The 72,089-nt window shown below is 39.1% G+C and overlaps 1 protein-coding gene and 1 long non-coding RNA gene across 11 annotated transcripts; one reads left to right on the plus strand and one right to left on the minus strand.

Moving 5' to 3' along the window:
- Positions 1 to 3,001: 3,001 nt before the first annotated feature.
- Positions 3,002 to 43,206, plus strand: LOC141832158 (uncharacterized). 8 transcript variants are annotated; one of them, XR_012602099.1, is made up of 8 exons: positions 3,002 to 3,484; positions 4,166 to 4,468; positions 4,585 to 4,742; positions 4,854 to 4,947; positions 5,041 to 5,113; positions 39,728 to 39,938; positions 40,078 to 40,179; positions 43,137 to 43,206. XR_012602099.1 is itself a non-coding variant. In XM_074719645.1 (6 exons), exons 2-5 carry the CDS (start codon positions 4,450 to 4,452, stop codon positions 5,109 to 5,111), a joined length of 342 nt encoding a protein of 113 aa, XP_074575746.1. In that variant the 5' UTR covers positions 3,002 to 3,484; positions 4,166 to 4,449; the 3' UTR covers positions 5,112 to 5,113; positions 39,445 to 39,638. The 8 variants fall into 8 exon arrangements, 2 of the variants coding, with proteins under 2 accessions (XP_074575746.1, XP_074575748.1); XR_012602097.1 differs by lacking the exon at positions 43,137 to 43,206 and adding an exon at positions 39,445 to 39,494 and having other exon boundaries at positions 40,078 to 40,341; XR_012602098.1 differs by lacking the exon at positions 43,137 to 43,206 and adding an exon at positions 40,252 to 40,341.
- On the minus strand, positions 5,464 to 6,893 carry LOC141831353 (uncharacterized). Of its 3 annotated transcripts, XR_012602048.1 has the most exons (5): positions 6,712 to 6,893; positions 6,561 to 6,649; positions 6,408 to 6,481; positions 6,134 to 6,264; positions 5,464 to 5,557 (listed from the first exon to the last, which is right to left on the minus strand). It is a non-coding gene; the product is annotated as an uncharacterized LOC141831353 (long non-coding RNA). The 3 variants fall into 3 exon arrangements; XR_012602049.1 differs by lacking the exon at positions 5,464 to 5,557 and having other exon boundaries at positions 6,000 to 6,264; positions 6,561 to 6,625; XR_012602047.1 differs by lacking the exon at positions 5,464 to 5,557 and having other exon boundaries at positions 6,000 to 6,264.
- Positions 43,207 to 72,089: the final 28,883 nt, after the last annotated feature.

The following is a 72,089-nucleotide window of genomic DNA, read 5'->3' on the forward strand; positions in this document are numbered from 1 at the left end:
CAATTGTTATTCAAGAATTTGCTTTCTATCAATTTGTATTTTATTCAACAGTGCCTTGTCCACATCTTTTTCTAATTTTTTTTTTCAGATATCAAATGTTTTTCATTCCTGCCTCATAGGCCTGCTTCAAGTTTCCTTTCCAAAAATAAGAGTGTAAAAGAAAAAGAAAAAGAAAAAGAAAAAGAAAAAGAAAATAACAATTTCATTACCACTTTTAGTTTCTCTTCAAGATGAAAAGTGATTTTAGATGAAGGCTGATTTTTTCATGGTTTTTCATTTATTCTTGTTTCTGATTGTACCATTTTTTTTGGGAGTAAGTCCTACCAAACATTCGACAAACAATTATCCTTTTCTTTGAGAAGAAAAATGGAAAGCTGGGAATGCTCTCCAAAAACATAAGCAACTTAGTTTTGCTATATATATCTATATATACTTATTATATAATTATATTATTTTTTGTGGTATAATTGTGCTTTCTTATGTCCTTTCACAGGGATGGTAGGATAAAAGTTATAGGAGGAGATAATATTGAAGACCTTCTTATATCCCCAAAGAGGTGTTCCTTACAAGTATTTAGATGTCTCTAACTCTCACCTGATTTCTTGAATGAGTTAATTCTCAACTAAGCTTCACTTGTTTTCTAATAATGAATTGGATAGGATAAGTTTACATGTTATCTTGTATACTGAACATTCCCGATCCCTGTTCACATTCTGAGATGAGGAGAAAGATGAGTAATTGAAGGATCACTTTTGGTAGCTCAAGATACATTAGTAATGATGTTTGTAATTAAACCCATTAAAATTTATTATGAGAAACATTCACTTTTAATATATCTTATTTGGTGAGGGAATATTCTATCTTATTATAAAGGAATATTTTTTTTGTATATATAGGACTTATGATAAAAGATAAATGCTTATTTTTTCTATTAAGGATAATTCTTTTTATCTTTTATTAAAGATAAAGTTTATCCTTATTTACTCAACGGCTACGATCAAGCCTATCTCTAATCAACGGTTAGGATCGCATCAACGGATTAACGACCAAGAGAAAGTTCATCTACGATTAACGATCTAGATCTATTCTCTTGGGCTATAAATAAACTTAGAGTTTTAGAGTTAAATCATCAATTACTTTTATTGTTCTCTCTAAGTCGTTGTGCTACAATTGTAAAGGCTTCTTTGCCTAAAGGAGTTCTTATTGAGTGTTCACCGCCTTGGAAGCAACGATCCAGTTGCAACCAAGTTTTGGTTTAAAAGACTTGTGCGATTCTGTTAAGCCGTCTATTTACCCCCCTCTAGCCGGTCCAACCCGATCCTACAAGTGGTATTAGAGCGAGTTCGCCGTAGAAGGACTAATTGCCAACTGCAGCACTGTCAACCAAAATGGTCGGACCCGTCATCTACCCGCCAAAATTCGAGGGGAGTTCGCCGAATGGAAGCGCAAGATAGAGGTATTCTTCACGACAGAATTTGAATTATTTCTAATAATGCAGTCTGGTTTTACAGCTCCCATAGAAAAGGATTTAACCAAATGGAGCAAGAAGGAACAATATGATTTTGTGGCGAATGGAAAAGCAGTTTATCATATGCTTTTTGTACTCCCGGCGCAAGAGGTCAACCGAATCGGTACATATGCATCCGCAAAAGAACTCTGGGAAAAATTTCTAAAGTTACACGAAGGGACTTCGGAGGCTAAACTCGCCAAAAGGGACCTTCTCCGAAACCAACTGACCAACCTCCAGATGGAAGAAGGCGAAACGGTAGCACATCTGCACTTGAAGATAAAAGGTTTGATAACCGAACTGATGAATCTCGGAGAAAAGGTAAGTAATCGAGATTCGTTGAGGTACGTGCTTAATTCGTTTTGAATTTTAGCAGTATTTTCTTTTGCACTTTCTGGATTTCTTATGTGTTTCTTACTGTGTTTTCTTAAACAACTAAAAAGTTTATATCACCATCCTATTCATCATATGTTTAGAAATTACACTCAATTTCCTCATTTCCAAGGTTGTGGTTTTTAATAAACTGGTATTAACACTATCAGTTCATTTATTTTAGACATAAAAAATATAATTCAGGTTGAATAAGATGGTCAATGTGTCTATCATTATTGTATATCTTGGATATTTAAGGATGCATTCTTTACTATCTTCATGCATAATTGCATGTTTTTTTTCCTGAGCTAGCTGTCTTTCCAAAATCTAAATATCACAAAATTTAAGATGTACTTAGATAATAGAAAACAACATACTCAAATTATTCTGTCAAGTTATAACAGCGAGTCATGGTTTGAAGGCATAATTCACGAGAACGACCCTACCATAACGAGTACCAGCGCCAACAAATTGTGCCATTTATGTTGGTTAAATGGATCTTATCTAGCAATTTACATCCATAAAAGACTATCGTTGATCACTTAATCCTATAATAATTTTTATACCTCTATAGTTTATGATGAATTAGTAAATGCAGTGATGGTTTCATTATTCATTACATGCTTTTTGTTTAGGAAGACTGATAGAAGACTGAATAATTTTCTCCTGCAGGTAGAGAAAGCTTTGAAAGATTGAATGTAGAAATCTGATTTACAATTATACTGTCAACCTACACTAGTAAGAAAAAAACCAACATTGGTACAGGTTCCTCACCTTCAGATTACTTTGATGCATTTTATCCTCCCTTTGTTGATTTGAGTAAACTGTATGGATTTGGTTATGATTATTCACCAAGCTGAAGATTTTCTGGAAGCAGTGCGTACTAATGATCCAAATATGACTGAATAAAACTTTGTTTGCTAACCAAGGGCAGCAACTCTTCCAAACTTCTGTTTATGGTACCTGCCCACTCAGGTTTAGTTCAATTATTGCCTTTAAAATGTCATCTTATTCTTGATTGTGTCCATTAAGGTTTTAAATTTTGTAGAGATTTTGTATGGGAAAATTACCTTCTCGTGTTCTATTTACAGGCACAAAGTGGTCTCTTACTGGTGGGGATGCTCCTGAAGTGCCCTATGATAATTCTGAAATCGAAAAATTGTTTATAGCTGGTTATCAAGATGGAACTGTGAGACTCTGGTATGCCACTTATTTTGTACTGGTTCCTGTGTTTGTGTTAGAAGGAAAGGTTTGTGTGCCTTCTCGTTGCTAATCTAAAAGAACATATGACATTAAATGTCCAAAACTCACAGTTAGTTGTTCATTTGTTAAATCCTTTAATTGTTATTTTTAACCACAGCTGCCAGCAATTGAAGTGGAGGTGACATTATCTGCAGTAACAGCTATTGCATTTTGTTCTTTAAGTGTGACCTTGGCCATTGGCGATGAATGTGGTTTGATTAGATCATTCTGTAAATGTTTCTTTGTTTATGAAGCATGAAGAGCAGTTAATCTGTGAGCACCTCTTTTTTTATGTAATTATATAGGTTTGATAACCGAACTGATGAATCTCGGAGAAAAGGTAAGTAATCGAGATTCGTTGAGGTACGTGCTTGATTCATTTTGAATTTTAGCAGTATTTTCTTTTGCACTTTCTGGATTTCTTATGTGTTTCTTACTGTGTTTTCTTAAACAACTGAAAAGTTTATATCACCATCCTATTACACTCAATTTCCTCATTTCCAAGGTTGTGGTTTTTAATAAACTGGTATTAACACTATCAGTTCATTTATTTTAGACATAAAAAATATAATTCAGGTTGAATAAGATGGTCAATGTGTCTATCATTATTGTATATCTTGGATATTTAAGGACGCATTCTTTACTATCTTCATGCATAATTGCATGTTTTTTTTCCTGAGCTAGCTGTCTTTCCAAAATCTAAATATCACAAAATTTAAGATGTACTTAGATAATAGAAAACAACATACTCAAATTATTCTGTCAAGTTATAACAGCGAGTCATGGTTTGAAGGCATAATTCACGAGAACGACCCTACCATAACGAGTACCAGCGCCAACAAATTGTGCCATTTATGTTGGTTAAATGGATCTTATCTAGCAATTTACATCCATAAAAGACTATCGTTGATCACTTAATCCTATAATAATTTTTATACCTCTATAGTTTATGATGAATTAGTAAATGCAGTGATGGTTTCATTATTCATTACATGCTTTTTGTTTAGGAAGACTGATAGAAGACTGAATAATTTTCTCCTGCAGGTAGAGAAAGCTTTGAAAGATTGAATGTAGAAATCTGATTTACAATTATACTGTCAACCTACACTAGTAAGAAAAAAACCAACATTGGTACAGGTTCCTCACCTTCAGATTACTTTGATGCATTTTATCCTCCCTTTGTTGCTTTGAGTAAACTGTATGGATTTGGTTATGATTATTCACCAAGCTGAAGATTTTCTGGAAGCAGTGCGTACTAATGATCCAAATATGACTGAATAAAACTTTGTTTGCTAACCAAGGGCAGCAACTCTTCCAAACTTCTGTTTATGGTACCTGCCCACTCAGGTTTAGTTCAATTATTGCCTTTAAAATGTCATCTTATTCTTGATTGTGTCCATTAAGGTTTTAAATTTTGTAGAGATTTTGTATGGGAAAATTACCTTCTCGTGTTCTATTTGCAGGCACAAAGTGGCCTCTTACTGGTGGGGATGCTCCTGAAGTGCCCTATGATAATTCTGAAATCGAAAAATTGTTTATAGCTGGTTATCAAGATGGAACTGTGAGACTCTGGTATGCCACTTATTTTGTACTGGTTCCTGTGTTTGTGTTAGAAGGAAAGGTTTGTGTGCCTTCTCGTTGCTAATCTAAAAGAACATATGACATTAAATGTCCAAAACTCACAGTTAGTTGTTCATTTGTTAAATCCTTTAATTGTTATTTTTAACCACAGCTGCCAGCAATTGAAGTGGAGGTGACATTATCTGCAGTAACAGCTATTGCATTTTGTTCTTTAAGTGTGACCTTGGCCATTGGCGATGAATGTGGTTTGATTAGATCATTCTGTAAATGTTTCTTTGTTTATGAAGCATGAAGAGCAGTTAATCTGTGAGCACCTCTTTTTTTATGTAATTATATAGGTTCGGATCTACAAACTTCAAGAAAACATCAAAGGATCATGCTTTTACTTTATGAGCCAAACAAACCATGAAGGTACTATCTTCTTGCAACCCAATCAAAAGCTAATTATTTGCATGTTAATAACTGTGAAATTCTGAGATGATACGATTCTTTCTGTAATTCTTATTCTATGTTGATATTTGAACCTGTTCTTGCTTGAATTTTTGATCATCGGGATGTTTACAAAATTGATAGGCATTATCCAAAGTCCAGAGGAAAGAAAAATTCAATTATTTGAACAACAGTATTGGTAAGATAGATTTTCCTTATTATCCAAGGGGCACAGAATTTATTTTAGATTGAACAAAATTAGCAACAAGCATAGAGTTCCACGGATGAGTGGGATAATACTAGTATGGACAAATTGTAGTTTTGATATGCAGAGTAGATGTAGAAACATGACACTTTTTGTCACGACCTGGGAGATAGCCGTCCGAAAAATTTCAGCAACACCTCCCCAGTATCACTGACAATTCCCTGAATACAAACATATAATAAGGCCCACACGACCTATCCATACTACAAAATATGGATTATACAAGTAACAAAATATAAAAGTGACCCACACGGCCACATACACATCCTATACAATGCATATGAATAAAATTCTAATTCTACACAACAATAAGGAACAAACTCGTAAAGTAATGTAAAATCCAAAGTATCGTAAGCGGAAACGTAACAACAAGTACGAAATCCAGTATAGAAAAACATGCTATAGTTCCGAAAACCCAAATGGAATCTAAGTTAGTTTAATTTATTCAATTAAGCTAACTTGGGTTAAACTCATCTAACCGTTGGATAGCTATTAATAGGGTTTAACTAATCCACTAATTAGTTGTATTAATAATTAATACAACCAATCTAATGTTTAATTAAATCCAAGCTAACCATATTAGGTTAATAAACCCAACCCCAATCTAACAACACCATACTCGTGCTTAATCTCCCTTGAACAAAACAACATGAATTCCTTCTTACCGAGATCCAACAGCCAACATAATCAACAGCAACTCTAAAATAGCTAATCATATTCTAAAAAAACAAGCTTACCTCTATCAAATCGTGCCCTAAAAATCTGTTTCAATCAAACCCTAGACTTCCATCTTCAGTTCAAGTTCTTCTCACCTTGCTGCCGCCATCCATTGGAGGCTTCACCCAGATCAGCTCACTTCTGATTCCTCCTAACCAACAACGAGAAAATCAATTCCAAGAAACAACACTAATAGCAACAGAACAGTACCACTCCAGATCTAAGAAAACTGAAGCCATCCAAGCAGTTCTATTACAAGAACCAAACCAAGAAAACCTAATTTACTTCTCTTACCTATCGGCTTCCTCTTCCTCCAGATCTCCCTCTTGCTTGCGGTCGAAACCACCCACTGTTCTCCGATTCAAGATCTAATGGAAGATCGAAGCAATCAAAGGAAAGTCACCTCATAAATCAAGCAATACTCATAGCCTAGCTCAAACCCTTTACCTATTTGGCCTCCTCTTCCCTGGTTCTTCTTCTTCTTCGCGGCAGCAACCCAACAGCGGCTTCCCCTTCAAGATCCGAACTCGGAAAAACTGAGAATCTTGAATCTAAGCTCCCAACCGAAGCACAAACCGAATCAAGTTTAGATCCTTACCGATTCTTCTTCCTCTTCTCCGTTGCCGGCAACTGCCCAAAGTTCCAATGCCAGTTACCCGAACCCTAGCCGGCGCCTCCGTCCGAGAAACGCTGGCACAAACCCGACTGCAAACGAGGAAGGGAAGTGGCAACCGGGAATCGCGATCGACGAAGGGAGTAGAGGGAGTCGCGATCGGGATCTCGGAGACAACGGAATCGCGATTGAGGGTTAACAGTGCCGGTATTAAAAGTTTCTTATCGGGTCAGGTCCATATCCAATAACCCATTAAATCAATTAATTGGGCCTTGTAAATGGGCTTTAATTGGGCTTTAATTTAAGCAGCCTTTTGAGAATTCCTTTAATCTATTTAATCCTTTACTAATCAAGATTAATTATTTAAAAACTAACTTTAATTAAGTTTAAGGATCAATTAGAGTTAAATTTATTTCCAATTTAACCCTAAAACTTTCGGTATTTTACACTTTTTACTGCAAGATAATCCTTCACCATGAATATATTCTCAAATGTTGGTTGTTCAGTAAATTGACTAACTAATCCATCTGCTCCATACTTTAATTACCTATTGACATTTTAGGGGATGCTTGATGCTACATTGTTTCTCTTATTATATCAACTCGTGTTCTTGTTCAGAAAATATGAAAACTGACTCATGCTTGTGGTTTTCAAATAAACAGGAGTCACTTTAAGTCTTAAATAAAGTTTTATTAATAATTGTGGTATATCATTTGGTTGCTCAAATCAATATTTCAAGAATCTCATGCATGACACTAAGTTTCAGAGTTTTGGGCTGAGCAAAACTATTAACCAAGCTGAGCTCTACAGTAGGTAAAGATTGGTAGAAATTTGTTGTTGTATAACCATTTCTCTAATGCTAGGCTGCATGGGCTTGGTACTTTGCCGGATATGAGTATGACTCTAGGTGTTAGACACGTGATTTTTTTTTTTCAAAGTGAGGATATGACAACCATTTAAATACTAATGACAATATAAAGTGTTTATGTTTAACTAATTATATCCTTCATAATTATATTTAATTTCCTTTTTATTAATTATCATATGTGATTATTGATGTTAAAACCACATATTAAAATCTCAAGGGGGTATCAAGATGTGGAACGAGTCAATATGACAAATAAAAGGAAATAGAGCGACAATTTGTGATGTGGTTGATATGAAATGAAATCGTAGTCAATACTAAGATAGAATGATGCGTGGATGATGAAGAAGTGAGGGAGGGAGGGTGAGAGAGAGCGACAAGTCATGAGAGATATGAGATAGGGGCAGAGAGCGAGATAGGGAGTGAGAGAAAAATATGTTACCCTGTTAGAGAGTTAGAGACGAGAAGTAGGAGTGAGACCCATCGATGAAGATTTAGAGCTCCAACATCGCGAGATAGCTAAGTGAGAGATAGCATCACGAGATTGGGTGGGAGAGAGAACCATGCACGAGACAGAATGAAGAGAAAGAAACAAATGAAGATCTTATCATAAAAATCTTATAACTAAATTAGAAAACATTACTAAACTTGGTCTGAACCAAAATACGTTTGGTACCTGTAGGATCAAACTCGAGAAGGGGTGAATAACATTACGAATTTTACGAACTTTCTAGGACGAAAAATAATTCTAAGAATATTGATAGAGTAATGCAGTAGAATAAAGATAAACAATTAAATATTCTATGAGCAATAAGAATTTCTAGCATGCAACAATTGTAAAGATGTAATGTATTGTATAAATTGATTCTTATTTCGATTATCTCCTTTTTAGAAAAATTCTTGAGGTGGAGGAATTTTAAAAAGAATCTAAAAATAAAATACAAGAATACAATAATGTACGACAATAATGTAATGATAATGTTTCCTTCGAGTTGTCTTATTCGGAAGATGAAGCGTGATGTTGCGGCATGTGGCCAAAGTAGCATCCGAAGAGTACTGAGTGAGCCCGAGCACGTTGAGAATGAGATTATTGAAAAACTCTCCCTTGTGGCTCCTTTTATAGGCCTTCTTCGGATGTTGATGTGATACCTCCTAATCACCTCGACTATTCTCTATTGCTTAGGAGTCTGCTGATGTTGTTATAACGTTTATCCAATAATAAATGAATTCTGCAATTTCGGTCAATCAGACTCCCTCGGTCGCTTGAGAGACCGGTCAGCTTTCTTCTTTTACCTGACTTTCCTGTATCACAACATTCCATTTATACTAGTCGATTGGAAGTAGATACAGACACGTGGACGTTGTAGTCGCTTAGAGGTTGTGGTCACCCACTCCTCACTCCAATTGTTTACGAGACCTTGACTTCAATGGTTGAAGGTTATCTTTAATCAGTTGTCTGGGCTCCCGGTCGCCTAGAACTGTTGAACTTTGCTTTCTTAATATGTGTAATTAGTATAATGTAAATTTCATCTTTACTTAAGTGCCTTGGCTAGATATTTAACTCCCAGTTGGTCTATCTAGTGTGATTTGCTAAGTCATAGATCCCAGCTGTCTCCACTTAGACTTGTTCTGTTAGTTCCCAACTAGGACTTTTCTGGTTGGTTCCTAATCAAACTTTTGACTACCTGGCTTTCAATTAGGACTTTGCACTTGCCTAGCTTCCCTAGAACTTGGTTATTTGCCTGATTCCCAATCAGGACATCCATCTGTCAAGTAACTTGCTTGATATAAAATCATCAGTTCATAATAAGATAACTTCATACTTAGTTATACATCAAAATATTGGGTTCACTGTGGTGCTCCCAGCACCAACAGTACCATCCTAAATTAATCAAATTGAATCCAATTTCAACCAATTCGACCCAAATAACAAATACCACCCAAAGGACCCCAATTATACTCTTGGATTCCCTAAAGCCTAATAATTAGTTTTTTCTAGTTTAAATAACTAATGAAATTTAAATCAAATAGCAGTAAAAATAATCGAAAGGAAAACATAATATATAAAAAGTTAAAATTTTGTCTACTTTGAAGTAATAATTCTTATACTAAAGAAAAAGTTAGTGTAATTAATTATTCAAAGGGATATATACTTGGGAAGAAATACGATCCAAATAGTGTTGTTTATTCTTCTAGAATATTAAAATAAAACTTTTTTTGTATCCATCCATGGGTTATGCTAAATGAAACGAAATGGGTGTTATGTTTCCAACACAAATACTATATATTTTAAATAATAATCAAGATTTATCCCACTAAGTGAGGTCGGCTATATGGATCTTTCTACGCCACTGACTTTATCCCCTAATATATCATCATTTATATTTAAATAAATTTTATCTTATTTTATTGGTGCTAACTAAGTCTTTTTTGATCTTCCTCTTCCTTATTTGATATACACATTTGTTATAGTTTAACATCGTCTAATTGGAGGATTAAATAGTTCGATTAATCTGTCTGAAGTCTTCACTCTTATCATTACATGCTCGTACATATCCTTAATTAGTTTAATATACTTTATGCTAACTTCTCTATTTTTTAGAATTCTCTATATAATTTTTCTTAGAACTTTATCATAAGTTTTTTCTAGATCAACGAATACCATGTGTAAGTCTTGCTTCTGTTCTCGATACTTTTCAATTAATTGCCTGAGAAGATGTATAACTTTTATTGTCGCCCTTCCAAATATAAATTAAATTGATTTCGATCACTGTGGTCTTATTCTTTAGTCTTTTTTTCTATTACTCTAGTCCAAAGTTTCATGTTATAATTCATTAGTTTAATATCTTGTTTCCCAAGAAACTTTCATACCTCTATCGGAATATCATCCGATCCAATTGTTTTTTCATTTTGCTTCCCATTTAAAATCTTACTCTACTTCTGAAATTTGAGTTCTCCGATAAAAATTTAAATTTTTATACTCATGTGACCTACTTAAATTACGTAAATTAAGTTTGTTATCAAAACTTCCATTAAAAAGTTAATAAAAGCATCTCTTCTATCGTTCTTTTATTTCTTCATTATTTATTCATACTCTATTGTATTTATCTTTAATATATTTTATTTGGATAAGATCTCTTCTCTTTCTTTTTTTTGTTTTAGCTATTCTATAAATGTCTCTTCCCCTTCTTTTGTTTTTGTTAAAATATTGTAAATATGGCTAGGGGTGATTTGGTATCTGTTAGAATATTGTAAATATAGCTAAGGGTGATTTGGTATCCTAATTTGTATTTTACCTAAAATACAAATTAGTCCTTAGAATAAAATTTTGATTTACTTTTTATAATAAATTCCTAATTATTTCTTAGAATAGGCTCTAACTTTGCATATAAATAGGGCTTACCTCTTGTAATATTCGATGAAGAATTCTTTTATGAAATAACATGGTATCAGAGCGAGGTTAGAGAAAAAACCTATTCCTCTTTCCCATAGCCCTAGTGCCGGCGCCACCCAGGGATTGAAATTTTGAGTCGTATTGTGCAACACGGACGAAATTTTTCATTCTGCAGACGGACCGGCACTGGCACCGCTGTTCCAGTCGGGAAACACCTCCGGAGGCATCGTCTGAGCGCGACGACGCCTCCGGAGGCGCTGCTTGGGCCCGGCGATGCCACCTGAGGCGCCGCACAGGTTCGGCGACGCCTCCGCATGCAGACCGCGTGCAATCTGGGGAGACTCACAAATTTTTTTTAATTTTTTTAACTTAGGGTTTAATTGAGATTTTAATAATAAATTCCTAGCTATAGTTGGGATAATATAAATAGACTTTATTAAAATCCAAAAAATTATCTTATTATTTTTATAAAATATTTTATTTTAAAATATTTATATTATATTTTTTATTTTAGTTAATATATTTTATATTTTAAAAATATTGAAACTATATCGGTACGGTACCGAAATTGTATTGTTCCGGTTCGGGACCGATACCTCAGTACGGCTCAATATTTTAAACCTTCGCGCCACCTTTCCTCATCGTGCAACTCTTTTTTTCAACGTCTTCCTCACGCACTGAAACCCTTTATCGTCGTAGCACAAGGAAGCACTGCCCACCTCTGATTGCGATCAACCTGAGCGAAGCCGACACTTTCTTGGAGATTCGCTGTCCAGTTTCCTATTCTCGCGAGCACCGGGAAGAGAGGCGGCGTACGTCGCGATTCCTTAATGCCGCCTTCTGCCGCTACTCCTCAGTGCCATCTTCCACCGCGTGTTGATTCTCCGCAGCGTGTTTTCCTCCAGCATCTATTCTTAACGCCGTCAATTGAGCTTTGCTCTCTTCTCTCTTCATGGCTACCTCTAACACTCCGAAGCTGGATATCCTAATCTTTACCAATCATATCACTGCACCGCTCTCTTTTAAGCTATTGGATGGTAAGAACTACTCCTCTTGGGACTCTCACATTGAGCTTTGGCTTGTTGAACAGGGTTATGACATACATCTCACCCAAATCGAAGAGGATATTTAAGTCGCCAATCGTCCTCTGTGGAAAAAGGTTGACGCTCAATTGCGTTGTGTTATCCGAGCCACCATCCATTCATCTTTTAGGAATGTCTTCCGCACTCACAAGAGCTACAAAGCTGTTTGGACACAGACTCAACAACTCTTTACAAACACCTCTCGACGACTCTATCAAGTTTGTGAAGATCTCATGACCATCCTTAGTGTTCATCAGATTAAGGATTCTATGTCAACTTATCTGAGTTTGATCTCTAGCTTTTTTTATGACTTCAATGAACTATTACCACCTGCAGACACTCCTGTTGCAAAGTTTGAAAATCGAAAAAAAAATTTTATATCTCTGGCTTTATATGATCTACCCACAGATTATTCTCATGTTCGTGATCAAATTCTGAGCAGCTCCACAAAAGCTACCATGGACAGTACCTGGGCGACTCTTCTTCGTGTCCCTGCCAAACTTTTAATGTTACCTCCTTCGGTTCCTGTTGACTCATTAGCTTTAGTCTCTTGAAACAACAACAGACCTCTACCTCGTAAGGGTGGCAAAGGGCGTCCTTGGTGTGATAATTGTCACCGATCAAGACATATGATTGATAAATGTTAGTCTACATGGTCGACCTCCTCGTGTTGCTCAGATCATCCAATGTTCTATCTCTTCTTCATCTTCCAATTCATAGTTGCTACCGGATCCGACCCCACCGTCTTCCTATGATGACTTTCTGAAATGGTATGAGGATCGACAGACTTTTGATTCCCCTACTGCTATTACACACATTGGTAATTCCTTTGCTGACATATCTCGCTCTTTGGGTTCTTGATTCCGGGGCTACCGATCATATCACTGGTAATAGATTTATTTTTTCTTCTTTTTTTACTTCTGGTTATTTACCCTTTTATGTTCCCGGAGCTCCCTTTAATTTATTATCAATTAGTCAGCTTACTCAGTCTCTTGATTATGTCAACTCGTTTACTAAAACTTCTGTTTCCTTATAGGACCGGAGTACAGAGAGGATAATTGACTTCTGATGTGAGTCTCATGGCCTATATTGGCTTCACCAATCCTCTCTTGTTGGTTCGGCAACGACATCCCCATTTCTTATTCATGCTCAGTTGGGACATCATGGTCTTGATAAATTGAAACAATTACATCCTAGTTTTTCTCACTTAGACTCTTTATCTTGTGAGTCATGTCAATTAGGAAAATATACTCGTAGTTCTTTTTCTTCTCGCATTGTGAGTCGGGCTACACCCCCCTTTGCTTTGGTTCATTCCGATGTTTGGGGTTCGAGTCGTGTTTCCTTTACATTGGGGTCACAATATTTTATTACCTTTATAGATGATTTTTCCTGTTATACTTGGTTATATCTGATGAAGGATTATTCAGAATTGTTTTCTATTTTTCAATTTTTTTCATGAAATCAAAATTCAATTTGGTATTTCTCTTCAAACCTTGCAAAGTGATAATGCACGTGAGTTTCGGACCTTCTTTGAGTCTCATGGTGTGTTGCATCGGACGTCTTGTCCTCATACCCCCTAACAGAATAAAGTTGCAGAGTGTAAGAATTGCCATCTTCTCGAGACCATCTGGACTCTTCTTCTCCACTCTCATGTTCCTCATCAATTTTGGGGTGATGTTGTACTTACTGTGTGTTATCTCATCAATCGCATGCCTTCCTCCACTTTACAAGGTCAAATACCTTATCATGTACTTTATCCTCATTAGTCTCTTCATTCTTTACCACCTAGGGTCTTTGGTTCTATATGTTTTGCTCATACTCTTTGATTATGGCATTGACAAACTTTCTCTCCGATCACATAAATGTGTCTTTCTTTGGTATCCATGGTCTCAGAAAGGGTACATATGTTATTCTCCTACTCTCCATCACATTCTTTGATTTGGTTCCATATTTTGGGCCTAATGAATCTTCGTCCGAGTTTTCTTTTTCTATGCTTGCGCGGGTGACTATCTTTTATCCTCTGGAGGAGTCTTTACCACCTGCAATCCCATCTCCTCCTCCATTGCAGGTTTATCAGCATCGTTCCTGTCTTGCTTTATCGCCGCCCAACACTGATACTGCCATGAACACATCTTTGGAGCTAAGTCTTTCGCCTCTTCCTCTGATCTCATCTCCTGAGTCTGATATTCTCATTGCACTTCGGAAAGGCATGCATGTCACTCGTAATCCTTCTCATTATGTTTCTTTGAGTTATCATCGTCTTTCTCCTTCTTATTATTCTTGTTTTTCCTTTTTGTCGTCTATTTCTCTTTCGAAGACTGCAGGTGATGCCTTTGTTCATTTAGGATGAAAACAGGCTATGCTCGACGAAATATGTGCCTTATAGAGCAGTAGGACTTGAGACCTCGTTCCTCTATCACCAGATAAGTCAGTTGTTAGTTGTCGATGGGTATATATGGTGAAAGTTGGTCCAGATGAAAAGTTTGATCGGCTTAAGGCTCGCCTCGTTGTTAAATCCTATACTCAGATCTTCGGATTAGATTATGGGGATACTTTTTCTCCTGTTGCCAAGATGTCCTCTCTGCGCCTATTCTTGTCTATTGCTACGATTCGACATTGACTTCTTTATCAGTTGGACATCAAAAATACTTTCTTACATAGTGACCTGCTCAAGGAAGTTTACATGGAGCAACCTCCGTATTTTGTTGCTTAGGGAGAGTTTTTTGGTCTTGTCTGTCGCTTGCGGAAATCTTTATATGGCGTCAAATAGTCACCTAGAGTATGGTTCGATAGATTTAGTACTGTAATTCTACAGTTTGATATGACTTGGAGCGAGACTGACCATTCTATCTTTTATCACCACTCATCTACTGTTGCATCTACTTAGTGGTTTATGTTGATATTGTTATCACATATAGTGATTATCTCGGAATTTCACAGGTGAAATAACATCTTTTCAAACATTTTCAGACAACGAATCTCGGCAAACTCAAATATTTCTTGGGGATAGAAGTAGCACAGTCCAAAGATGGAATTATCATATCTCAAAGGAAGTATGCAATGGATATTCTGAAAGAAATAGGAATATTAAACTCAAAGACAGTTGACAACCCATGGATCCTAATGTCAAGCTCTTGTCAAATCAGGGGGAGCCTCTTCCAGATTCTGAACGGTATAGGTGATTAGTAGGGAAACTAAGCTACCTAACTATTACTTGTCTGAATATCTCATTTGCAGTAAGTGTAGTAAGTCAGTTTCTCAACTCTACATGCAAGAAACATTAGGATGCTGTGACTCGCATTATCCGATATATCAGAGGTGCTCTAGGAAAGGATTTACGGAGACAAAGAACATACTCGAGTTGTAGGGTATTTTGATACAGATTGGACAGGATCTCCCATTGATAGGAAATCTACTTCTGAATTTTGTATATTTGTCGGAGATAACCTTGTTTCTTGAAAAAAAACAAATAGTAGAATGTTGTAGTAAGATCCAGTGCAAAGGCACAGTATCAAGCTATGACCATAGCCAGTCAAAAGCTTATATGATTCAAAAAGTTGCTTCAAGAGCTAAGGTTTGGAGAGATTATACAAATATCACTTATATATGATAATCAGGTCGCCATGCATATCGCCTCGAATCCATTTTTTATGAGGACAAAGCATATTGAAGTCAACTGTCACTTTGTTAGAGAGAGTCATATCTGGAGAAATATCTACTATTTTTGTTAACTCATATGATTAACTAGCAGATATTCACTAAGTCACTGAGAGGTCCCCAAATTGACTTCATATATAAGCTGGATGCATATGATTTATATTCTCCAACTTGAGGGGGAGTGCTAGAATATTATAAATATGGTTAGGGGTGATTTGGTATGTGTTAGAATATTGTAAATATAGCTAGGGGTGATTTGATATCCTAATTTATATTTTACCTAAAATACAAATTAGTCCTTAGAATAGAATTTTGATTTACTTCCTAGAATAGAATCCTAATTATTTCTTAGAATATATTCTAACTTTGCATATAAATAGGGCTTATCTCTTGTAATATTGGATGAATAATTCTTTTGTGAAATAACAATTTTTAATTTTCGATATAAATATTTAAAAGTTTCATTTTTAGCTGCATTCACTGCTTTCTTGGCTTCTTTCTTAGTTAATGATATTTTTAAGTTTTTCTCGTTCTTACAAGTATATAATTCTGTATAGGCTGTTTATTTTTTCTTTATTTTTTCGTACACTTTTTTATTCCACCATCAAGATTCTTTACTTGGTGGTGTATATCTCTTTGACTCATCGAGTACACTCTTAGTTACTATTTTTAATTTTGATATCATTTTATCTCATGTCGTATTTGAGTCACTGTATATTTCTCCTAATACCTGTACTTTTACCCTCTCCTTAAATATGTTTTGCTTCCTATCCTTTAACTTCCACCACTTAATCGTAGGAGTCGTCCATATTTTTTTTATTGATACTATTTTGGCTCGACACCGTGGATGGTCAGGTCACCAGTCAATGCACGATTTAACGTGTGCAATCTTCGAAACCCCTTGCTGAAGAAAATAAAGAGGACTTGAAATACCCTTTAATAGAAGGTTAGATTGACGTTAAAAGTCTCGGTAGGCTGTTTCGATGCTTAAGTTATGCTTACTTGAAGGAAGGAGCAACTATTCAAGGAAAAAGAAAAAGAAGAAAAAGAAAAAAAAATAGTCAAAGTCCCTTGGACGTATCTATTCAAGGAGCGTCTATTCAAGGAGCGACTATTCATCCGAAAAGCATCTCCATGTTGACCGGAGTAGTATCATTATGGGAGTGTACGAGGAGACTAGATTTGACAGCTGTTAATTGCTTCTGTTCTTTTTGGCCTTATGTGCCAATAGGAGTATATCCGAGGGGACCAAATCCGACAACCTCGTAATCGATTTTTTTTATTCTTAAGTTGTCGCGTGTTTTGGGAATATTCGCAACCCTTGTTTATGAGCCTACAAAGGATAGAGACTCACACTTAGGATATGGGGCGAGCCTAGAGGTGTGTGGAATTAGGACTTGAGTCAGAGTAAGGATAACATCTATGATCGAGATGACATCTAAGACCAAGATGGTATCTAAGGTCGAGATGACGTTTGAGGCTATGATTGTCTTAGACCAAGATGGAGTCTGAGATCGAGATGACATTTGAGGCCAAGATGATGTACGCGGCTGAGATGGCGTATAAGGCCGAGGTAGTATCTGAGGTCGAGATGGCATTTGAGGCTAAGATGACGTCTTAGATTGAGATGACGTTTAAAGCCGAGATGATGTTGGGCTCATCCAAACTTTACCAGGGTAGAGCCATCTTTCTCTTGGGCTATTTTAACTTGTGTTGTCAGATCAGCATGAGTCTTGATCTTCACCTGACCCTTGACCTTCAAGACGTGGTGTATTAGGGAGATTGCCACGTCACACATTACATACACATCATAAGTCCATCCTTTAAGTCTAGTCCAAGGAGGTATAATTCGGCTGACTAGACCATGTTGAATGATCTAGCCTCACCACTTAAAATATCGTCTTATGGGTTCGTGCATTGCAGGAGTGTCCTATTGATGATGACACATGCCTCGCATCCAACAAAGAGAGCATGCTAGCGCTTGCACAATTTCTGCATTTGACGATTGCACTTGAAATTGTCATATGAATTATTATGTTGCTCCGTAATGCGTAATCGCGGGACGTTAATGATCATGATTGAGTGGTGACCCCAATCTTTCCGCTGCTCGATCCAACAACGGATAGAAAACCCTGCGATCCATTGGTCAAAGGGTTATATGGCCGCCACAATATATTAATTTAATTAGAGAGGTGTTGTCTTGTCACTTTGCGTTCCTTAGCCTCCAGTGTTTGCTCTCGTCTTCGTCTCCTTTGCCTTCATCTTCCCTCCTTCGTCCAGTGACCTTATAAATTTATTGTGCTCTTCGCCCTTTCTCTCTTGCATTTTTTGATCCTATAGCCACCATCGATCTCCTAGATAGATGGTATGAGTCTCAATGGACCTCCCTCACCCAAATCGTTGCTTTGTGCCTCCGAGCAGCTTTCAACATTTCCCTAAACCACGACATTAGGATCCCACTGCTGGAGCATCAACCACACGAGCCACCGACCAGATATATTACCTATTTTGAAGGTCAGTTATCTAGTGGGTTGAGGTTTCCCCTTCATTCTTTCCTTCAGGAGCTATCTCATTATTTTCAGATTTCCTTGTCCCATTTAGTCAACTCCTACCGCCTGATCTGCGGTGCAATCTATACTCTTCCAATTGTATCAAATCCCTCTTGACTCTATCACCTTTCATTATCTTTTCTATCTCTAACAGACAGAACTCAGAGTTTTTTACTTTGCGGCTAAGTCATGGAGCACTTTCTTGGGCGAACGCCCTTCGTCGCATAAGGGGTGAAAAACTCGCTTCTTTTTCATGAAGCTCCCACAACCCTATCATGATAATTTTAATTAATTATTCAACAAATTCAATTGGTTGATACGCGTTGATTTTTTGTTTCGATGAATCGACGAAACAATAGCAAGTCCAATAGCAGCTTCTGCAGCTGCAACGGCTATAATAAATATTGAGAAAATGTTCCCTTTTAATTGTCGACTATCAAATATATCAGAAAATGTTACGAGATTAATATTAACCGAATTTAGTATAAGCTCAAGACACATAAGTGCTCTAACCATGTTTCGACTTGTGATCAATCCATAGAGACCAATAGCAAATAAATAGACACTCAAAAAAAGTACATGCTCGAACATCATTGACTAACTCCTTATCAATCTCAATTCATTTGACTGATCAGAGTATCAGTCGACTGGACTGTATTTTCAGTCGACTGATCAGAGTATCAGTCGACTAGACTGTAATTTCAGTCGACTGATGGCTGAATAAGTCACACACAGAAAGATCAGTCGAGCCGTCATCTCGAGACTTTGGATTAACATACCAAGCCGTCGGCGAGTGTGGCTGAAAGGGCTGGCTTTTCTCGATTGGACCTTTAGTGAGTGGGACTGAGAGGACCATGAGCATCGACGCATAAGAACATTTGGGCGTGTTAGCCCAGCATTTTGGATTAGAATGCCGAGCCTTCGACGAATGTGGCCGAGAGGACTAGCTGAACCAAGAGTAGTCACCTTGCTTCTTCAAACAGGAACCTTTACAGAATGAGTAACGAAATAAACAAGAGAGAAAAATAAAACAATAGAATCGAAAGTTAGCGTGATAAGGCCTTAGATGAATGACATTCCATGGTCGCTTGAGTTCCTTACCTCGGGAGTTAGCTAAATAATAAGTAGTAGTCTTAGAACTAATTATATGATATTTAGGGACTTTTATATCATTTCTAAAGGCAAAGTTTGGTTTTTATATTTACTTTATGTTTGTCAAATGATTAAATATAATAATGTCCCTAGAATAGAATATGTCTCTATGTTCTTGTATAAATAGGGGTTTATTCCTTGTAATAAAATCAGATTTTCATATTCTTTTACATGGTATCAGAGCGAAGGTTGATTTAGGTTTAGGTTTATCCGCCAAACCAAGCTAAATCCCCTGCCTTCTTTTTCTTTCTTTCTGTTCGCCGCCGCCACGCACACCTTTCTCATGTGTGCTCGCGTGCAATCAGAATCGCGCCTTCCCTAGCTGTTCGCTACTCGCGACAATCAGAATCGCGGCGTCCTCTGTCTTCCTATCGTGCTTCCTCTGCGTCGTTGCCTTCGGCGTCTTCACCTCCGCTCGGTTCGAATCCGCTCGGCAATCACGGAATTCCACCAGCAGCGCACGATTTGAACGTCGTCGCCGCCACCTCCAGCCACGCTCTCCGTCAGCGCCGATCGCGTGCATCTACCTTCGTCCGCGTGCCTCCTCTCAGCGCGCGATCGATCGGTCTCCGTCGTTGCTGTGGCCAGTGGTAACCTAGGGATTCTGGATCCCTGCGTTGCCCCTCCTTTCTCTGAAACATGAGACGCGACCCGGCTTCGTCGGTGACACCTCCGCCATCTTCTAGCGCCGCGCTTTCCTTTGATCCAGAAGCACCGGGCTGTGGAGCAGTGAAGTCTTCTCCAGGTTTTTGCCTCTGCCTCTTCTTCGTCATCCTCTCTCGTGACGAAGCCCCGCCTCTCCTGTCGCAGAAGCCCTGAAGAAGCCACTGCCCGGAGTTTTGGTCTTCAGACTCGCGGGAAGAAGGTGGGAGACCTAGCACGCGCCTCTGTTCCAGAAATACTAGCGCGCCTTTGTTCGCTGCAGAAGCGCCTTCTGCCCAATCTGCACGATCGCAAGCAAACAACAATAAAAACTTTGCTGCATTAAAAAAAAATCTCAAATAGCAAACAGAGAACACTGTTTGCTGGATACCACTATTACAGCCGCCGGCAACCATAAGGGTGCTCAACAACAACAACATTTCCGATAGCAGGTGCTGATGGAAAGAAGATTGATCATGTCACCTCGTAAGGGTGGCAAAGAACCACCAGATATGACTCCACCGCCTTCCTATGACGACTTTCTGAAATGGTATGAGGATCGAAAAACTTCTGATTCCCTTATTGCCGTTGCACTCACTGGTAATTCCTTTGCTGGCATATCTCGCTCTTCGAGTTCTTGGGTTCTTGATTCCGGGGCCACCGATCATATCACTGGTAATAGATTACTTTTTTCTTCTCTCTCTACTTCTGGTTATTTACCCTTTGTCACCATGGCAAATGGTTCTCAAATTCAGTCTCAGGGTGTCGGTACTGTTCATCCTTCTCCATCTCTTTCTATTCATAATGTTCTTTATGTTCCCGGTGCTCCCTTTAATTTATTATCAATTAGTCAGCTTACTCAGTCTCTTGATTGTGTCATCTCGTTTACAAAATCTTCTGTTTCCTTACAGGACCGGAGTACGGGGAAGATGATTGGCTTCGGATATGAGTCTCATGGCCTATATCGGCTTCAACAATCCTCTCTTGTTGGTTCGGCGGCAGCATCTCCCCTTCTTATTCATGCTCAGTTGGGACATCCAGGTCTTGATAAGTTGAAACAATTACATCCTGGTCTTTCTCACTTAGATTCTTTATCTTGTGAATCATGTCAATTAGGAAAGCATATTCGTAGTTCTTTTTCTCCTCGCACTGTGAGTCGGGCTACGTCACCTTTTTCTTTGGTTCATTCCGATGTTTGGGGTCCGAGTCGTGTTTCTTCTACATTGGGGTCACGATACTTTGTTACCTTTATAGATGATTTTTCTCGTTGTACTTGGTTATATCTGATGAAGGATAGTTCGGAGTTGTTTTTATTTTTCAATCTTTCTTCTATGAAATCAAAACTCAATTTGGTATTTCTCTTCGAACCTTACAGAGTGATAATGCACGTGAGTATCTATCTACTTCATTTCAGACCTTTTTGGCATCTCATGGTGTATTGCATCGGACATCTTGTCCTCATACCCCTCAACAAAATGGAGTTGCTGAAGGTAAGAATCGCCATCTTCTTGAGACCACCCGGACTCTTCTTCTCCATTCTCATGTTCCTCTTCAGTTTTGGTGGTGATGTTGTATCTCATCAATCGCATGCCTTCCTCCACTCTACAAGGTCAAATACCTCATCATATTCTTTATCCTCATCAGTCTCTTCACCCTTTACCACCTAGGGTCTTTGGTTTTATATGCTTTACTCATGCTCTCGATCTTGGCATTGACAAACTCTCTCCCTGGCCTCATAAGTGTGTTTTTCTTGGGTACCCACGGTCTCAGAAAGGGTACAAGTGTTATTCTCCTACTCTCCGTCGGTACTTCATATCTGCTGATGTCACTTTCTTTGATTCAGTTTCATTTTTTGGGTCTAACGGATCTCCGTCTGTGTTTTCTCTTTCTACGCCTGCACCAATGGCTATCTCTTATCTGTCGCCTCCAAAGACATCTCCATGTTTATCAGCGTCATCCTCGTCCTGCTTTGCCGCCGACCACCACTGACACTGCCATGGACACATCTTTGGAGCCAAGTCTTTCACCTCGTCCTCCGGTCTCATCTCCTAAGACTGATATTCCCATTTCACTTCGGAAAGGTATGCGTTCCACTCGTAATCCTTCTCCTCATTATGTTTCTTTGAGTTATCATCGTGTTTCTTCTTATTTTGCTTGTCTTTTCTCCTTGTCATCTATTTCTCTTCTGAAGACTGCAGGTGATGCCTTTGCCCATCCAGAATGGAACATGCTATGCTCGATGAAATGTGTGTCTTACAGAGCAGTGGGACTCGGGACCTCGTTCCTCTACCACTAGGAAAGTCAGTTGTTGGTTGTTGATGGGTATATACGGTGAAGGTTGGTCCGGATGGAAAAGTTGACCGGCTTAAGGCTCATCTCGTTGTTAAAGATTATACTCAGATCTTCGGATTAGATTATGGGGACACTTTTTCTCCTGTTGTAAAGCTGTCATCTGTGTGCTTATTTCTGTCCATTGCTGCAATTCGACATTGGCCTCTTTATCAGTTGGACATCAAAAATGTTTTTTTACACAGTGACTTGCTCAAGGAAGTCTACATGGAGCAACTTCCGTGTTTTGTTGCTTCTAGTCTTGTATGTCGCTTGCGAAAATCTTTATATGGCCTCAGTCTCCCAGAGCATGGTTCGGTAGATTTAGTGCTGTAATTCAACAATTTGACATGACTCGGAGTGAGACTGACCATTCTGCTTTTTATCGTCACTCATCTACTGGTTGCATCTACTTGGTAGTTTATGTCGATGATATTGTTATCATAGGTAGTGATAATCTCGAGATTTCATAGGTGAAACAGCATCTTTTCAAACATTTCCAGACAAAAGATCTCGGCAAACTCAAATATTTTTTGGGGATAGAAGTGGCACAATCCAAAGATGAGATTATCATATCCCAAAGGAAATATACAATGGATATTCTAGAAGAAACAGACATGTTAAACTCAAAGACAGTTGACACCCCTATGGATCCTAATATTAAGCTCATGCCAAATCAGGGGGAGCCTCTTTCAGATCCTGAACGATACAGACGATTAGTAGGGAGACTAAGCTACCTTACTGTTATTCGTCCGAATATCTCATTTGCGGTAAGTGTAGTTAGTCAGTTTCTCAACTCTCCATGTAAGGAACATTGGGATGCTGTGACTCGCATTATTCGATATATCAAAGACGCTCTAGGAAAAGATATTTTGTACGAAGACAAAGGACATACTCGAGTCGTAGGGTATTCTGATGCAGATTGGGCAAGTTCTCCCATTGATAGGAAATCTACTTTTGGTTTTTGTATATTTGTCGGAGATAACCTTATTTTTTGGAAAAGTAAAAAGTAGAATGTTGTGGCAAGATCCAGTGCAGAGGTAGAATATCGAGCTATGACCATAGCCAGTCAAGAGCTTATATGGCTCAAACATGTGTCTGTACCCGCCGAATGAGCCTCTCCTCATCAAGTCTCCTCCCCTCATTCATGCTGTGATTGCGAGCCCCGCATATGTGATGCACCAGAGCTACTAAGGCTATATATCGTGCCGAAGAAGCTGTGGAAGTTCTCCGGTATAGTTGTCTGAATGTCCTCAGCATACTCCGGTAGGTGGTCATCTCTGGTTCATGTGTAGCCATCCTTGTATCCGCCCCCATAAGGGACATGTGATGTCACATATGAAGAAAACATGCTCTAGGTCTCCTCTCGCCTGCAGAAAGTGCATCTCCTATCTGGTAAGTACTCCTGCGGGGCACGTACTGGTAGTCTCCCTCGGGCAAGTAGCCATAGTGTGAAGGCGTGACTCGGCTGAATAGTGCTATGCCAGATTGTCCTTGTCCATGGCTGTCTCAGTTTGACACCTCGGAAAACATCATACGCCCAACGAACGCCTCCTCGGCGCTCCTGAAACTAGGATGATAGGAGCTGTGCTGCCGCTGCTTGACTCCCCGCAGTGCTCCGGATATGGTCTCTAATAAGAAGTAGCTGCTTTAGGAGTGGAGAGTCATCGTGGCACGTTGTCCACTCCCAAAGTCCTACTCGCTGTAATTATCTGTGATGTATCCACCGAATCCATAGTGCGTCCTGCCTATCCTGAATGCGCCACAGAACCTTTGCCAGCAAAACAAGGTTCCAGGCCCATAGATCCCTCAGGCCAAGACCACCCTCAACTCTCGGACGACATAGCTCTGCCCATGCAATGAGTGGACGCTGAGAGGTCCACATGAACGATCTGCATATCCCATGTATATGATCTATGACTCCAATGAAAATGGGCCGGGTGGACATTCAATAACACTCTACCCCTTGAAGGACTGAGGCAACCAACTATGCTTTCCCCGCATATGATAATGTAGCCTTGGGCCATGATGTGACCCGCCTCGTCAAAGTGTCCAGTAGAGACGTGTAGTCTGAGATCCTGAGTTTCTGTGAAGCAATAGGGATCCCCAGGTATCAGAAAGGCATCTCCCCCTGCTGAAACCTAGTAATACTCAGAAGTCGGTCCCGAGTCAAGCTATCAACCCCTGCTATGTATATACAAGATTTGGCCACATTGGCCATGAGCCCTACCATCTGTGAAAACTGTCGTAAACATTCTACTAGGCGTGTGACCGAAGATGTATCGCTACGTGAAAGTAATAGTAGGTCATTAGCGTATACTAGGTGGGCAATCCGTAGGGGCTCACACATGGGGTGCAAGTGAAAATCTAGCCACTGTGTGCACCGCTTGAGGGACCGTGAGAAATACTCCATGCAGAGTCCAAAAAGGTCCCCCTATCTCAATCCTCGGCCACCTCGAAAAAATCCATGCAGGTTCCCATTTATCACTACCGAGAAGGATGTGGTGGAAATATACTCCCGGATCCATGTGATAAAGGTGGTGGGAAGACGTAGGGCTATAAGGACATCTTGCAGGAAATCCCAATGAACTGAATCAAAAGCCTTCTGAAGATCCACCTTCAACGTGGAGCGGGGTGAGATGCACTTTCTCGTGTACCTTCGTAGAATCTCCTACGTGAGGTGTATATTATCTGTGATAAGACGACCTCTGACAAATGTTGTCTGGGCAGGGTGTAGGAGCATGTTTGTCACCTTAGTTAATCGGCTGGCAAGTAGCTTTAAAATCACCTTATAGAAAACTATGCAACACGATATAGACCAGTAATTCATGAACCGTAGTAGCATGACCATTCTTAGGGATTAAGGCTATCAGGGTATGATTCCATGATCTGAGTAATTTGCCACTCTGGAAAAACTCCTGTATAGCTGCAGTAAAATCCACACCCACTGTGTCCCAAGAATGTTTGAAGAATTTTGAACTGTACCCATCTGACCCTGGTGCCTTAAGATCACCAATATCAAACAATGCATGCTTTATCTCATCCGCAGATGAAAATCTAAGTAATCGGGCATGCTGAACCTCTGGGAGAGTCCTGCTAAACCTCATGCAATCTGGCTGGAAATTTGTGTGTGCAACCTGAGAGCCCAACTGGGTCTGGAAATGTGCTACAAACTCTCTGGCCACGTCCTCCTGGGTGGTAGCTAAACTCCCATCGCCTCGCTCTATGACCACAATTTCCCTCCTCTTGTTATTGCGCTTGACCATGAAGTGAAAAAAGGTAGTATTTCGATCAACCTCCCTGAAATACTTGTGCTTGGCACGTTGCTGGTAGAATAAATATTCAACCTGTGTAAGTCTGTCAGCTACCTTCCGTGCCTCAAGGAAATCATCATCTACCCACCCCTGCATTAAAGTCCGCTGCTGCACCTCCTCCAAGTGTTGTAGTGCCACTCTCGCTCTCTCTTGTATGTGCTGAAATTCCTGTCTATTAAGCTGCTTGAGAGGCCCCTTCAGATAGAGGAGTTTTTGTTTGAGGGTGTACTGTGCTGTCCCTGTAACCGTCCCCCTGCTCAAGGATGACCAACACTGCTGTACTGTCTGCACGAAGCTAGGATGGGTGGCCCACATGTTGAAGAATTTGAATGGCTTAGGACACCTTTCTTGACTATCCAGGATGGAGACGATGCATGGTGTGTGGTCAGAAATGACATCTGGGGGCCTAAACTCTGCATAACTGCTCCTATCCTACTTGAGCCAAAGGGCATTAACCATTGTCCGATCCAATTTTCTCACCACATGCCTATTAGTCCAAGTAAAGCGGCATCCCGATGAGTGCATGTCTTCTACCCCTGCCTGTAGCACAAACTCCTGAAAGTTAGCTGTAGCATGTGTGGTGACCTCGAGTCCTCCCTGCTTATCAGCCGGTGACAAATGGGAATTGAAGTCTCCCAAGAATAGCCATGGTAAGGACATGCCTACTGCTATCTGATGCAATCCCTCCCAAAGTCGGCGTCGACTGGTGACTGAGAGTTGTCCATACATAAACGTCACTGCATAGTGGGTCCCCGTAACTCTGTGTTGGATGACCGTGTAGATGTACTGATCATGCCACTCTTGAATCTCTAATGCGACGCTCTGACTATCCGATAGGATGAGTATTCTGCTTCCATCCGTGTCCCCAACATGCTGCTCACATTCCTAATGTCGGAAGATTCCAGATTTGAGCTTTTGGTATACTGTGGCTGTTAGCTTTGCCTCCATAATGCCCAACACGCTCAATTTATCTCGTTGAAGAAGATTCAGAATCTCCTTCTGTTTGAGGCTGAAGAAATTGATGATCACTTTTCTTCTTCTTCAGAAAAATTTACATCCTAATATATAGAGTATACATCTACTAAAACTAGGAAACCAAATATCTACAAATTTGGAAGACAATAAATTATTTGATAGACAATCAATTAGTTGATTATAATTTCCTACAAATTAGGAAGACAATCAATTAGTTGATTGTAATTTCCTAAATTCAATACTACCCAAAAAGCTAAATAAATCTGAATCTTTTCTAAATATAGAAACTAAATTTCATATTTCTACACTCCCCCTCAAGCTGGGTTGTATATGTTATACAAACCAAGCTTGGAATTCAAATCATTGAAGCTGACTCTTGGAAGTTGCCTTGGTGAGGACATCAGCAATCTGCTGTCTTGTAGGAATGTAGCTAAGCTGAATGATTCCTGTGTTGACCTTTTTAGAGATAAAATGACGATCAATCTCAATATGTTTCGTCCTATCATGATGCACTGGATTTTTAGCTATACTGATGGCTGCCTGACTGTCAGTAAACATCTTCACCAGGGCTTGATCTTCAATATTGAGTTCCCTTAGCAATCTTTGTAACCACATTCCTTCGCATATACCAAGAGCAAGAGCTCGATATTCCGATTCTGCACTGCTGCGAGAAACCACAGCCTGTTTCTTGCTTCTCCAAGTGACAAGATTCCCCCAAACATAGGAGCAGTAACCAGTAGTTGACCTTCTATCAGTCTGTTCTCCTGCCCAGCTTGCATCTGTGTAAATCTCAACTACACGACTTTCACTCTTTTTAAACAGTAACCCATGACCAGGAGTCATCTTCAAGTATCTCAAAATTCTAATTACTGCATCTAAATGATCCTTAGTTGGATTATTCATATGTTGGCTGACTACACTCACCGAATAAGCAATGTCGGGCCGAGTGTGTGATAGGTAAATGAGTTTTCCAACCAGCCTTTGATACCTACCCTTGTCAACTGGTGTGCCTTCTTCACTTCGATTCAATTTCTTTGTAGAATCCATAGGTGTATCAGCAGGTTTGCAGCCAAGAAAACCAGTTTCATTCAACAAGTCCAGTATATACTTCCTTTGTGATATAACAATACCCTCCTTTGATCGAGCCACCTCCATTCCGAGAAAATATCTCAGTATCCCGAGGTCTTTGATTTCGAATTCAGTTGCCAACAGTTTTTTCAGCCTAAGAATTTCTTCTGAATCATCTCCAGTAAGGATGATATCATCCACATAGACTATAAGAATTGCCATTTTTCCTCCTGATCCACCTTTAACAAACAATGTGTGATCTGCCTGACATTGTGAATACCCATTAGCTGTCAAAGTCTTAGCAAATCTCTCAAACCATGCGCGAGGAGACTGCTTTAAGCCGTACAATGACTTCTTTAATTTGCACACCAAGTTTCGGTTTGACTTATTTTCTAGTCCAGGAGGTATGATCATGTAGACTTCCTCTTTGAGATCTCCATTCAAGAATGCGTTCTTGACATCAAGTTGATATAATGACCAATCTTGATTTACTGCTAAGGACAGTAACACTCGAACTGTGTTTAGTTTGGCCACTGGTGCGAAGGTCTCTTGATAGTCAATTCCATAGGATTGAGTGAACCCCTTAGCCACAAGTCTTGCCTTGAACCTGTCTATACTCCCATCAGCTTTGTACTTGACAGTAAAAATCCATTTACACCCAACCGGATTTTTTCCAGGTGGTAGTGTTGTCAAGACCCAGGTGTTGTTGTTTTCTAAGGCCCAAACCTCTTCTTCTACAGCTTTCTTCCATTCTGGTCTTATGAGAGCCTCCTGAATAGATAGGGGCACTTTGACACTGTCCAGATTTGTGACAAATGCCTTGTAAGATGGAGACAACTTTCCATATGCAACATATCTTTGAATTGGATGTTCAGTGCATCTACGGATCCCTTTTCTATGAGCAATGGGCAAATCTGAATCATCAATTATAGAAGCAGGAGTATAATTAGGAGAGGAATCCATACCATCGTGAGTGTCAGATGCAGTGGAGTTTGGTTCTTGTGTTTGAGAGTGCTGAGTTTGCAAAAATTCTCCGGTTTGCTGGGTTGTTCTCCTTTTGTAGACACGAAGCTCAGTGTTATTGGTATCAAGTTGCAATGGATTTTGGGTTTCTATAGTGACTGGGTTTTGAAAAGGTGCAAGGACAGGAGTAGTACTAGACTCTAAAGGAGTAACACTAGAATCAGGAGTAATACTGGAATTTAAAGGCTGATCGAATGGAACAAAAACCGATTGAGTATCCTGAAGTAGATCCCAAATCTGATATTCTTTGGAACTGTTCTCCCCCTGAATGTCAAATTTGGGAAAGTATGATTGACTCTCGAAGAAGGTAACATCCATGGAATTGTAGACTTTCCTAGTAATAGGAGAATAACATTTATAACCTTTTTGATGAGAAGAGTACCCTAAAAAAATACACTTGAGTGATTTTGGATCGAGTTTGGTACGATGACTATGATGAATATGGACGAAGGCGGTGCACCCAAAGATCCGAAGAGGAAGATCAGAGGTAAAAGCAAGAATTTGAGGATGTGTTGTGGTGAGAACATGACGAGGTGTTTGGAATTTTAAAACACGACTTGGCATCCGGTTGATGAGATATGTGGCAGTAAGTACAGCCTCCCCCCAAAACTGTTTAGGAACATTGTTAGTGAACATATTGGCACGAGCGACTTCAAGCAAGTGTCTATTTTTCCGTTCAGCCACTCCATTTTGTTGTGGAGTGTCTACACAAGAACTTATATGAACAATTCCATGTTTTGACAAGTAAGGACCGAGAATGGAGTTGAAATAGTCCTTTGCATTATCAGTTTTGAGAACTTGGATTTGACATCTAAACTGGGTTGAAATCATGGTATGAAAGGATTGAAAAATTGTGGCTGTTTCAGATTTTTCTTTCATGAGAAATGTCCATGTGGTTCTTGTATGATCATCGATAAATGTTACAAACCACCGAGCCTCATTGATGTTTTTCACACGTGATGGCCCCCAAATATCACTATGAATGACTGAAAATGGATGTGACGGTTTGTATGATAAACTTGAGTATACATGTCGTGTATGCTTTGCTAGTTGACAAATATCACACTGATAATAATTGAAATCTTTATTGATGAACAAATGAGGGAACAATTTTTTAATATAAGCAAAGTTTGGATGACCAAGGCGATAGTGCCACAACATGACTTGACTCTCTACTAGGACAGACTTAGAATTGAGAACAGATACGGAATTAGAAGCAAACTTGACAGACTTTGGATTTGACTCAGAATCACAACTTGATTGATAAACTTGTCTACCTGGGAGATTCTTTTGGTTGAGTAAATAAAGTCCTCCATGCATATCAGCACTGCCAATCACCTTCCCCGAATCCACTGCCTGAAAAACACAAGAATTGGAATGAAACTTAGTAAAACAGTTGAGATCCCGAGTGATCTGACTGATAGAAAGTAGATTGCAATTTAACTTTGGAACAAAAAGAACAGATGAAAGATGTAAGTCTTCTGTAATATGTATAGATCCTGTTCCTGCTACTGCAGAAATTGTGCCATCTGCAATTTTTACTCCTGAGTGACTAGAACAAGGCTGAAAGTTTGTAAGAATGCTGGAATCTCCCGTCATATGGTTTGAGGCTCCTGAATCAACAATCCACATCCTTGGCTGATCAGTTTTAACGCACAAAGCAGAAGACAGAGTACCTTGATGTGCAAAAAGGCTAGTATGTTGCTCAATCGGAGAACCAGATTTTTGGTTGGACCCAGGAGTCTGACTAAACATCTTTTGTAGTGCTTCAATTTGCTCCCTTGTAAATGGAATGTTTTCTGCACTCTTTTCTGTTGATGCAACAACATTGGCACGAGAATCTTTATCCTGCCGATTGGAGGGCTTCCAATCAGTAGGTCTTCCATGCAATTTCCAACAAGTTACCTTCACGTGTCCAGGTTTTTTGCAATAATCACACCATGGACGACCTTTTCCAGGCCTATTGTTCTGTGAATGGCTATGAGTAAATAGGGCTGAACCTTCAATTGCAGAGGTGATTGTGGCTTCGGGCAACATTAATTTCTTCCTGCTTTCCTCCCTTCGGACCTCTGCAAAAACTTCCCGAATGGTGGGAAAGGGTTTCATCCCTATAACTCTCCCCCTGACTTCATCTAAGTCTCTATTTAGGCCAAGAAGAAACCTTATAGTCCGTTTTTTTTCAACAATTTGCCTGATAGATAGATGAATCATTAGTACACTTCCACGGATGTGTCTCATACAAATCCAATTGCAACCAGCAGCGAGTAAGCATGTTAAAATACTGCGTCACATTCAGGTCTCCCTGTTTTAGATTGTATAGTCGTGTCTCAACCTCAAATAATTCTGAGGTATTCTCTGTGCTGGAATAAGTTTCACGAGCAGCATCCCATATCTCCTTGGCTGTTTTATGAAGCAGAAAATTCTCTCCAACTTCAGTGGTCATAGAGTTTATTAACCATGACATAACTAGATGATCATCAGTCTTCCTTGAGCGAAATTTTGGATCTGTGGCCTCTGGAGCAATGGTTTCACCAGTAAGATGTCCATCCTTGCCTCTGCCACATACGAACATGAACACAGACTGAGACCATTGTAGAAAGTTTTGGCCATTTCAGTTTGTGATTGGTAACAAGGTGTGGAGAGAAATCTGGAATGGATGAAACCGCAAGAGGGGACTCTGATTTAGAAGTCACTTCCGAGAAAGTCGAGGGAGACGTCATGCTGCTAGAAAACAGAAAAGGAACGAAAGGAAAAGTTCACCCAGAAAATGAACGATGAACTATAGCTCTGATACCATAAAGAAATTGATGATCACTTTTCTTCTTCTTCAGAAAAATTTACATCCTAATATATAGAGTATACATCTACTAAAACTAGGAAACCAAATATCTACAAATTTGGAAGACAATAAATTATTTGATAGACAATCAATTAGTTGATTGTAATTTCCTACAAATTAGGAAGACAATCAATTAGTTGATTGTAATTTCCTAAATTCAGTACTACCCAAAAAGCTAAATAAATCTGAATTTTTTCTAAATACAACAACAACAACAACCAAGTCTTATCCCACTAAGTGGGGTCGGCTATATGGATCTTTTTACGCCATTGAGCTCTATCTCCTATTATATCATCATTTATATTTAAATAAATTTTATCTTGTTTTATTGTTGCTAACCAAGTCTTTTTTGGTTTACCTCGCCCTCGTTTGATATGCGTATTTGTCATAGTTTCACACCGTCTAACTGGAGCATTTATCGGTCGTCTAAGTACATGTCCGTACCACCTTAAACGTGTCTCACGAAGTTTTTCCTCAATAGATGCAACTCCAACTTTCTCTCTAATGTTCTCATTTCTTATTCTGTCCATCTTCGTATGTCCACACATCCATCTTAACATCCTCATCTCCGCAACTCTCATCTTTTGTTCATGTGCTCGAGTCATAGCCCAACATTCAGCGCCATATAACATGGCAGGTCTAACTGCCGTTTTATAGAACTTTCCTTTAAGTTTTAGAGGCACTTTACGATCACATAAAACACCTGATGCTCTCCTCCACTTCAACCATCCTGTTTGTATTCTATGTAAGACATCTCTCTCAATCCCTCCATCAGCTTGCAAAAATGATCCTAAATATTTAAAACTCTCAGTTCCAGACAACTCATCATCTCCTATTTTAATAATTGTCTCATTACGTTCAATATTGCTAAACTTAAATTCCATATATTCTGTCTTTACTCTACTAAGTCTAAAATCTTTCTCTTCTAGTGTTTCTCGCCAAGATTCTAATTTGGCATTTACTCCCTCACGTGTCTCATCTACCAATACAATATCATCTGCAAACAACATGCACCATGGTACGGTATCTTGAATGTGTCCAGTAAGTTCATCCATGATTAGTGTAAAAAGATAAGGACTTAGAGCTGACCCTTGATGTAATCCTATCTTTATTGGAAATGCTTCAGTTAATCCGCCTGAAGTCTTCACTCTAGTCGTTACTTCCTCATACATATCCTTAATTAGGTCAATATATACTACGCTTACACCCCTCTTTTCTAGAATTCTCCATATAATTTCCCTTGGGACTCTATCATAAGCTTTTTCTAAATCAACAAATATCATATGTAGATCTTGCTTTTACCCTCGATACTTTTCAATTAGTTGCCTGAGAAGATGTATAGCTTCTATTGTCGACCTACCAGGCATAAACCCAAATTGATTTTCGGTGACCATAGTCTCTTTCCTTAATCGTTTTTCTATTACTCTTTCCCAAAGTTTCATGGTATGACTCATTTATTTAATGCCCCTATAATTTGCACAATTTTGTACGTCCCCCTTATTCTTATATAAGGGAATTAGAGTACTTACTCTCCATTGATCTGACATTTTCTTTGTTTTCAATATCATGTTAAATAATTTTGTAAGGGAATCTTTTCTAAATATAGAAACTAAATCTCATATTTCTACAGAGGCCTTTGTTAAGGCCTCAAATGTTCCAAGAACCGATCTTCATGCTTGCTTTGAGGGTAGAACCCTCTTGGAACCTGATTTGAGTCTCCCTTCGTGTGTCCGAAGCTGTACTTCCTTACTGTCTGTAATGCAAGTTGGGACCTGTTTCTGCTGCAGGAACCAATTGTGCTGCCCCTTGATACCATGGTGTTGCTGCTAGGCCAACCACTACATGAAAGCTAGCTTCATTTGCCTCAAAACCAAGTGGCTCTCCCTCAGGAAATTGCTCTTTTGCTTCTGCTGCTTCACTGGTAGAGTTTAGGTTTTCCTGCTGTCCCTTAGAGGGATGAAGGCTGGATGAAGAGGTCCCTTTTAGATGCATACTGCTAGGGTTCTGAGACGTATCAGTTCTGTCCATAGTGGTCGGGTTGAGTAGATGGGGATGTGCATCAGTTGTGGCCTCACTAGTTTTCTGAAGTGAGCTACTTGCTGTCCCTGTTTTATCCCTCCTTCTCAACTGCCCTCCTTTTATGGACTTGGCTCTTGTGTGTACTCCACTGGTGCCATGCTGCAGGTGTTCAAAATCAGGTATGAGCTCCCCATCCTCAAGTTCTAAAATGGCTACAAAACCATTTGTCAATGTGATTCCTGATTCTGTGATATGTTCATTAGTTGTAGGCATGGAATGACTTGATTTCCTGGTCTTTGATCTTGTCTGTATAGTGCAGAAACTACCCTCTATGTGAGGCCTGTCCAGGAGAGTTATTGCTTCTCTGTTATTAGTTTTAGTTTTCCTAGTTTGGATGCCCTGCTGCTGTGAAGCTGTACCCTTTGTGCCAGTGTCAGACTCTTGTAAGTTTGCATCCGAAATTGGGCTGTGATCATCAGTCTAGTTAGTGGTTGATGCACTGTCAGTGGCTGTGGTTGAGAGGCTGCTTGCTTGTGAGTCTGAAGCTGTATCAGAGTGTTCAAAGTATGTGGAATCAGTAAGAGTATCAGTGTCTAATTCTGTGCCAGCCCTAGTGTCTAGCTGCTGTAAAATGGGGGTCTGTTGTCCTATGGTAGTGATAGTATGTTGAGGTGGCAGCTGGGGTTTCATTGCTTCCAATGTGTCAGTAGACAATTCAGAGATTGTGGCATCAGGCAACCTTGCCACTTGTACTGTACCTGTATCTGAAATGGCTGAAATTGCAGGGCCTGCTAATGTATCAGGTGTAGCTGAGGGTAGCTTAACTGTTGATTTTGTCACAGCAGGGGCCTTCATCACCTGGGTTAGTGTATCCGAAGAAGCTGTAGGTGGTGCTGTAGCCAGTGTATCAGTTGTTATTACAGCCCCCAAAGTATTAGAACCCTGTGCCAGAATGGCTGGCAGAACAGGATCTGTATCAAGTCTTAATGCAGTTCTTCTTGAGAGGAGTTGAGCAGAGGTCAATGCTGGCTGAGCTAAGTTCAGGATTGGCTGTAATCGTGTGTTACCTGGTGATTGAGCATGAGTTTCAGGGTCCACTGCCATTTGAATCATGGTATCAGATTTATCTGACTGAATCGTGTAAGTTTCAGAACTGGTTGTAAGGTTATCTGCTGGCTGAGCTAGGTTCAGAGATGTGTGTAATTGTGTGTTGCATGATGATTGAGTATAAGTATCAGAACCCACTGCCGTTTGAACCGTTGGTATCAGATTTAGCTGATTGAACTGCATGAGTTTCAGAAATGCTTGTCCTAGTATCAGTGTTCACTGCCTGTTGACTTAAAGTATCAGAAATCATGGCTGGCAGGGATTTTACTTCAGAAACCCTAACAAGATGCTTTAATGCATCTGAGATTGATTTTCTCCCATTTGACTCTACAGAATGCTTGGCACACACTGAGGATAAGGTGTCAAAGCAAGCTGGGGGGCTGACAGAGACTAGTGCTGGCTGAGCCCTGATATCAGAAAGCTCAATTGGCTGAAGTAATCTTGTAGATTGCAATGCTGACTGAACTGTACCATCTGAAGGACCGGTTGTCTGGGCTTGAGTGTCAACCTTCAGTAATGGCTGAGCTAAAGTATCAAACTGTTCTATTGACTGAGATAGCGTGCCAGAAATAACAGCTGACTAAACTGAGATTTCAGATACCTTTGATGATTGGTCCAAGTTATCAGTTATTTTCAAAGAGTTAGCTGGTGCAATCTGGAGCAATGATCCTTGGTTTGCCCCTACAGTCACTAGTATCATCTGAGGACAAAGTATCAGAGGGAGCAGATTTCCTTAAAGTTGCTGAACCTGTGCCATCCAAGCTCAATTGCTGTGGAACCCGAGCTGATTCTTTCCCTTGCCCCTGCCGCAACTTGAGTTTGACCTCCTCTAATGTTCTGGTGCTAAATCTTGCATTCCTCTGGCCTCTCAGGCAGGGTGAGCCCTGAGATTGTGTCCGTGTACTGTAAATGCCTTGAATATGTGCTTGTGACTCCTCTTCAGTCTAAGGCCCTAGCATCTGTGTGACCTTTTGAGTTGGGGAATCCTTTTGTTTCCTGATGTTCCTTTTGCATAGCTGAGTTGGGGAATTCAACCAGATGTATCATCAAGCTCGTGTATGACTGAAAGTGTTCGCGCAGCTTGTGCCGATTTCTGAAGCTGTTTCTGAAACTGCATTCCGAGCATGCCATTTTCAGGCGTGCCATGTTTAGTAGTTGTTAATTTAGTCAGCTTGCCCACCGTGCCAGGAGTCTGACCTTGGGAGCTCTGTAAATGTGCACCTGTCATTGTGGTTTCTAAGGGAGCTACCACCACATCCTTGCCACTGCTGAAAGTCTGATATTCACCAGAACAGTAACCATGGCGCTCTTATTAATTAGTAGCTTGCCACGTAGGTGCCCAATTCCGAGTTGAACTAGTTATGAGCCCCGTGCTCAAGGTATGTATATAGTATAGGGAGACCCATGTGTGCTAAAATCACTGTATCGAGATGCCTCCCACTTTGTGGCACTTCGTTCACTCCTCTACCTCTGCCTCTCCCACTCTGCCTCTCCGTAAGAGTATGAAAGAAGCCTGCCCTGCTTGTGCACTGGTCTGGTTGAAGTCTCTTTGTTTGGCTCATAAAGCATGGTTCTTATATTCTAAATCTCACTTTGCCTTACGTACACTACTCTATCCGGTGGACAGGGAAAGCTTGTCTTCTTTCTTCAACCTGAACAGTAGAAGTCAAATTGACACTCACACTCATTACTTAAGGGAAAATGGAGAAAAAGGAGGGCAAGAAAGTAGGGACTAGAAATAGCACTCGACCGAGCTAAAGCAACTATCCCCGCACCACAGCTTTCACAAACTCAGATTCTTGCACTTCAAGGGTACGCCATAGAGTAAAGGGGCTCATTACATTATGTGGTAAAGAATCCATGTCGCTAGCCTACTCTGAAAGCCATTTAGTGCGGCTCTCTAGAGTCCATTGGTGGCGTGGAGGTCGAGCTTTGTCTTCACCGGAGTCCTAGGCTTCGGATTATCTGACCCTCTTCTCCGTACAACCGATACTGTTTCTGCAACTGCGAGTGCCGAGCAATTTGTTCCCTCTATGCTGTCACGCACTGTCCTATTCGCCGCTCGTTCCATTCCCTACCGATGCTCGGTACATGTTTCCTTGAGAGGGGCCAAGACTTTCATTGTCTGAGATGGCCCCGCTATTGGTGGTGCTGTTGATGTGCCCGCCAAATCAAGTCGTGCATCAGTGCTAGCGCCTGCGGGTTGCCGTTGCAATTCCAATTCGGCAGTGCGATTACCATGTGGTCCAGTCGTCGTATCATCACACAAACCCCTCTGGGACGCGTCTGCATTCGGCAATTGCCTTTCATGTGTTCTTCGTGGGCAGTTTGCTATGTAGTGCCCCAGCTGCCGACAATCTGTGCATAACTTTAATATTGATTCAAACTTAAGATGCAGGCGTACCTCCCTCCCATCTGGGAGCACGACCAGCAGTAACGTCGACTTCGACCAATACTCGTGCGAAGTTGATTCGTTCCCGGCTCTTCTTGAATCGGTCAACATACAAGGGTATCCCAACAGCAGAGGCGACCTTGCTCAATCCCATCCGTATCCAACAATCAATGGGGAGTCCGTGAATTTGCAGCCATAGCGGTAGTTGGTTGTGCACAGCCGACTCAAAGGTGAAGAATGGTGGCATAGACTTCAGGTATAGAGGGCAACCATACATAACATACGGCCCGCCTTTAAGAATGGTGTCGCAGGCTTGCTTATCGGGGAATTTGAACACGAGCCATGCAGAGTCGTGCGTTAGCATCTGATGTGGTGTTGCCCATTGCCCGCTTTCACCGCTTTCCAGCCGGGAAAACGCCCCAGGAATCTCCCGACCAGATAGAAGCCAAACTTCCCTTCCATAGCATCCACATCCGTCGTGGTGAGCGCGATTTTGTTCCCCGGTGACCTCATTAGTGTGAGTGTCGTATCATCAGTGCAAACCCTGTTTTTCGTGAACAACTCAGACCATCGTCTGCGCGATGCTGAGGCATTGGCTTGGCGTCATGAGGGGGCTGCCGTTGGTGCCACCATCATTTCATTACTCACTGTCGCTGGCGCAGAGGCTACCGCCCCTTGCCTACCCTGTGCAATCCCATTGCTCTTTGGCATCGTCCCAGTTATCATGGTCGCTTTGTCATGCTCCAAGCGGCGTTCCACTGCATGTTGCGTTGCAATACCTCTGTCCGACGGGAGGCCAAGCCCAAAGGGGAGTGGGAACCACTGCGCCGGCGATCCTTGTCGCGACGGTTGCGCTCCATTACCAGCCACAAGGGAGAAGAAACGGGTACAGTATTTAAACCTACTGACGAAGAGAAGCCCTCCTCGTTGTCGATCAGTCCACCATGGCAATGTTGAATGGTGTGTCACCATGAATTGACTTTGTTCACTGACTTTGTTGACTTTCCGGCCACGAGGACACACCCGGTTTGAAGTGGAACAGGATGGATCTCAGTGAAAACCCGCACGAGTGAAGATCCTATAACCCGATCCGCAACTTTGAATTCAAATATGTCCCCACCTACCAGCCTCGTAAATCCCACGACCACGTCAGCTAACTCAAGCACTGTGCTTGGTCCGTTACGCGTGAGGAAAGACCCCTTCCAACGGTCTGAAGCTGTTGACCATCTTCGTTTTAGCGTCCGGCGGCCCTACTCCTTGTGCCGGCAACGGTATCGCCGGTGCTGCCCACCACCTACCTTCACTGTGACGGCCCCACCGTCCTGCTAGAACCGCAAAGGATCCGTAATAATCTCTACAGCCTGCCTCGTTACTTCCCTCAGCTCCATCGAAGAAGAAATTCAGACGCCGCCGTACGTGAAGACCCCAGTGTCTCTGCACGCCGGTTTGATTTGCGGCACCTGTCCCCAGTGAGTCACTCCTTTCCCTGATGCGGTCGGCACTCCGCTAATAGCACTTGTCTCCTCAATTGGTGAGGGGAGGTCGCACCTCCTAACAACGATGCTCAACGGAATCCGACGAGATTGGGGACGAAGGAGGTTCGGGTGGGGCCACAGGAGACCAACACTCTTACCAAATATGCCTGCAATCGTGATCCTACCTGTCTCCGTTGATCGAAACTCGGACATTTCCTTCCCTATACTCAAGCAAGTGGTGACCGCCGGCCAAATGAGCGGCTGCAAACTCTCAACTCACTACCGGTGGAGTTCCCTCTAGAGAGAAGGCAGAGCTTCTCAGCTTCTCTCTCTAGATGACTGACTGTATGTAAGAAGGGGAGCCTTGAGCAAGAAGGGGAGCCTTGACGCAACAGTAAAGTTACTGTCGTGTGACCTAAAGGTTATTGATTCAAGACTCGGAAACAATTTCTTGTAAAGTAGAGTAAGATTGCATATAATAGATTTTTTTTCAGGACCTCGCATTGAAGGGAGCTTCGCGCACTAGATTGCCTTTTATTATGATTGAACAACAACACACTTTGTTATATCATATGTGAAGCTACTTTGATTTACCATTTTTCTTTACTTATCAATTCTGATTTTACCGGTTCTAATCTGATCCTTTTACCATCCATTCCCTATACATGTACTGATTTTGAGAGTCATGCTTGGTAGATGAACTGAGATAGATAACTTTTTGAATCTTATACTGATTGATTAGATTGCAAAATGTATTTGCTTTCTTAGCTCATATGCAATTTGACTCTTGCCAATTTTGGATATGAAAAGCCAAATTATTGTTTGGGAAAATGACAGGTTAATGGTCGTGAAGTTGCTTTCATTTCTTGTTGGAGTAACAAGTTCAGGTTTGACAATTTTCCATACTAGTGAAAAGGATTGTGAACATCAGTGGTGATCTTTAGATGTCAACTTGGTTTAGTTTTCAAATCTAGGTTTTCAAAATCCTTGCCTTGCCTTCATGACAAAGTTCCTTTGCTGCTGAGGCTGCTATCAATCAATCTGTAGATTTGAAAAGAATTCCGGTTTGGCAGCTACCATTTTTTAACATGTAGTCTTTTATGTTTCCTTTTGTCTGTAGTATCACTGCTGGGGCGTGGCTGTGGCTGTGGTGCTCCACAAAGTACATTACCAGGGATCCTTAGAGGACTTCAAGGCGTTAAAACAGAGAATGATATCAACAGTGACAAAATTCCTAGCTATAGTTGCACAGCCTTTGGACTTTCAAGATTACCATTTTCAGACAAACCAACCACCTCAAACTATGGATGATATAGTGGAGTTGAGAATTGGTCCTCTCTCTCTCTCTCTCTCTCTCTCTCTCTCTCTCTCTAATATTTAAATTTCTTCTTACTTATTCCCTCTCCTTGAACAGTAAAAGCTTATATGACTTACAACTCCTATAGGCTCACATTTTGCGCTTTTGCCCAGATGAAAAAGGAAAAAGAGAAGTTGTTTCAGGGATCAACCAAGGATACACGGCTAAGAATGAGAATCACTCAAGAAATTTTGACCCAATATAAATTCAAGGGGGTAATATTCTTGGCTCTTTCTAGATTTATCTATAGTATTTCCTTTATCACAAAACTTTCCATGCAAATTCAGAATGCTGCAGCCCATGCAAGAGAAAAATTTGCACAGCCACGGGAGAAACTTGATGCATTAGTATGCAATATAATTTGTTTTTCCTTATGTGTGTTTACCTATTTGTGACCTTACAAACCTACTAAAAATTTTTGCATGCAATTCTTTGCTTCATATCCGTTGTTTTGATAAATAAAAATATATTAAATCCAAAGAAAAAGAGGTACAATCAGGATTAGGCAAGCCTAATCATCAACATTAACCGTCCCCAGCCTCTAGTCATTAATTATGTTTGACGCAACGTTAGAATAGAGTATACTTCTAGCGATCAATATACATGAGTTTGCACACTCCTGAAGATCTTCTCAATATCTAACTATTCCTCTAAAAAAACTATTTCTTGCTCACCAAATATAGTGAATCATGGAAAACAAGACTGACGAGCCTTTGTCATCATCCTACTCCCTCGATAGTATCTCCCAAAGATTCGTTTCATTCGCCTATATGTAGACATCTCTTGTTGCATATGAAATCAATATTTGATCCTTCTCCAAAGCTTCGCAATAGGGGGCATCCAAAGAAAAGATGTTCCTGTGACTAGCACTTGATGATAGAAGGTGCATTGTCGATCCTCCAAATACTCCTGTTTGCCTCTAGTGGGAAAATGTTCCTGCGTCAGTATTCAGAATGTAACTGTATGACTTGACATAGTATATGCCTTTCACATTGTCCGAGCCCATGATTTCTTAGCACTAGGTGCTTAAAGAAATCATAAATCCAAGCCACTCCATCATCCAAAGCAAACCAATCTGCTAACATGTCCAGTAGCCCCTGACCCTCTAACAGCCAACAAGATAAGATCCCATATCTGAAGCAACCACTTAATCAACAGAGAATTTGTGTGTGCTACCTCCCAGGACCATATATTTGTGTGCTTACGGTAAGCGTGATGCACCCAATTTATCCAAAATGCATCCTCCTTGGCCTGTACAAACATAATTCTTTTAGCCAAGAGGGATAAGTTCCAAGCACGCAAGTTTTGAAACCCCAACCCTCCTTCATTAGGTATGTACATGTCTACTCATGAGACTGGTGGATATTTAGATATTCACATGGAAGACCTGCATATGTTGTAAATACAATCAATAATACCCATAGAAAGTTGTAAGATAGATAACTAGAAAGACTTCACTCCCTGAAGCACAAAGGTAATGAGCTATGCCTTGCTCGCATAAGATAGTATTTTCCAAGGTCAAGCATTTGTCCGTCTGACTAGTGAATCCAGTAGGGGCTATAATTAGAATCCAAGTCGCTCTACAGCTAATGAAATTCTGAGACATTTGAATGGCATGGAACCCTGCTAAAAGTCCGTAATGGTAAGTAGGTGCATACACACCATATCATCAACTCCAGTTGGTAGATACATGACTTTAGCCTATTGATATGAAGATTTGATGCTGCGCCAAACTCCTATAAGGAAGTAGTCAGTGTACCAATTGAATTTGCATCCCTTTTGTTGTAAAGAAGTAGATTGTCTATGTTGGCCAAATGAACTTGTCTAAGGTGAGTGCACCGAGGGTGGAAACGAAAATCAGGATAACTTGTGTGTTGTTGTAGTTGTCTCCCAAATATTTCTACACATATACCAAAAAGATATGGTGATAAAGCCTCTATCTCAGGCCTTTGGCTCCTCGGAACAGGCCAAATGTCCTCCCATTAAATGGCTACCGATAAGGATGTGGTAGTCACATACCATAATCTTTTTGGGAAGTGTAGTCCAATAAGGACCTCACGTAGGAAATTCCAATGTACCGAATCAAAATCCTTTTGAAGATCAATTTTCATAATGCATGTTGAAGAAATCCACTTTCTGTTGTATCTTTGAAAGAACTCCTGAGTCATGTGAATATTGCCAGTAATAAGTCATCCTTGTACAAAAGCAGCCTGGGAATGATGTAATATCTGATCCACTATTTGTGGACATTCTGCTTGCTAGGATTTTAGAAATAACCTTGTAGAAACCTTTTAGAAATAACCCTGTAATCTGTTGCTTTGTTCACATGGGCTAACTTTTGGACAAGAGATATCAAAGTATGGTTCCATCTTTTGAGCAATTTACCGCTGTTGAAAAACTCCAGGATTGCAGTAGTAAAGTCCCCTCCAACCGTGTCCCAAGTTGCTTGAAAAATTTTGATCCGTAGCCATCCGATGTCGGTGCCCTCTGATCCCCTAGTGTTGCTTTGATTTCCTTAGTTGTGGGGAGATGAACAATCTGTTCTTGCTGGTCAAGACTTAAATTTCATCCAAACTATAGGCAATTAAAAGGAAAAGCTGTTGATTTCCTGCTATACCGAGCAAGCTTTGGAAATGTGCTTTGAATGCCTGGACCACCTCTATAAATGATTCTGTAAGGCTGCCATCTTCTTTCTCCATAATTGTGGCCTTATTCCTTTAGTTGTTTCTTTTTATGAGTGCATGAAAATAAGAGGAATTGCAGTTCACTTGCTTGAAATATCCCAGCTTAGCCCATTGCATGCAGAAGCTACGTTTGACAGCATTTAAAATGGGCTACCAATCTGTTCTTGCTGGTCAAGACTTAAATTTCATCCAAACTATAGGCAATTAAAAGGAAAAGCTGTTGATTTCCTGCTATACCGAGCAAGCTTTGGAAATGTGCTTTGAATGCCTGGACCACCTCTATAAATGATTCTGTAAGGCTGCCATCTTCTTTCTCCATAATTGTGGCCTTATTCCTTTAGTTGTTTCTTTTTATGAGTGCATGAAAATAAGAGGAATTGCAGTTCACTTGCTTGAAATATCCCAGCTTAGCCCATTGCATGCAGAAGCTACGTTTGACAGCATTTAAAATGGGCTACCCAAGTGTTGTATTTCCATTTAATTGTCAGGCATTACGTGAACAGTCAGCTCAGTGTCCTATACCTCATCTAGACGCTGATGCAGCAGCTATCCTTGCTGAAATGTGCTAAAAAAATTTTCGACATTCAGTTGCTTCAGATCTAGCTTCAACAGCTTCAAAATCCTCTCAAGATGAAATTGTGCGGTACCTCTATAAATCTGTCGATTGTATGTTACCCATTTTGTTTCAACGAGCTGTGAGAGTGTCATGTTTGGCCCATATGTAAAGAACTTGAAAGCTTTAGGAAATTAGTTGTCACCATCTAGAATGGTGACTATGCAAGCTGAATGATCGGAGAGACAACCAATGGAGTGAAGTTTGAACCTATAGATGAGACAAAAAAAATTTAGTGTTCGATCTTGTAACTAACATAATGAGATAGTGAGGAATGGGGGTGCAAACATACCCAATCAAGCTGAATAGTATAAAAATATTGATATTCAAGTTCAAGCTTAATATGTGTGCTATTTGAATTCGGTATGAAGTTCGAAGATACAAATAATTTTGGCTTAAACTCAGCTCAAGTTTGGTTCAAAGATACAAATAATTTTAGTTTAAACTCAGCTCAAGTTTGGTTCAAGTTGTCTAAAGCTTGATTCAGCATATTCAAACCAAAGTTGTGTACAATAGAATACATATATACAGAATGTTACCAAAATATCATCAAAGTAGATGTTACCAAAATATCATCAAAGTAGATAGAATAAAAATTTCACCAATAATTTGAAGATAGAATAAAATGTTTACTAATAATTTGGAGATTGATAAAATTTAGACAAGTCCAATAATTTGGAAGATATAAACAAAGTGATACAAAAGCAAATCAAAGTTAGCTTATATGTTTTGAAATATGTAACTCCTACAAAATCGAGCCAAAATCATATTAATGGTGAAAAACATTTGGAATACAAATCTAAACCGGATAAAGTAGAGCTTATGATTTAAAATCTCGTATTGTATTAAGTGGCAGAAGTCGATCGGCACAACACAACATCCAGCACAAGACCACCCTGAGGTCACATGGAGGCCATGTGCGAGCCTTACGACTGCGCAGAGGCCATGGGCGAGGTTTTTTTTTCAATTTTAAAAATATTTTTTTATTTTTTTAATTGTGAATTTTTTTAATGATTTATTTTTTCCTCTGAATTCTTTCTCCTTCCTCCCCATATTTTACACTTAAAAACATGAGAAATATTTTTTTCTTATTTTTCCTCATTAATACATAGAAAAAAAATCTCTTTAAATTGATTAAAATAAATTAAATTGAATTTAATGTAAACCTATTTGATCCTAATTATTATGTATAAACTTTAATTAATCATAAATAAAATCTTATTCAAATTTCATTATAAAATTATTAGTTTAATCTAATAATAATATTTATAGTAATCAAATATTATAATCTCTTGCGACTTCCCAAGTCAAGTTGTCATTGCATTTATATATTATTTTATGGTGTAAGAGTTTAGTTTTACGATCCGTATGAGTCTTCTGGATTTGTCGTTGCATTTTATCATCGTTTCTTTTGAATTTTTCATCGTATGTTGGTTTATTCAATATAGGTTGTGAGATGAGAAAGACAGCGGGATGAATCCTCCAAGCAATTGTAAATAAAACCATTTTTGTATATCTAATTCATTCCTAAAAACTCATAGTAGTTGTGTCAAGCAGGTGATATTTAATTTTGTTACGACTTCTAAACAAAATCAAGCACGTGGTCGGTCACGGAGATGCCCTGCTAGATTTGTAGAGTCGAAGAGTTCCGAGGATATTAGGGATAGTCCGGAGCAGCCCCAAAATCTTCCGGTTACGGGACAGGGTTATCAAGCTCAGGAGGAACCGTTGACAGATCCAGTACCAGCTACTGCTAGTAGGACTATGGACAAGAGCTGAATACCGTTGCTAGTAAAATTCGTTAATGATCGAGTTACCATATTTCACGGGGGATCTGACTCGTGGATGGTTCGATCTTGGTTGGAGAATTTGACGGATACTTTCGCGTATATCACATGTACTGAGGTGGAGAAAGTTGAATTGGTTATATACCACTTTTGTGATCAAGCTATCACTCAAAGAATCAGAACTCCCAAATCTTTGGTCAGAAGAGACAAGCTCAGGAATCAGAGCTGGGGGATTCTTCGAGACGACAGAAGGTAAATGACCATCTTCAGGATCTTTAAGTGGGTCCCAGCATAATCAGAGTGAGGATATCATGGAGAAAATGCTTTCGGTGTGGATCCCGTAGTCATCATATATGGGATTGTCCGTTAGATCAAGCTGTCTACTATTATTATAAGCATCCTAGTCATACGATCAGGGATTGCACTCTAAGAGCTCAACTGGAGCTCACCAATACTACCCCTTCAGAAGGACAATCTACACAGCCACGACAACAAAGGGTGCCACTGAGGTTCAGAGCACCTTGTCAGCAACAATCATTGTCGTCTCTAGGGAAACTGTACCAGTTACACGGGAGAGAGTATGAAGTATTATCGACAACTCAACAACCAGATACCTGTTATTCGAGGGCCCCGATGCAACAACAGCTACCAACAATATCTCTGAGTCAAGTTTAACTAGAGCGGAGGCAGCCTATATCTCATTCAGCTACCCCACTGGCCAATGCAGAATTTAGACACGTTTATGCTATGACCAGAATAGAGGTACAACGGAACGAGAGATGGGTCAATTAAGTTATAATTTCAATTGCTACAGTATTTTCATACTATAGTAGGTAGATAGTAACTTTGGAGATCAAATTTTTGTTAGTGGAGGAGAATGTCAGATATCAGAAATTAGTTATTTATTTATTTAATTATTTGATCAGTTTTGAACCAACTTAGTTTGATTCAGGATGGAAGAAAGTTTGGAAAAACGGAATAGATGAAAATTTTCGTCTTGGGAAGACGAATCAAATAAAACTGATTTGGGTCAAATCAGAGATCGTTTGGTTAGTGAACCAAGCTAACCAAAATTGAACCTAATTCACTACAATAATCGGTTCAAGGAATTACAATAAACCTAACCCGGTTTTGCCCAAACCTTAACCCTAATTTAAAAGTATTGTGCATTCCTCGTTATAACTAATCTCGCCCGCCTCTTCTCCGCGTGATCGCAACTGTCCACGCGATCGCAAACGTTGCTCCTTCGCACGACGTTCTTCTGCACGACCGCGTCTGCTCGCGAGGATCTCTGTAAGAAACCTATAAAGACAGTCGAAAGATGGAAACCCTAGCCACCCTATCCGCTGCAGCTTCTCTCTGTTCTGTTTCAGCCTCGTCGCCGCCCTTGTGATTCCCTCGTTGCCGGAGTTAGCCGCCGCCGCATGAAGTCCAGCAGCCTTGCTGCCCTATCCGCCACCTCCTCTCGCCTTCCTTCACTGTCGAAGATGCGCCGCCGCCGTCCCCTGCTCAATTGTCGCCTGCCACGATCCAATGCTGCCCTTGCTGCTTGTGTGAAGAAGACGCCCCCGCCGCCCGCCGCTCGCCGCCCGCTAGAAGAAGCCAATGTCGATGCCCTGCCACTGCGTCTCCTTTTTCCCCTGCGAGAACCCTTGCCGTCGGCCGCCAACAAATATTATGGTAAAGGGTTTATTAATTGGTTAATTGGATTCAGGGTTAGTTAAACAATTAAATTAATTTGTTAATCAATGGATAGGCTAAATTAGTTTAATATTTAGTTAGTGAATTGATTAATCCGTTTAAGTTAATCATTAATGATGAATTGATTATTCAATTAAGATTTGTTACCACGATTAATTTAGGCTTTGTTCAGTTGAGGAGCTAAGTTGAGGAGCTAGGTTGATCTGTTGTGGAGTTAAAGTTTGATGTGAATGATCCAGGTTTTGCCTTATTGGGTTTTGGATCTCTAATGGTGATGGAGATCAAGTTAGTTATTATTGGGTTTGAATTAATTTAATGGATCAAGTTAAAGATTAAGTTAATACTTAGTCAATAATTGATTAATCGGTTTTGGATGAGGTTTGATAGGGTTAATAGATTTAAATTGATTATGATTTTTAATTGATATAGGGTTCATTTAATTAGGGTTTATGCCTAATTAATAAGGAGATTAATTTAATTAGATGAATAATTAATGGCTAAGTTATTAATTGATTTAAATTGGATTATTTGTAATTTAGTTTAGTAATTGATTTAATTAATGTAATTAAGTAATTAGTTTATTACATATTTAATTATTAGTTAATTTGATTAACTAATTAATAGGTGATTAAGATGTAATTAAAAAGGGATTAATTATATAGGATAATTTGATTAGTCGTTGGGTTAATAAATGATGAGTTGATTTGGCATAGGGTTAACTTGAGTTAACAGGAGTTTAGTTGAGTTAGATTAATCTTAGAATCAACTAGGATTTTCTTTGATGGAAATTAATATGATATTATACTTAGTAGTGTTGTAAATGTAAATTTCAGGATTGGTACGGAGAGATTCTTATTATGATAATTCATCCATCAGGTAGGTACTCCTGTGCTTGGTCAATACAGGTCTTTTCATAGTTATTCTGTTGATAACTCCTTCAATCTTCAAAACCCTGCGTTGTCAGACGCTGGGTTAATTCTGCGACTTGCCTCCGTAAATCCTCAATCGTCTCCTCTTGCACGGTACGAGCTTCCTCTATCGGAACCTGATGAATGCAATCGTGACCGTCACGTCCACAACCACGATGGCCCTCCATCAGATCTGATGCGCTCTGATACCAACTGACGCCCAGCAGGATAGCGATTATCTCGAGGGCAATATTGAATTCGTTGGTTCAACTGCGAACGTCGAAAATAATCTTCTAAAACCTGTTAATTCAGAAGAATAACAAGAGATAGGAAAATAAATGGCATTGTCGAAAATATTATTAAACTAAAACTTCTCCTAAAACATCAACTCATAAGATGTTTATATAGACCCAAATTCTAAGAAAGATTTCTCCTAAAAAAGAAAATTTCTTAACAAACTCAAAGAAATATTCCTCATAAAAAAGTAAAATTTCTTAACAAACTATAAAAAATTCTTTATAAAAAGAAAAATTTCTTAACAAACTCAAATCTATAAATCCTAAATGGATTTTAAAAAATTTTAAAATAAAAAAATAAAACTTTTCAAAACTGCTCTAAATACCAAAAATTTCAAAAATTATTAAAAATAAAAATTATCAAAATTAATAATAAAATTTTTGAATGCTCTTGCATCACCAGGCTTATCAGACCAAACCAAGCTATTAGGTCACCTTTGGTCAGGTCACCCAACCAAAGTCATTGTGGGTCAAGTTGCTCAATTAGATCATCACATATGGCTAAAGATTTTTTTAAATAATTTTTAATATTTTTCAATAAAAAATATTTTGAAAAAAAATCTTTAATAAATATGAAAGTATAGTATGTCCCTTTGGAATTTAAAATTTTGAATACATCCTTTAAAAAATATTAAATTTATTTTAAAAGATGTTGCACTATTTTATTTTCATATCACGGCTTAATTTATAATTTTTAAATTGAAATATAATTTATAAATTAAGTGTGAAAAAAATATGTTAATTTATAAAATTATCTAGATGAAAAGAGAAATACGAGAAAAAAATATTAATTTGTAAATTAATATGTATTCTAAAAATTATAATAAATTTTCAACACTACCGATTTATTTTTGAAATCAACATTCATCCTTCTAAATGGCCAAAATACCATAAGCATCATAAGTTCTTAATTAGTGGGGAAAATACTTATCTTGTATCCTTATGTGTGAAGCATTTAAATGAAATTTTCATATAATTTAAATTGAAAGTTTTTTAAATTTATATATTATAAATTAGTCATTTTTAATATAATAAGATAATTTAAAAATATTTTTTAAAATTTTTAGAGAAATATATATATGTAACATTTAATAGAGAGTGGAATTTTCACTTTTTACCATGTAAATTAATTTGTAAATCAACTTACAAATTTTTCATAAGGGTGTTTTGGTAACACCAATTTATATGGACACTATTTTTTAAAAAATAATAATATCATACTCATTTTATTGATAAGGATGAAGCTTTGACTTAAATAATGAGATTTCGAAAACTCTCCCTAAGTTTGAGATTTCTTTCAATAATAATATCATCATATTTTCTTTAAAGATAAAAATTAAGGGAAAGAGGGAACATAAATTACCAAGCGTATAATGTCTTTAATCTTGGTTTATGCTCTTGGATTTCTTCGGATACTTATCAAGTAAGTTACAATGTTTTTTTAAATTTTATTTTGAATTCTTAATTCTCAAAAGCTCTTTAAAAGCTTATGTGTCCAAGTTCCCATCGTTCATTTACAAAGCTATCTAAATGTGACTAGGTAAAATATTAGTCTAGTCAACCAGATCATTCAAATTTGAATTTTAGATTTTCACAATTATATATTTGATCAACTATTTATCCATCCATTCAACTATACTTAATGAGAAAGATTCTAGTCAATTAAAAAAAATTTATTTCAATTGATTGGGCAAATGAAATATCCCCTCACCCACTTATCGCCCATTACAAGTCTTGTATAAGGTTCATGACATATGTGTTCGGGCAACAAGGTCAAGCTTAGTCTTGATAAACCAAGAATGTGTTCTACTGTTTAAGCAATATATTTATTATTTAGATATGCCAAGTAGATCATAGTTGACTAGACATTTGACATGAATTAAAGTCCAAATAGATCGAGGACGATTAAATATTTGGGGCTGCTAAAGATTATCTCCCACTAAGTGTAAAATAGCAGTACCATGAATAGACTTTCTAGGAGCTGAGATAGGGGAAGGAAAGCTCAGACTTCAACCTCATATAATCAAGAAGATTACTGAAGTAAAGGATGAGCAGCTCAAAGAAAGGAAAGGGCTTAGGTCATGGTTAGGGATTTTAAATTATGCCTGAACCTACATACCAAACCTAAGCGCCAAACTGAGTCCTCTTTATGAGAAAACTTCTATACATGGGGATAAAAGAATGAAATCTTCTGATTGGAAGTTAGTCAAACAGATTAAGGAGCAGGTCAAAAATCTGTCTGATCTTGATATACCACCAGAAGGGGCATATCCAACAGACGTTGCATTAGACGTTCTAATAGGTCAAGAAGAAATGGATGCTTTGCAATTGGAAGTCTAAGAAAGTCATAGAGAATCAGATGCATGGTAAGTGATGAAGTCCTAGTAAACTGACTGAATGTCAAGCAAAGTTGAAGTCCTAGAAAAGTGAACTCTAAACAATTGAAAGTCTTAATTAGTGAAGGTTGACTTGAGACTCAATGAATGAAATTCAAGTGAGTCAAATTTGACTAACACCAAATTTAAAATCCTAGAGAAATTGGTCTCTATGCCGACATAAGAAGAACCCAAGGAAAAGTTTTGTGATTCTATATTTTATTTCATGTTAAATGTTTTCAAAACTTTTTTTCCTATTTGGGTTTTGTTGTGCTCATCGACATATACATACATGCATGCATGAATATTTAGTAGTTCACTTAATTATTGATTGTCTTGTATTTTTGTTTTATGTAATCGATTCTAGATTTATCCTTCTTATTGTATTGCCACCTAATGGGGTACCCTATGATCTATTGAAATTACACCTAAGGTGTGACAATTTTAGTGGTATTAGAGTTAGATTTGTGATTTCTATTTGTGGGGTTTGCATTTTTGAATTTTCATTGTTGCCTTGATTTCTATGATTTTTGATATCAAAGTCAACCAAGGGATATATGTGTCACGTCCCAAGAGACGGTTGGTTCGAAAAATTCGGACAACATCTCCCCTACAACAATTCAAAATCTCTAATACTTATAATAAAGGCCTACACGGCCGCTCACTAATCCAACACATGTATATAAAAATATCAACCATGCAACATACGAATAATGTGTAAAAGAAAATCACAATGCATATTGATATGCATCACAACAAAAATAAAATATCAACTCCACAAATCCAAAATAGCAGAAATTGCGCAAGCAAAACTATAACAACAACTAAGTCCATTGATACAATCACAGATCCAAACACAATCCAAAAACCACACGAAGTAAATCAACGAATACACCTCCTGTTGTGAGATGGGGGTAGTTTGGCAGAACTCCAAGCTTTAAAGCATAACATCCCTATCTGCTACCTAGGAAGAAAGAAAAAAAAATTTCAGGATCTGAGTGGTAAGTATAAAATATCCAATGGATACTAGACAGATAGTGCACAACTAATAAGTAAGCATGTACATCAAAATGATATATCGTCTCTCCAAAATGATACTTAATGAACAAGATCAAAGATACTACATATATTTCATTAACCTCATCATATAATAAACATCATTTATGTAATGCCACATAATACAACAAACATATATCACAACAAATGCAACATATCATACACACAGATGTAGTAAAATAAATTGCCAATAAATGTAGGAAAATAAACTACCAGCAAATGCATGTACATGACATATGCAACACGCATCATAGGCAATATGCATGGTGACTGTCTACACTCGTCATCCCCAGACTGATGACTTAGGGTTTTATGATTTTTAATCGATTTATTTTTGGGTTTTTACATGAAAATAAATTATAAAATGAATCGATTTGATCTCATATTTGTCCCATATTGCATAAATTGAGGCTTGATATAATTTTTATGATTTAATGGTGAATTTTGGCATTAATTTGGATTTTAATTGATTTTAGGGCTTGAATCGGACCCAACTCGAGCTCAACCGCGGTCAAATCAAGTCAAATTTGTCAAATTGATCAAGCCAACATGGAGGACATGACTCGGATCGAGCCTGATCAAAATTTCAGAATTTTTTGGAAACCCTAAGACTGCCCTAAAGCCTAGATCAAGTTCTGCACCGTTGGATTCAAAATCAACAGGCCAGATTGTTGATTAATCAGCGGTATTTAAATCAAAAACTTAGGGATGAACAGTGGCTGGCCGCGCACTGTTCATCGTCTCCGCCCCGCGCGATCCTCTGCTCAGCGACGTAACTCCACGGCCAGCCCCGTCCAAATCTTCATTCTCATTGCGTGTTCCTTGATTCTTGAGGAAGCTGGAACCGGTCCGATTGGGTATAATCCGGCAGCTGGAAGGAGGCGCGACGGCGAGGGTTTCTCCGCCGGGCGCTTCTCCCTGTTTCTGGCGTTTCCGGCGAGTTGCAGCACAATCCGAAGCCGCGCGATCGACGAGGGGTTCTCCTGAAGATCGCGGAGCAAGTCCAAGGTTTCAGCAAACTCATCGGAGCAAGAAGAAGAGAGAAATTCCAGTTTTTGCAGCTCAAATTTCACTCGATCGAGCTTCTGTTTCGCACCGAAGAGGGTTTCTTCGGGTTTTCAGAGCTGTGGACGCGAGTAGCAATCAGTCCAGCTATTGGCTCGAGCTTCCGAAGGGATTTTCAAGGAGGAGGGTTTCCAATTCGGCTCTTGTTTGACACCAAGCTGAGAAAACAAGAAGAGAAGGGAAGGATGGATGGATGCATTTTGATTTCTGTTTCTGCATTTCATTTCTGCATTTCAAGTTTCTGAATTTTGTTTTCAGTTTTTTAATTCAGTTTTTTGCAATTCAAATGCTTTGAAACTTTGTGAATTCAGTAATTAGGCTAATACTTAGTCTTTGTTTGGATTTTGATTTGTTTTAGCTTGGTTTTAACTTTTTGCATTGAAATGAATTTCTGATAACCTTCATTAACTGATTTGTGCCGTCCACTTGCCGTGCCAAAAACCTTCCCATGCCATTTACCAATTTGTTAATTTAGGATAGCTTAGTTTATACCCTTTATTTGCAATTTAGGTGTTGTTTTAGAACTTGCTTGAATTGGTTTAAATCTTCCCTGTTGATGAAAACTCTGATTTTCTGAAAGGCATTTAGCTTGTTTGTTTGGTGCCATTTTAGACTTTAAGTATCAGTTTGCTAGGGTGGGTTAAATTGAGTAGGGATCTCATTGCTATCTAGTTGGAAGTGGATAGTTAAATTGCATCATGGCTTTGATTCTTGCAAACTAGATTAGTTTTCATTCAATTTCTAGTTTTAGTTTTAGCTTTTGAATTTTCATTGCCAGTTTATTTGATTTCAATTTTTCATTCGCATTTCATTTGAAAAACCCCAAAAACCCCATTTTCATAGAAAACCCCAAAAATACGACACGATAAGCTCAATTCAAACAATTTTCTACTAGTCCTTGGAAAAACACGACTCGAGGCCCCTATACTTCATTTATTTGTATTTATCGTGGGTTTTCGATAAAATCTATAAATTCTAATTTGAAGCCCTATCGTGACACCTAGTTTAGGGCTTTTCAAATTTTGGCGCCGTTGCCGGGGAATAACTAGTAGAAATTGTTTGATTTTAGCTTGTGCATAGTTTTCATTTCTTTATTTCTATTTTTCTTGATTTGATTGTGTATCTACTTGATTCTTCATCATTGTTGGTTTGCAGGTGGAGTTTGATACATTGATTGAGAGGATGTGGTACGGAGACTCATTTTATCATCAGCAACCCTCTCAACAATTTCAACAGCAAAATCAACTCCAATTTCAACAAGTTCAGCAACCCTATCATCCTTATCAGCAAGATTTTCAGAGTGGACATCCTCAATATCAATTCCAACAACCTTATCAGGATTTTCAACAAGTGAACCAACAGTTTCAGTATCAAGAGCAGAATTTTCAACATCCATACCAGCCACCACAACAATTCCAGCAAAACTACAATGAGTTTCAGCAACAATCTCAAAATTTTCAGCCTCAATTCTCAAATTACCAACAACCACAATTTCAGCCACCATATCAGAATTTTCAGCAATTTTCCAACAATTTTGAGCAGCCTTTCCCATTTCAAGAGCAACAAAACTCAGTTTCAAACCAAGTCGACTATGGGAATTCCATTGAAATGATGCAACAAGTCTTACAACAACAACAAAAGAATATTTTGACACTACAAACCATGGAAAAACAACTTGAGCAACTTGTAAGCGACATGAACAAAGGGCTAGCTCAAAATTCAAATTTTCATGAAGAAATTCCAGCAGCTTCATTTCCAGCCCAAAACAGCCCTGAAATTGACTTTTCAGCATCTATTGATGGCCAAAGTTCAAAACCAAGCCCCTCCTTAGTTGATAATCCAATTTTGGCGGAAGAACATGAAGAAAACCGAATTTTTGAAGATGGAACAGCAGCTACATCAACTCAAAAATCAGTCCCAAATTCAACGAAAAATAATTCAGCTCAAGAGGAGGAACCAAGAGAGGTCGATTTCAGTTTAGATGTTGGAGAGCATGTTTTAGCCATTGATCTGGAGCCTACTTGTGACTTACATTCAGAGGGAGATGGCCAGGTGAGTGTAGGGGATTTTACTGTTCCCCAGGAATCACCACTATTGATTGATGCATCCGAGGATTCAGAGGATAAGTATGTGAGTGTAGGGGATTGCACTGAGCCCCATGGATCACTCATATATACTGAGCAGTCACAGCTTGAGATGAAATCTTTACAAGAACAATTGAAGATAGATGGAGATGTACATGTGACGACTGTTGATGATTTTGTTGGAATTAAAGGTGAAGAGAAAAGGGAATTGCAAATTCAAGAATTTAAAGATATATGGTGGGAAGCTTATGAAAACTCTAGATTTTGCAAGGAAAAGATCAAGAATCTTCAAGACAAACACAGAGTTAAGAAAATGTTGGGAATTGGTGATAAATTTCTTTGGTACAAATCGAGGCACAAATTGTTCAAAGGTAAGTTGAGATATCAATGGAAAGGTCCTTTTTGTATTATTAACGTTTTTCCCTATGGAGTGGTTGAGATTAGGGGCAAAGCAAAAGGACATACATGGAATGTTGATGGCCACCGGCTCAAGAAATTGTTTGAAAGTCAAGGAGCTAGAGGTGGATGGATTGGACAATATGGATATCTACCCTACTTGAAGGGGAGTTTGTTCCAACTTTCACTTCTTTTTCATTGTTAATACCATATGTTGCTTTTACTTTGCATTTTCAGTTTAAATCAGTAATAAAATTCATTTTCATGAGCATTTTGGATTTTGCATGCATGGTTTAGGGTAGGGAATAAGAACCTTGAAAGTGTACCCCCTAGGACCTCTTTATATCATGTTAGAAGCTTTTGAAGGAAAATTACATTTGATTGATTATTCTAGGATTTAAATCCATGGATGAACACTTTGGAATGCTTGCATGACCCTTAGTAATGGAACCTAGATTGATGAACTTGAGAAAATGCGATTTTTATACCTAGTGAGGTTAGCCATTTTGTGTGATGCACTTAGGTGATTGCCCATGCTAGAACTTGCTTGTTTTCTTTCAAGGCTACAATATCTATGATGGGTCCACATTTAATTAGGTTTAAAAATTTTCCCCCCCATAAACCATACAATTCCATGCTTTATCCATGCTTTAGCCATTTTCTTTGAAATTTTTCACCCCCATTTTCGATTCAATTTTCATGCTTTCTTGGACATGGGTATTTTAAATGTTATTGATGTTCCTTTGCCCGAGACGGTCAATGATTTAAGTGTGGGGGAGGAGGTTTGAAATTTTGAAGAAAAAAAAAAAAATTTTTTTTTAAGATGAGAAGAAGAGAAGTGTGTCAATTGGGATTGTTTTGTGCCAATTGTGATTTGCAACAATGTGTTATTAAGAATTTCAAGCAGAGCACTTGATATTTTCATCATTATGCAATAGTACAATGTTTTTGGGGTGAATTATGAAGCTAGAAAATAGATGTAATCAGAACAAAGGCAACAACAAGTAAGCATTGTGCTACTTCTGGATTTTTCGAATTTGTGTGGACCTGTTTTAATGTTAATTGATGATCTATGTTGCTGGGAAATTGGAATTTGAAAGCCTATGGAGTTCACGAGCTAACATTAAGCTGTAAGGTACTGAAAGTAACTCAATTTCTGAAAGAAGGTAGAGAATTAAAACTGAAAACAGATTCTGTGGTGAACTGCCAAGTGCAACAATTGGTGTCAAATGTAGAGCTGATGTCAAAGGAGTGGAATGGTTTTCAGATTCAAGCAGAGGTAAAATCTATTGACTGTTTTCTGCCAGTAAATTGAGTTGTAATCAGAATTTGAGATGCAGAGAAAAAAAAAAATGGAAACAAGTAGGAGATTTCAGGAAGCATACAACTGTTTCAAGTGATTAATGTATCAAAATCTCTGTTGAGCTGATGAATTCTGGTGAAGTTTAATGCCATTTAAGCATTCTCTAGACAAAAGACTCAGATTTCATTCCTGATTGTGGAGCAAATAAAAGAATTGCAACAGCAGAATGAAGAAAAAAAAAAAACATAAACTGCAGTTTGGAAATTCAAGTCATGTTTCAGCTGAGGTCTACATTTTGATGGAGTGGATTGAAGTCCAGAATTCATCAGGGTTTAAATGTCTATCATTACATGGTTAAATGATGCTTTGTTCAAGGCTAGAATCTTGATAAATCAGGTTCAAATTCCTGCACATTACCAGATTCCGAAAATCCATGCCCAACCCTGTTCAGTGCCAATTCTGAAATTTTGAAGCCTTAGGGACTTGTTGTGATACAATCTAATGAAGCTACAATGTTGTGCACATAAAGGGCTGAAAGAGATGCTAATGCTGTGTTTATGATGGGGAATAACAACTGATCAAAACTGGAAATAAATGGCAAAAACAGTGAGGTAGGAAAAATTGGAGATGAGTTGTTGAAGTTGTGGAATGGTTTTGTCTGAATTGTTTTAATAAATCAGTTGAAATTCATTTGAAGAAGTAGTATTGGAAGATGCAAGAAACTATGATACAAATCAGGTTCAGTTCAGATCAAAAAAAAATCCGAGAAAAAAAAAATAGAAAAATAGAAAAACAGTTTGTGCCAAGTTGTTAAATGGAGTATCAAAAACACTTGGGAAGCTGATGAATTCGAGTAAACCTGATTCCATTCAAGAATAAACTAGATAACAAATTCAGAATGTACTCAAGGTTGTTGCAGCAAAAGAAATTAGAAGAAAGAATGAAAAGAAACAAAGTCCAGAAAAACTGCAGAAAAATCTGTTTGTGCTAGATTCTGAAATGTTTAAACACTTGTGGATTTGCTATGGTTCCAATTTATTGAAGCTAATATGCTGTGGATCTATAAAGGTTTTTAAGAAATGTAATCTGTGCATAAATGAAGTGGAATCAAAGCTGAAAATCATGTTGAAACTGGGCTGAGAAACAACATTGCTATCAATTCAGGATGCTGTGAAAAGTGGGAATAAATTGTCAATGATAACAACAAATCTAATCAAATTGTTGATGGCAGCAAGCAAGCAAATCAAGAAAAAACAAAACAGAAAAAAAAAAAAAAAAAGAAAAACAGAAAAACAGTTTTTCAGCCACTTTGAGCAATTTTTACGGCACTGATCCGATTCTGGATTTCATGGAAATTTGCATGGCTATTAGCCTCATCAATCAAGCTTCATTGTGCAAAAAGAATGGAGGCAAAAGAGCAAGAAACAAGAGAGAAAAGCAAGATTTCGTTTTGAGAAAAAATCAGTTTTTCAGCTCCATTTTTTCAGCCATGTTCCCTAATTTTGCTGCTATTAATCCGAATCTGGATTTCATGAAAATTTTGCATGGATATTAGCCTCATCAATCAAGCTTCATGATGCAAAAAGAATGGAAGAAAAAGAGCAAGAAACAAGGGAGAACAAGCCAAATTTCAGATGCAATTTCAATAATTTTCAGAATTAAGCATGCATTGATACATTGAAATTGTGGTTTCATGTGAGGTGAATTTTGACTCCTGAGGATTGGATGCTATTTCTTATGTCTTGTGAAACCTAAATGTGAAAGAATTGGGCTTGATTCGAAGAAGAAATGAAAAATGGCACATTTGGGTGATGAAAAAGAAAAGAAGAAGAAGAAAAGAGGAGTTTGTATCAAGAAATGGAACCTCAAGAGAATTTTGATTTTTGATGATTGGTTGTCATTTGTTAACTCTTGCAAAACCTAGATATGAAAGATTTGGATTTGATTTCAAAAGAAAAACGAAAATGGCACATTTGGATGAGTATTGAAGTTAAATGAAGAAAGGAAGTGGAGTTTGTATCAAGGAGAGGAACCACTTGAGTTTAGACTCATTTGATTCATGGATTGAAAACACACTGAAACAAATGGAATACAAGAGAAAGAAAGTAGAAAGAGTGGCAAGGTTCATTGATTAACATTTAAACATACTCATGTCTACCACTTTCATTCACTTTCTTCTTGAAATTTCTTTTCTCTTGAATTTTCATTTCTAAATTCCTATTTCATCCATTTCAGTTCATGATTCCTTTGTGTTTTCAATAAGCTTAATATTTGTGGATTCCAAATCATGAATGGTAGTGGAGAGTAGAAAACAAGCAAGCCTATGGAAATGCATGAAACCTAAGTGCTTGAGTGAGCTCCATCTCCTTTTTGATCATGAATTAGAATTAGGGTGAGAGCCACTGATTTATCTATTGAAAACAACCTCGTGAGATTCAGTGTGATGCATTTTTCTCAATTAGTCAAGAAGGGTGAAACTTACTATGCGGTTAACCAAATACAAGTCTAATCCATGGATTTAAGTTTTTGAGACTTTACAAGCTTAGATAATTTTCTTTTAATTGTTTCTAATCATGATTGAGGATGATCTAGGGGGGTACAATCCTAGTTTATTTTGTTGACTTGAGCGGGACGCTCAAGGGTAAGTGTGGGGGAATTTGATGAGTTAGGGTTTTATTGCATTTTTAATCGATTCAATTTTGGGTTTTTACATGAAAATAAATTATAAAATGAATCGATTTGATTCATATTTGTCATATATTGCATAATTTGAGGCTTGATATAATTTTCATGATTTAATGGTGAATTTTGGCATTAATTTGGATTTTAATTGATTTTAGGGCTAAATCGGACCCGACTCGAGCTCAACCGCGGTCAAATCAAGTCAAATTTGTCAAATTGATCAAGCCAACATGGAGGACATGACTCGGATCGAGCCTGATCAAAATTTCAGAATTTTTTGGAAACCCTAAGAAGCCCTAAAGCCTAGATCAAAGTTCTGCACCGTTGGATTCAAAATCGGACGGCTCAGATTAATTGATTAATCAGCGGTATTAAAATCAAAACTTTAGGGATGAACAGTGGCTGGCCGCCACTGTTCATCTTCGTCTCCCGCGCGACGCCTCTGCCACGCGACGTAACCCCACGGCCAGTCCCGTCCAAATCTTCCATCTCCGGCGTGTTCCTGGATCCTTGAGGAGGCCGGAACCGGTTCGTTGGGCGGCATTCGGCAACTGGAAGCACGCACCGGTGAGGGTTTCTCCGGCGCGCTTCTCCTCTGTTTCGTGGCATTCCGGTGAGTTGCAGCACGATCAGCAAGCCGCGATCAGAAGAGGGGTTCTCTGAAGATCTCGGAGCAAGTTCAAGGTGTTGGCGCAATCTCATCAGCGCGAGGAGAGGAGCGACATTCCAGTTTGCAGCTCAAATTTCACTCGATCACCGGCTCTGTTGGGAAGAGGGTTTCTTCGGGTTTTCAGAACTGTGGACGCGAGCAATCAGTCCAGCTATTGATTCGAGCTTCCGAAGGGATTTTCAAGGAGGAGGGTTTCCGAATTGGCTCTTGTTTGACACCAAGATGAGAAAACACGAAGAGAAGGGAAGAAATGGATGTTACTGCATTCGAACTGCATTTCTGATTTCACGTTTCTGAAATTCCGTTTTTCTTCAGCTTTTGCAGATTTAAAACTTTGAAACTTTGTGAATTCAGTAATTAGGCTAATACTTAGTCTTTGTTTGGATTTTGATTTGTTTTAGCTTGGTTTTAACTCCCTCAAATGCATTGAAATGAATTTCTGATAACCTCACTGATGTTTGTGCCGTCCACTGTGCCGTGCCAAAAACCTTCCCATGCCATTTACCAAACTGTTTGGTGCCATTTTAGACTTTAAGTATCAGTTTGCTAGGGAGGGTTAAATTGAGTAGGGATCTCATTGCTATCTAGTTGGAAGTGGATAGTTAAATTGCATCATGGCTTTGATTCTTGCAAACTAGATTAGTTTCATCAAGTCATTACTTTATTTCATTCCATTTTCATTCGCATTTCATTTGAAAACCCCAAAAACCCCATTTTCATAGAAAACCCCAAAAAGAACGACACGATAAGCTCAATTCATTCAATTTTCTACTAGTCCTTGGAAAAACACGACTCGAGGCCCCTATACTTCGTTTATTTGTATCCGTTGTGGGTTTTCGATAAAATCTATAAATTTCAATTTGAAGCCCTATCGTGACACCTAGTTGAGGGCTTTTCAGCTGTAATACCCGCAATTTTCCTTAAATAATTCTTGGATAAATAATGAATGATTGCTCCAAAGAAATTTAATTCTAAATGTGTCTTGATGATTTAATGGGTTAATTTCATGTGGGCTTGCAAAAAGTAAAAAGAAAGAAAAAGAATTAATGGAGGAGCCGGGGATTGATCCTTGGACCTCATGAATGGCAAGCCTAGTAGAAGCATGAGTTAACCAAATGTGCTAGCAAGTTTATCTTGTTAGAGACACATGAAGAAATAAATTTAAATGAGGAGAAAAAGGAAAAGAGGTTATACATGGTAAGTTCCAATGATTTTTCTCCATCAAGTTTTTCCACTCAACCTAGATTTTCTTTCCTTGAGTGTGATTGCCGAAATCTTAAGAGGAGAAAGGGAATTCGAAATTCAAATTTCAAACAATTATGGATAAGGAATAAACCTCTCCCTAAATGGTAAGTTTAAAATATTTTCTTCATCAATTTCCTTCCCCCTCAAAGCTAGTTTCCTTCCTTATGGGAGCCTTGGCCGAAACCTCATGGAGGGAGGGGGGATTCGAAATTCAAAAGAGGGAGAAGAAGGAAGGCTTTGGTCGGCCATGGAAGGTTGGGAGATTAGGAAAGGGTTTAATGGAGGGAATTTCATGCCAAGATAGGAGGGGAAAACAAGGAAACTTTTCCACCTCATTGCTCCCTCCTTCTTATAGCCGAAACCCTCCCTTTCCTCTCATTCTTTCCACCGAAATCTCCCCTCTCCTCCCCTTGTGACCGAGACCTCCCAAGGAGCTCCAAGTGGCCGGCGCCTCCCTACAAGCAAGAGGAAAAAGGGAAAACAACAAGAGAAAGGCTTTAAGGGAAGGAGATTGGTAAGAGTTTAGTCCTCTTTGGTTTTTTCTTTCTCTCCACCTCTCCCCATTCTCACCTTGTGACCGAAAGTTCTCTCTCTCCTCTCCTCTCCTTGTAGCCGAAGCCTAAGGTAAGGGCCGGCAACCCCAACCAAGCAAAGGGAAAAACAACAAGACAAGGGCTCTAGGGAAAGGTCATTGGTAAGGGCTAGTTTAGTTTTCTTTGGTTTCTCCCCTTTCTAATCTTTCTTTCCTTGCTCTAATCTGGCCGAAGGTCCATTATGGGATTATCTCATGATTCTTGTTGTCAAAACAAGGAGACAACACCAAGGGCAAGAAAGGCTTGAAGAAAGGAAGAAAGGGCGCCAAGGAAAAAGCAAAAAGAAGGGTTCATCTCTTCATTTGGTAGAGTAAAAATCAACGAAACCAGTGTAAGACTCCCTCACCCTGCAACATGATAGTTTACGGTTGTTCTATGACTTCTTGTATTCCTAAAGATTTCATGTTAAAATATAAGAAGTCTTGATTATAACTTTCAGCCATGAAGTTAAAAATAGGATTTAAAAGCATGCTTTCGTAAGTTGGTTTCTTTATGCCATTTATGTGAATGTATAAGTAAACGGGTTCATTTTCCATATGATAAAGATTTAAGGTTTCATGCTATAGATCCTTAAGTTTCGGCTAATATACATGCTAGAGTTTTAAAAGTTTGTTTAACATGCCATGGTTTAGAAGAAAATACAAGATATGGTTTATATGGAAGGTTTTACATGTAATGACTTTTATGGTATGTTTTATGTGATGCTAAAACCTAACAATGATTAGATGGGCTAGAGGATGTTTCACATGCTTTAAGAGTTATTTTTATGGAATCTACTCCATGTTCATGTGGGATGATAAGGTTCGGCCAAGCCATGAAGAAGAGGTTTGGATGAAGTTTCCAACTTGGTAAGGTGTCCAAACATTATGTAACGAATGCCTATGGAAGAAAAGTATATGTAACTAAATTAAAAGTTAATCAATGGTTTATGAAAGTGTAAGGTTCGGCCACCATGAACAAAAAGGGTTAAGGGTAAATCTAATCCTAACTAATGGCTTCGAAGGGTAGAGAAACCTTAACAAGAACCTAGAACATCAAATGGCTAAGCCTAACTCGAGGTTCAACCTTGTGAGGTTCGGCCAACCTAGGTAGGGGACTCAAGTAATGGTTTGAACCTACTTAAATAGGTTTAAATATGATTTGAGGTCCTCGTATGAAGTTAAAATAGCTAAGGGTTCATAACGAAAAACAAAGAAACTAAAGAGGACCCCGAGACGATTCGACCAACCTTAAGAGATTAGGGACTTGGTTGGATCTAGGGTTCTTATGCAATCAACTATGAAATGGATAGCCATAGTTAAACTTATTGAGTTCCAAGTAATAAGAATGACGAGACCCTAAGAAAAAGGTAACCTATAAGGGTTGCTTAGCCCTAAGAAAACGTAGGGTTCAAGTCAAACAAAGATGTCAATATGGGTATCCATGATATAAGTTTCATGATATGAGTTTATCTCATGCTAATGATACGAAACGAAAATCATGATATGTTATAACATACCACATGAAATGATGTCCGAATGTTCATCGTGTAGTCTCCCCCTCCACTAATTTCTTGATAGCAACATTCCCATGACTAGGGGCCTTCTTGTCACCGTATTTGGATTTGTCAGGTTTCTTCTCTGAAAAGTTCTCCCAACAAAAATCTGAATCATAATTAGTCCTCTTGCAGTGCTGATAACATGCATTTTGTTAGTTTATTTTGGCCCTAATACTTAATATTTTGGTTCTCTCATTGTGTAATTATTGAGTATTAGCACATTTTATGAGTAGGACTTATTTTGAACTATAATGATAATTCCTACAAATTTTGGATTGAATCTAACATTTTCTATGTGTTTTTGTAGGAGACCTAAAGGGTCATAATCATGAAGTTGGACCAAACTCAAACCAAGTGAAGATAGCCCAATCTAAATGTGGATTCAATCTCATCTCATCCCATTTCGGATTCGGGTATGGGCTCACAAAGGATCCAACCTACTAAGGAAGCTAGAGGAGGAAGCAAGTTGGCTTGGATGAGGCATTCTTCCCTTGGGAGCAAACCCTAGCCACCCACTTCCATCTCCACCACACATCTTCACCAATCCCTAGTCATTCCTTCACTCCATTCACCTCTCACCACAGCCCACTCCACTCACACTCTCACCAACGCCCCATTTCTCCATCTCACAGCCGCCACCTTCCATCTCCACCATTTCATCCCCTCATCTCACGTTCTCACCACTGCCCACCATCACTCATCACCACTCCACTCACACCATCACATCTCCACCAGCAAACAGCCCTCATCTCACATTTTCTCCATCTCACGCACGCCTCCCCAAAACCCCAACCCATCTCTCATCTCCACCTCTCGAACAACTCACCATCACGGCCCTTTCCACTCATGCCACCTACCATCCACTCACTCAACACAACCATTCCACAGCAGCCACTCCACCCAAACTTCACTCACACACCAAAGCCCTCACTCACATCACGCCACCAGCCCTCCTCTCAAGCCAACGCCCCCACTCCCTTTCACGTAGCAACCCACCACAACCCCCTCACGCCTTCACCAAAAGCCTCATCAGCCTCTCCACTCACGCCAACAGCAGCTCCTACAAGCCATCAGCCATTTCCAGCCACAACGCCATCACGCCACAGCCATCTGCGGAAGCTCCAGCCGGTCGGATAGAGCCCAGCAGCCCCCCATTTCCTCCTGCGCGAGTGGACAGCACACCTCACAACAAATTTCAGCAATTTACAGCTTCCTTTTGTTTGATTGTTCTTTCTTTTGATGTTAATTTAATTCCCTTACAGTTGTTACTTTGTTACTTGTTATTCCCTTACAGTTTACTTTGTTATAGTTTGTTGAATTCTTCCTTTGTGAATGCAAGTAGTTTGTTAAATTGCCTAGTAGAAATTTTATCATGTTTCGTATCAAATCTGTCATGTTTCGTTTCATGCTGTCCATTTTTGTTCATTTCTGTTCGTTCTTGTTTCTTGATCATGTTTAGAGTGTAGTTAACTGAAATTTTGATTCCGGATAGTTAGGATTGTTAGGAGGAAGTAGGTGGTTGAGTTTTTATTGTTCCTAGCATCTAAACCCCCCAAAACATGCATTAGTTTAGTTTTTTTTATTTTTCTCACAACATATAAAATTTCATTAGATTTGAAAATTGCAAGCATTGTATTGGGTCCTTGAGAGACGATTCAGGTTAACTCTATACTACATTATTGGTTGAAACTTGATAATTAATTGAAACCGTAGTGCGACGAAAAACGGTTATATCAATTTTGGCGCCGTTGCCGGGACCCTTTTATGATGTTTGTTAATTTTTAGATCTTGCAATAATTTTTCATTTCTTTTCTGATATCTTTTCTGTGTGCCTTATGATTTTGTTTTGCTTGTTGTGAAGTGCATGACCAGGGCATTTGAGGACATTACATGACAATCAGAGATTATCAGAACATTCCATACCTACAAAGAGCCCAGAGGAATTAAACAACAACAACATGACATTCTACAACAACTTCAACAACAACAACAACACTTTCAGAGTTCCAGACTTTGCTTACCAATCTTCTTACATCAATTATCCTGAACCGGAAGTGAATTTTGAGCTTGGATCATCAGTGAGTTGGCAATACCAGAATTTTCATGGCTTAGCAGCTCAACAGATGCGATTTTGTGAAATATGTGCTAGTGCAACGCATTCAACTGATATCTGCCCTTCACGACAACCATATGAAGGATTTCCTTTCCCAGATCAAGTGGCAACAACGAATATGTATCAGAGCAGCCCTCAATATCAGAACAACCTTATGTCATCTACCTACAATTCTGAATGGAGGGATTACTCAGATCTGAGATATGGAAACAACTTTGAGCAGCAACCCAACTTTGCACAGCAACAAACATTCCAGTCTTATTCAACAAACTTTCATATGCCCTAGAATTTCAGAGTCCAATTCAGTATGAGCCTCCATCCAACATTCCTATTCCAGACACTTTCATGGACCAAGAGATCAGATCCTTCCACACAAGAGCTGAAGGACATAATGCAACAACTTCTTCAACTAAATCAACAGAGGGAGGACGCTGCCTTGCAAGACTTTGAAAGACAAATGCGTCACATGGGTACTATTATCAGTCAGCTTCAGTCTCAGAACAATCAGCTTCAGTCTCAGGAGCCTCCATCTCCACCATCTCAGTCAATTTGAATCTCGATGAGAGAATACTACATAGATGTGTCTGATCAGGACATGGAGCTTGATGCTGATTTATCTTCAGATGGAGATGACCAAGTGAGTGTAGGGGATGACATTGAACCCCAAGGATCACCACTATTGATTGATTTATCAGAGGATTCAGAGGACCGGTATGTGAGTGTAGGGGATTGCACTGAGCCCCAAGTATCACTCATATCTACCGAGCAGTCACAGTTGGATTTGAAGCTCTTGCCAGAACATCTTAAGTATGCATATTTGGGAGAGAATCAGAGTCTACCAGTGATCATTGCCCAGAATTTAGAGCCAGAGCCAGTGCCAGTGTCATTCCCCCAGAGAGCAGAACTTCCTAAGCTTGATGAGTTAGAATGTGATACAGATACCTCCTTGATTGAGATGGATACCAACTCTGAGGTAACAAATGATGATTCTTTTTGTGTCACTGATGATGTTGTTGATGCTTGTGTAGGGATCTCTATATTGGAAGCAGGTCCTGAAAAATTACTTACATCCCTTGTTCAACCTCCAAAGTTGAATTAAAGCCCCCACCAGATCACTTGAAGTATGTCTACTTGGGGAAAGAGCCAGTCTTCATTGTCGAGAACTTGGAGGCAGATCAAGAGGAAAGATTGTTGAATCTTCTGAGGCAGTATCAGGAAGGCATAGAATGGACCATTACAGATATTCCTGACCTCAGCTCCTCTCTTTGTATGCATCAAATCTTCTTGGAGGAGGACAAGGACCCATTAAGGCAACCACTCAAGCATTACATGTTTTGTATCAAAGAATTCTGGGCATTCAAGTGTTGTAACCTGGACATAGATCTAGTTGGAGTTGAGAGGAAATTCCAAGAAGGAACTAAGACTTGAAGCCTACGATAACTCATGGACTTATAAAGAGAAGACCAAAGCATATCATCACAAGCATACACTGCGGAAGGAATTTCAAGTAGGCAACAAGGTTTTGTTATACAAATCTAGACTCCAATGGTTTCCAGGTATATTGAGATCCAGGTGGAAAGGTCCTTTCTATACTATTAATATTTTTCCCCATGGAGTGATTGAGTTGCAGGACACGATGAATGGGAGGACCTTCAAAGTGAATGGACATCGTCTGAAGGAATGTCATGATGGAGCTATGCAGACGGTGTTGGAACAAGAAAAGCTCAATAACCCCATCTACCCAACTTGAGGGGAGTTCATTTCTTCTTTTTATTTCCTGCTTTAGTTGTTTTGTTTTGTTTGCATACATGTTTTTGTGAATAAGACACATAGTGTTTTCATTTACACATAGTGTTTGGAGTTTAGGTTTCATTTCCTTGAGTGCTCGTACCATTCTTTAGGGGATGTGAAAGTTAGTTAAGTTTGATTATCATGTTTTGGATTCTATGGCATGCTTTGATACTTTTCGTGCATATGGTCATTAGTGTGGTGATGAATTCTAATTGATTAACTTTACTTGATGACTTTTTACACCTAGTGAGGATTTAGCCATTTTTCTCCTTGTTGTGTGATATGCACTCATGTTGTGGAACTCTAGAACTTGCTATGCTTCTTTTTGAGACCACAATATCATAAGTTATGTGATGATGATGAAGGCTATCTACACTTTTGAAACTCTAGAATTTGTCATGCTATCTTCTCTTTGTATAAATGTCTTCTTCTTTTACTTCTTTGATAGTTGCACTCTTTTCCCTTATTATACATGACCCTCTTGGTATACCTTGATTGAAACAATGTATTGTTATCTTGTTAAATTTATTGCCCGAGATGGTCAAATTTTAAGTGTGGGGGAGGAGATGTACACTTATAGAGGAGATGTGGTTGAAAAAAAAAATTGAGAAGTGGTGAAAAAAAAAATGATGAGGCTAGATATAATTGATAGCATGAGTGAGCCGTGCTTGATCACCATGGTTGAACCATGCTTTATTGTCTTTGAAGCCATATTTTTGTTTAGAAAGAATTGATTGGTGTTGTTGAGAGATTTTTATGGATAGCACATCATATCATGATTTGTAGGTTTTTATTCTCTTTAGATTGGTTGAAAAAAATCAAAAAAAAAAAAGAAAAAAAAAAAAATTTCAAAAAAACATTCCAAAAAAAAAAAAAAACATTGAAAAAAAAACATTGTTTTTCATTTAGGGAAAAAAAAAAAAAAAAAAAAAAAAAGAGAAAAAAATCATTGAAAAAAATAAGATCATTGATATGATGTGCAATCTTTTCCTAGAAGTAGAGTGTGAGTGTAATGATGATGTTTAGTGAGTTGGATGCGCATCCATGGGAGGAGGATGAGAGTTGTTTTTCATTTAGGGAGAAGGAAGTGGATCTCTTGTAATGGGCATGTTTAACATCATAATAGTGCATTGTTTTATGTCTTCTTGCTTCCACATTCATACCATCCTTTATATATCTTGCTTTCTTGCGCTTCATTGTGATTCACTTACATGAGTTGTTCTTCATGGAAATGATAAGCCTTTGGAGTCATGGATACTTGTGTTTATAGTGGTGGAGAGTAGGAGACATGCAAGCATATGGTAGTGAAACATCATGAGTTGCATTGAGTGGGAACTCCATTGACTTACATGCTATTGAGAGTGAGAGCACCACCATATACATCATATACCTTGTGAGGATTACATCAAGTTTTAGTTTAATCATGTGCTTGAAATCACCATGCTTATTGACTTGTGTATGAATTGTGTCTCTTTATGCCTTGATTCATGAAAACTTGATATCCTAAGTAACTACCTTTTACTTTCTTTGAAGCATTGATATGAGTTACTTAAGGGGATGTTTGTTTTCTTTGCTTGCCCGAGACGTGCAAGAATAAGTGTGGGGGAATTGATAACATGCATTTTGTTAGTTTATTTTGGCCCTAATACTTAATGTTTTGGTTCTCTCATTATGTAATTATTGAGTATTAGCACATTTTATGAGTAGGACTTATTTTGGGCTATAATGATAATTCCTACAAATTTTGGATTGAATCTAACATTTTCTATGTGTTTTTGTAGGAGACCTAAAGGGTCATGATCATGAAGTTGGACCAAACTCAAACCAAGTGAAGATAGCCCAATCTAAATGTGGATTCAATCTCATCTCATCCCATTTCGGATTTGGGTATGGGCTCACAAAGGATCCAACCCGCTAAGGAAGCTAGAGGAGGAAGCAAGTTGGCTAAGATGAGGCATTCTTCCCTTGAGAGCAAACCCTAGCCGCCACTTCCATCTCCACCACACATCTCCATCTCACCATCTCCCTAGTCCATCTCCTCACTCCACTCACACTCTCACCACCGCCCACTCCACTCACATCTCTCACCAACACCCCATTTCTCCATCTCACAGCCGCCACCTTCCATCTCCACCATTTCATCCCACTTCATCCCACTTCATCTCACCTCACCACCGCCCACCATCACTCATCACCACTCCACTCACGCCATTCACATCTCCACCAACGAACACCCTCATCTCACATTTTCTCCACTCACACACGCCTCCCCAAAACCTCAACACATCTCTCATCTCCACTCTCACTCACTCACTCACCATCACTGCCCACTCACTCATAGCCACCTACCATCCATTCCACTCACCATTCCACAGCGGCCACTCCACCCAAACTTCACTCACACCACAAAGCCATCCACTCACATCACGCCCCAGCCCTCCTCTCAAGCCAACGCCCCCACTCCCTTTCACGCCAGCAACCCACCACAGCCCCCTCACGCCTTCATCAGCAGCTCATCATAGCATCTCCACTCACGCCACAGCATCCCCTTCACAAGCAGCTCCTTCAAGCCATCAGCCATTTCACAGCAGCCTCAACGCCATCACAACCACAGCCCATCTGCGGAAGCTCCAGCCGGTCGGATAGAGCCAAGCAGCCCCCATTTCCTCCTGCGCGAGTGGACAGCACACCTACAACAAGCAAATTCCAGCAATTTACAACTTCCTTTTGTTTGATTGCGCTTTCTTTTGATGTTAATTTAATTCCCTTACAGTTGTTACTTTGTTACTTGTTATTTCCTTACAGTTTACTTTGTTATAGTTTGTTGAATTCTTCCTTTTTGAATGCAAGTAGTTTGTTAAATTGCCTAGTAGAAATTCTATCATGTTTCGTTTCAAATATGTCATGTTTCGTTTCATGCTGTCCATTTTTGTTTAATTCTGTTCGTTCTTGTTTCTTGGTCATGTTTAGAGTGTAGTTAACTGAAATTTTGATTCCGGATAGTTAGGATTGTTAGGAGGAAGTAGGTGGTTGAGTTTTTATTGTTCCTAGCATCTAAACCCCCCAAAACATGCATTAGTTTATTTTTTTTTCTATTCTTCTCACAACATATAAAATTTCATTAGATTTGAAAGATTACAAGCATTGTATTGGGTCCTTGAGAGACGATTCAGGTTAACTCTATACTACATTATTGGTTGAAACTTGATAATTAATTGAAACCGTAGTGCGACGAAAAAACATGTCTACCCCTACTTCTCACAACATGTTCTATGGAGAGATATTTATATACCTCTTCATTAAGGCTTGAGAGACAAGCTCAAGATCATATCATATATGTAGGCCCATCTAACCTACAAGAGGTGTGAACTGTTAGAATATTTAGGGATATTTCTATATAAAATTATATATTTTTATATAGAATAGGTTTTCTAGAAAAGTTATCTATATTGATATATAAATAGGGTCTTACTCCTTGTAATAGAACAAGAAATCTATTGTATTATTTTACGTGGTATCAAAGCTAGAGCTAGAGGGTTTAAGTTTATCCGCCTAACCCTAATTCCTTCTCGTTGTCTTCTCTGTTCGTGCATCTCGACCCACAATCCTGACTTCTGCTCGCTAGCCAAGATGCGGCCCGGGCTCGACTTCATCCTCAATCCTCAAACATGGAGCGCGAAGCTTTCCCCTGATCAATCGCAGAGTGTAGAGCGCAGCGCGCAAAGCGTAGCAGTCGCAACCTTCGTTCCCTTTTGCGTCACCGCTCTGGACTCGCGACTTTTCCCAGTTTGAAGGCACAGCAGTCGTGTCTCTTCTCAGGACTTGATCGAAGGCGATCTCCCGAAGCTCCATTTCTGTCTGCGATCGGCAACTCACCCGTGTTCGCCGCCCTCCCTGAGCGCGCGATGCGATTCATCTTCTGCGAGCATCGCCACTCTGTCCGTTGGAGAAGAGATTATCGTTGCCACCTCCTATTGCAGCCTTCTCTGACATTTTGGTGAATTTTTTAACCCTTTTGATCCTCTCCAAGGTTTCCGGGGTGATCTCCTTGGCGTTCGTGTTCGGCTCCATTCTCTTCTTGAGCAAATCGTTCCCCCTTTGCGTCAGCAACCCCTTTCACCTTTTGCGTCGTTGTCGTTGTTCCTCCTTCTTCGCGAGCAACAAGGAAGAAACCCTAGCGCGCCCTCTCTGTACGGAAGCTCTATGTTCCACAGATTGTTGCTGTTTTTCTTCTCCCTCTTCAACAGATTAGAATCTCTCTGTTCGGGAGAAAATCGATCTATTCTTCACAAATTTGAAGAAGGGACCTCATCAATGGATCTTCTCTCGATGCCCGCTATCGCCGCCCGTGTTTCCATCTCTGTCCAACCTCCACCTATGTTCCTGCCAAAGTCTTGATAGTGCCTCCTTCCAGTCATGTTGACTCATCAGCTTTGGCCTCTCGAAACAACAACAAACCTCCAACTCGTAAGGGTGGCAAAGGACGCCCTTGGTGTGATCATTGCCACCGATCAAGACACACGATTGATAAATGTTAGAGTCTACATGGTCGACCTCCCTGTACTACGCAGATCGTCCAGAGTTCTGTTGCTCCTTCAGCTTCCACTTCACAGTTGCCACCATATCCGACCCCACCGCCTTCCTATGACGACTTTCTGAACCCCAGATATGCCTTTGCCCATCCAAAATATTGATCTTTTATAATTTAATCATGTGCTTTTACTTATATGACTAAGGTAACAATGTTACTAGATAGTTGATCGTCTCTTCAAGAGTGTTTATTGCTCGTTTCGATATTGAATATGTTATTGGATATGCCTAATGCATAGATCCCCTTTGGCTTGAGTTTTTGACTTCCTCTTAAAACTTTTATTAGAAGAGTTAAATAACATTATAACTTTTGATTCTTTCTTAACAGATGACTTTACTATTTTAAGCATGTTGATCAACTCGGGAATGGTAGATTTGAGATGATTCATCTAATAGTTCATCACAAACTGTGAATAACTATTAGGCAAACTATGTAGAATTAAGTCGATACTTAATTTATGATTCATTACAAATCGAAGTGATTCCAACCGCTAAATATAGTCATTCATTTTTAGTGCAAACTGCATCGTTGATGAATCCTCCTGCATATTTGAGCGAAAGAGAAGTTTGTAAATCTTGAACTATTCGAATCTCGCTTACATATCAAACAACTTACGAAGAAGATAAACAATTGTA

Source organism: Curcuma longa, chromosome 7, assembly GCF_044706935.1.
Source record: "Curcuma longa cultivar G26 ecotype Majalengka, Jawa Barat chromosome 7, ITB_CL_G26_1.1, whole genome shotgun sequence".
NCBI lineage: Eukaryota > Viridiplantae > Streptophyta > Magnoliopsida > Zingiberales > Zingiberaceae > Curcuma > Curcuma longa.

What these genes read in the sequence shown, in the direction of transcription:
- LOC141832158 (XM_074719645.1), top strand. An exon ending in TGTTTGTGTTAGAAGGAAAG is followed by an intron (nt 4,743 to 4,853) that starts GTTTGTGTGCCT and finishes TTTTAACCACAG; the next exon opens with CTGCCAGCAATTGAAGTGGA. An exon ending in GGCCATTGGCGATGAATGTG is followed by an intron (nt 4,948 to 5,040) that starts GTTTGATTAGAT and finishes GTAATTATATAG; the next exon opens with GTTCGGATCTACAAACTTCA.